At 42.0% G+C, this 68,694-nt stretch overlaps 1 protein-coding gene across 1 annotated transcript; it reads left to right on the top strand.

Annotated features, from left to right (window-relative positions):
- The first annotated feature begins 24,284 nt into the window (after positions 1-24,284).
- LOC139415609 (patched domain containing 4) lies at positions 24,285-57,801 on the top strand. The gene is made up of 3 exons (XM_071163723.1): positions 24,285-24,884; positions 27,302-27,782; positions 56,120-57,801. The coding sequence occupies exons 1-3, from the start codon at positions 24,285-24,287 to the stop codon at positions 57,799-57,801; spliced, it is 2,763 nt and encodes a 920-aa protein (XP_071019824.1).
- The last annotated feature ends 10,893 nt before the right edge of the window (positions 57,802-68,694 follow it).

Genomic DNA, 68,694 nt, shown 5'->3' on the forward strand with positions numbered 1-68,694 from the left:
CATAGTAAATATACATTTGGGACACTGAAATTTGTATGATATTTTACCTTTACATAAGACAGGTGGTTACTTAAGGCAAAAACAAAAGGAGGGTAGGTGTATAACGCGAACATCTAGCAACCCAAAGCTTGCGAGTTCGAATCTTATCACGGACAACTTTTGTATTTTAGCTAATTAACAACTTTTTAACTACTTACTACTTTTTATCTACTTTTCAACTACTTATCATGTTAGTTAAGCTTTCCCCTAGCCCTAACCTTAACCCTTTGAGCTAACCCTAACCCTAACTCTTGAATTTAATTCCTAAACTTAACCATTTACTCATGTTATATGACATAATATTGAAACATCTTGCGTCTGAGTATAATATGCTTTAAAAAGGACACTGAAGCCATGTACTGCAACATACAAACAAGGTGTTCCTTTTACAATGCAAATAACCTTTTCTCTAAAGCTTACTGTGTGCTTCCCAGTCGAAACAGTTTGCGCATATATTGTGACGTTTTTGTTTGTTTTGGTGTTCGGAAGCATTCGAGTGCACTTCTTTTTTTTGTGAGGTAAACCAAACTTTGGTAGCCGAAGTCTACACCCCTTGATTGGTCAACTGTAGGTATTCTTCAATTAAGTGTTGTCATTCAACAAGTTTTTATGCAAATGTTTTCACTTGAGAAATACTGCACCAAACATCTTAGATGTAAAATTTTGCCTCTAAGACCTCCATGGCAAAAACGTCAAAATGAATGACTATTCTGAGGAAATGTTACTGTATGTTGTTGCTACGGCGTCTCAAGAGTGACAAACAGTAATATTGCTGCTTTTTTCTCATTTTTTGTCTTTTAATGCGAGGCACAGACGTTTGCTTCGCCTAGCCGGGTTCTGCTAGCATGAAACTAAACCGAGTATGCGGATGCCTTAAGTCTCATCTCTTTGCTCTGCCTCTCTCTTTCTCTCTCGCTCTCTCTCTCTATCTTTCTGTCTGTGCTTGTACTCAATACTACTGCTATTATTTTATAAGCAGCATCCTTCTCGTTGGGGACTGGAGCTGGGGTGAAGTTCTCTTCAGATGACATTTCAATGATTTAATCCACAGCTGTCATCACCAGCCCCCCTCCCTCCACCCCCTCTGTCTCTAGTTATTTGACAGCATAATGATTGTGAATGGCCCCTCCTCCTCCAGAGAGATATTCGAGAGCCTCACAGCGCCAACAAAAATAATGTAACAGGACTTGACTTCTATCACACAAGGTTGTGCATACAAAACGGACCCTGTTTCAAAAGTATTTTTTCTTATTGATTCTCTTGACACTCCAGTTCTATCTTTATGTGTTGTAATTTTTGTAAAGAGCTGTTGACAGAAGAAGAACCATATATCTTCTTGGGACTGAGGAGATTGAAAAAAATGGCAAGTCTCCTTTACAACATCGGGAGTAATGATTTTGTGTGAGCCAGCCGGTTCCTCTTGGCTCGCTGGAGTGCTGGGAGGGGTTATCCGCCATCAAATCACTCAATATCCCTCCAAAGCTTTTACATCTAAAGGACTCATTTGACCTTCACCTACACCGATTGTTTCAGCTGCATTATCTATCCTAGCCAGATGATTCAGATAGAACTTGGATGTGTCCCACATGGCACCCTATCCCCTATATAGTGCACCACTTTTGACTAGGACATTGACTTATTTATTATTGTAAATAAGAATTTGTTCTTAACTGACTTACCTAGTTAAACAAAGGTTACATTAAAAAAACTATAAGGCTCTGGTCAAAAGCAGTGCACTTTATGCAATAGAGTGCCATTTGGGATACAGACCTGGGTTTGGGGGAGAAGAAGAGAGCAGGCTCACAGGTAGGGAGGGGCCAGGGGATGACGGGTGGCCCTTTATACCAGTCACACAACTGCATTAGTCACCAGGAAGAGAAAACATGGGAAAACCCTCAGCCAACTAATTACAATCACTCAACTTGGGAGAGCGCAGAGGGGGAGGGAAATGAGAGGTGAGGGGAGAGTTGGTTATGGGTAGGGTAAGGAGGAAGGGGAGGAGTGAAATCCCCTAGCTTGGGGTGATATATATTCCAGAAAAGCTATGTCAGCTCAGTGGCGGTATAATCCACTGTGACAAGTGAAATGATTAATGAGGTTTGAATGGCTGCAGCAGAGGTTTAATGAGCGGAAATATTTTCGATGAAGATGCTTTGCAGTACATTTGAAAGATGATTTAAAAACCCCATGCCTGAAAATAGTAACCTTTTTAACCCCGCAACCCCCTACCCTACTCTTTCTTATTTATGTGATGTCGTTAAGAGATATTGCATTACAATCACAGCAGCACATCACTACAGTACCTAAATAGCAGCATACTACTACAGTGTAGCAGAACCAGTGTGGACCGGGACTGGTCTTGGCCTGTCTCTCCTTGCTACTGGAGGATTCATGCTCATGTGATCGACGAAGACGTTCTCAGGGAAATTACTGTCAGATTTCCACAGCAGGTGGTGCTTCCTGTTCCGCTGACCGGGTGCCAAGGCCATTTATGACTCACGGTTGCTCTGACTCAGTGGTGGGAGTCAGCACGAGACAAGGTAAATACTGTATGTGTAAAGCCCATTGATAACACTGGATAGAAAAACAATGGCAACGGACACTGTCCTTCTTTGGCTCCATGTTCGATTTAAAGGCTGTTGCATTGTTTGTGATAAATTGTTCAAAAGAACAAAACAACAATGAGAGGCCTGTGCAAAACGGCTCTCTTTTGATATACTGCAGTGGACCTCCCCCTCTGTCGCGCTCTCTCTCTGTCTCGCTACGTCTCTGTCTGTCTGTCTGTCTGTCTGTCTGTCTGTCTGTCTGTCTGTCTGTCTGTCCTCTCTCTCTCTCTCTCCTCTCACTGTCCTCTCTGTCCTCTCTGTCTCTCTCTCTCTGTCCTCTCGTCTCTCTCTCTGTCCTCTCTGTCTGTTTCTCTCTCTCGTTCTCTCTCTCTCTCTCTCTCTCTCTCTCTCTCTCTCTTTGTCTCTCTATCTTTCTTCATATACTGTTGTGAGCTAGTATGATGTTTAACAGAACCTATAAATGCAGTGTCACACTTTGCCACCCAAGTGATGTTATTACCCTATTGTATAAAAGCTTGTCACGTTGGACCATAACAGACATCATTTCAAAACCCTCAAATCGCTGTTGCCCCCTTTGTATGTAGCAGAAAATCAAACTACTGTACATTACGCCATTATACATTGGATTGCTGAATACATCGTATTGCGCTGCAATGTTGACTCGCTTTCAAATGAGGGTTGTTGATCTCCGACAGTCAAGATTAAAAGGAAAAAAATAAATAGCCTAGAGAGCAGTTTGAGTACACTTTTCCAATATCTCCAGAACACAGATATGATCACACCCCACATTACACAACCAGAGTATTAAATAACGCAGCAGGTGTCGTATTGATATGATATGAATGTATGGACTGCACAGGTACCTTAAAGAAGAAGCTCTGTCTCAATGCCTGTCTTAATCAAGGAGGCTCTTTCATTTTAGCTGGGATGTTATGGTGGGCCCAGTGGTGATCTAAACATATTAGTGTCAGCTCATGTGGCTGGTGTGCTCCTAACCAGGACACATGTCAATACTTCTGTATTCATAGAGAGAAGTATGGCAATATAGCGTCTGCTTGATTTGAATTCTTGCATTTTATATAATGACATGAACATATATTTATATTTTGCCATGGTATAGAGAACATCCATCAATAGATAAGAATTAAAAGCAATTTACCACCAACAATAACAATCACAAATTCTCAGCCGAATTATAGGTCAACATAGTGAGATCAAATCCAATTTTAATGGTCACATACACATGTTGAGCAGATATTATTGCGGGTGCAGCGAAATGCTTGTGTTTCTAGCTCCAACGGTGCAGTAATATCTAACAAGTAATATCTAACAATTTCACAAAAATACACACAATAAACACAAATCTAAAGTAAGGAACAAAGAATATATACATTTTTGGATGAGCAATGTCGGAGCGGCATAGACGAAAATACAGTAGAAAAGGACAGAATACAGTATATACATATAAGATGAGTAATGCAAAATATCTAAACATTATTAAAGTGACTTGTGTTCCATTATTTCAGGTCTATGTATACAGGGCAGTAGCCTCTAATGTGCTAGCGATGGCTATTTAACAGTCTGATGGCCTTGAAATAGAAGCTGTTTTTCAGTCTCTCGGTCACAGCTTTGATGCACCTGTGCTGACCTCGCTTTCTGGATGATAGTGGGGTGAACAGGCAGTAGATCGAGTGGTTGTTGTCCTTGATGATCTTTTTAGCCCCCGGTGATGCGTTGGGCAGTCCGCACCACCCTCTGGAGAGGTGCAGTTGCCGTACCAGGCGGTGATACAGCCTGACAGGATGCTCTCAATTGTGCATCTGTAAACACTTCTGAGGCAGTCATGGGTGAACAGGGAGTACAGAAGGGGACTGAGCGAGAGACAGAGAGGACAGAGAGAGAGAAAGAGAGAGGACAGAGGACAGAGGACAGACAGACAGACAGACAGACAGACAGACAGACAGACAGACAGACAGACAGACAGACAGACAGAGAGAGAGAGAGGTACTGTGTTATCCTCAAAGCGGGTGAAAAAGGTGTTTATTTTACCCCGATGCAAGACGTTGGTGACTTCGACGTGGCTGGTTTTCCCTTTGTTGTCCGTGACTATCTGTAGACTGCCACATACAACTCGTGTCTGAGCCATTGAATTGCGACTCCATTTTGTCTCTGTACTGACTTTTTGCCTCTCTGATTGCCTTACGGAGGTAAAAACTACACCGTTTGTATTCGGCCATATTCCCAGTCACTTTGCCATGGTTAAATGCGGTGTTTCACACATCCAGTTTTGCGCGAATGTTGCCATCTATCCACGGTTTCTGGTTTGGGTAGGTTTTAATAGCCACAGTGGGTACAACATCTCCTATACATTTCCTGATAAACACAGTCACCGTATCTGTGTATTCGAACATATCCCAGTCCGCATGATCAAAACAATCTTGAAGCATAGATTCCGATTGGTCAGACCAGCATTGAATAGTCTGTAGCACGGGTACTTCCAGTTTTGAGTTTCTGCCTATAGGAAGGGAGGAGCAAAATGGAGTTGTGATCAGATTTGCCGAAGGGAGGGCGACTGAGGGCCTTGTAGGCATCTCGAAAATTTGAGTAGCAGTGGTCCAATGTTTTCTCAGAGTGAGTGCTACAGTCAATGTGGTGGTAGATTTTCGGTAACCTTTTCCTCAGATTATCTTGTTAAAATATCCGGCTACAATAAATGTGCCCTCAGGATATGTGGTTTCCAGTGTAGTTCTTTGAGGTCGGTCATTGTATCAGCTTGAGGGGGAATATACACGGCTGTGACTATAACCAAAGATAATTCTCTTGGGAGGTCATAAGGTCGGCATTTGATTGTGAGGTATTCTAGGTTGGGTGAACAAAAGGACTTGAGTTTCCGTATGTTATCACAATCACACCATGAGTAGTTAACGTACACCCCCGACCTTCTTCTTCCTGGAGAGATCAGTCGATAGCCATACATGTTTATATGATATATAACTATGGAAGCCCTATGGATGCCATAAGCTAGTCTTTATCTAATAACCCCATACTGAAGTACAGTCCTATTGAAAATCCAATATACTGTCAACTCCCTGCTTTTCAGCCTCCAATAGAAGGTCAGGCCAACTTGTTGCATTGGACATGGGCAAATTTGAGTGTTATGAAGCGGAATGATGTTCTGACAGTAGTGATAGTGGATTATGTCTTTTGCAATGTGATTTATGAATGTGAGAGTCATTCTCTGGTCCCTGTTTCTGAGGCAGAGTAGTGGGCCTCCAGAGTGCAGCACCTGGCATCAGTGCTACGTTAGGCTGCTCAGATCCAATTAACATCCCTGCATCCCTGCACAGAGAAGGGATCCCTAACCCATGGAGCCCCCTGTCACGAGCCACGTCCTCCTCCTGCCTAATCCTCCACTCTCTGCTTTGGTCCTGGCCCTATCACATCCTTTACTTTACAGACTTTGGTTTTCGTTTTCAATTTCAAATTTCGAGGTTGGTTCTGTATAGGTGTGGATGCGAACTGAATTGAATTATCCTTGTTGGGCAGGGCGTCTTGTAACTTTTGCCTTGTTAGTCAGTCGTTAGTGAGATTTAAGAGTTGTAGAGCCAATGCTCCAATGGCATGAGAGATGTTGGATGAGCTACATGACTGTTTAGCGCTTCCTCTTTAAATTGTTAACAATGCCTTTTATCTTGCGCCTCCCCTTTTTGGTTTGTTTCACGTTTGGTTTGACTCCCTGACCTAAGTTGGTGGAGGTTTTATTTTCCTTTTGTCTGATACAGTCAACTCTAGTGGGTGTTGATGGTGGGTGTTAAGACCCAACTGGAGTTTGCTTGGTCAGCACCCAGTCAGTAGGAACCCCATGGATGCATTTCAGAAACCATTTCAAAACCCCACCTGTTTCCTTTTGCTTGTCAGTGACTTATTTCAGTGCCTTTTTTTCTGTTGAGCGATGGTTTTTGATTTGTTATTGTGGAACTTAACACTCTAAATGCATTAAGTCTTTCTCTCTCAATATGCTCTATCTATTTCTCTTTACCGAGACTCAGTCCGTCCCTTTCTCTAAGCGCTGAGCATGTACTATTATTCGTTTGGGGATCGATGATGTCGTGTGCTTCCGGAGATACACAGAATAAAATGTTGCACTTCCAAATAAGGCAGCAATCAGCAGTTGAAACAATAACAAAGTCCCTGTTTCGGTAAAAAGCTGAGGGATGGGGTGGAGAAATGTAGCCACTCTCAAATTCATAGACAAAGCTATGGATGCAAGGACTGACCAAGTGACCATCCATGATATCACAATTACCGTTTTAACCATGTTTTGAGGCTATATAGGGTTTGTTTACATTTACTCTGTTAATTGGAGTAAAACAAGCTTATAGTTTGGGTTTTGATGGGGTACGACAGTTGAACTAAGCTTATGAGGCATTTACAGTATACGTTATATTCTTCAAGAATAAATGGGTACATATCATTCATTTAAAAGTCCAAACATGTATGCAGCAACTGCATATTGCCCCTTTAGAGGAAAACAGTGTGTACTGTACTTCCAACGTATGTAAGTACAGTTGCGGCCAAATATATTGGCACCCTAGCACTTTTCTAAAATGATTCACTATTTCTTCTAAAATAAGTTTAAAATGAATTTTCTAAATTTAATCATTCGATTTAACATTGCAGAACAAATTTTATTTTTGTAAACTTCATTTTACAATTTTAATTTAGAAAATAAATACTAACCCATGATTGTAGAGAGGATGTTCTTTTCATTGAATGCTTCAGTTGGTCGTCCTTAGGGTCATGTATAAAAATGCCCAGTTGGCCATTATTTTGGCTACCATGGCTGGTAGCTAGAAAATGCAGAGCTAGAAAATGCAGAAAATGGCTTCTTGTAGCCAACAAGAATGCAGAAAAATGCTTATTGTAGCCAACAAGGAGCTTACTGCACCTTTCTACTGGCAATTTGTCCCACTCTTTAGCAGCAAGCTTCTCTAATTCGTCAATGTTTGAGGGGTGCCCTCCACCAACTGCTGTTGTCAGATCTCGCTATAGGTTTTGGATGTGATTCAGATATGGACTATTCGCTGGCCACCCCAGAACAGTCCAACGTTTCTTCTTTGAACCATTCCAGGGAGACCCAGTTTTTGGACACTGGGTTGAACATTGGACTTCAAAACACCTTAATAATCTGCTGATTTCACGATCTCTTGCACATGCTCAAGGTTCCCAGTACAAGAGTCAGCAAAGCAACTCCACAGCATTAAACCCATGATTGATTGTAGAGAGGATGTTCTTTTCATTGAATGCTTCAGTTGGTCGTCCTTAGGGTCATGTATAAAAATGCCCAGTTGCCCATTATTTTGGCTACCATGGCTGGAAGAAGAGATCTCAGTGACTTTGAAAGAGGGGTCTCTAAGATGCATAGGGTGTGTGTGTGTGTGGTGTGTGTGTGTGTGTGTGTGTGTGTGTGTGTGTGTGTGTGTGTGTGTGTGTGTGTGTGTGTGTGTGTGTGTGTGTGTGTGTGTGTGTGTGTGTGTGTGTGTGTGTGTCCAGATCTCAAACCAACTTGAACACTTATTGGAGATTCTGGAGAGGCACCTGAGACAGTGTTTTCCAACACCATTAACAAAACACCTGATGGTGGAATTTTCTCATGGAAGAATGGTGTCGCGTTTATGGTTGAACAACTGCAAAATCATTTCGCAACACACACCATTGTGATGTACTTTACAATATGCTTGACAAAACCAACCTCCCTCTTGAGAGCGACTGTCATCTTTCATAGAACTCCACAATAAAGGAGAACAATCTGTGCTTCAGTGTGTAAACGTGTGTACACTCTCTCTTTCTCTCTCTGTGTGTGGGGATTTTGATGAATAGTGGTGATTTTTTGTGTGAGCCTTAAGAGTGGTTTACGGGATTACAGGCCATCACGGGGGTGGAAGACGATCACCGAGGCAGAAAATAACTTTCTGAAAGAGTCTCCATTTAAATAATACACAACGCAGACAAACAAGACCTTACAGACCCAGGGTGTTACGTTGAACAAAGATCATTGTGGACAGCTAGGAACAAAATAAACCCCACTGCTGGTTTCCAACAAAAAATATAAAGCAGAAAAAAACAATTATATGTTTCAAATCAAAGAAAACACTTGCAACAAGGAGCTGGTCTGGTTGTCACTGATACTATTTGAATTTGTCTGCGTTGTCGTGACCGCTCTTTCCTTGTGGATTTCTGAACATAACGCGCCAAATAAACAGAGGTATTTTGGATATAAAAATAGTCTTTATGGAACAAAAGGAATATTTATTGTGTAACTGGGAGTCTCGTGAGTGAAAACATCCGAAGATCATCAAAGGTAAATGATTAATTTGATTGCTTTTCTGATTTTCGTGACCAAGCTACTTGATGCTAGGTGTTCATAATGTTTTGTGGAGCGATCGATAAACTTACACAAACGCTTGGATTGCGTTCGCTGTAAAGCATATTTTCAAAATCTGACACGACAGGTGGATTAACAAAAGACTAAGCTGTGTTTTGCTATATTACACTTGTGATTTCGTTAATATAAATATTTTTTGTAATATTATTTGAATGTGGGGCTATGCAATTCAGCGGTTGTTGATGAAAATTATTCCGTTAACGGGATTGCAGCCATAAGAAGTTACTGTAAAAAAATATATACTGCAATAACTGCATAATTACAACTGGCTGCCTTGAATGGCATCGGTATGCCTTGTAAGAAACCCATATGCAAGACTTGCTATCATTCATTCATCCAATGCAGATCAACATGCAACAACTCCTACCACGATATGGTTAAATTCTCTTAGAGTAAGATGGAGAACACTCCCTTTCCATGTTTTGTTTGTGCATTAACGTCTTCTCTGATGTTATTGTGACTATTTATTTCAGGTGCATGACTTCACTGCCATGATGGATGCCTTGCTGCACTTTTCAATGCCGTGCTTTTTTAAAATGTGGACTTTGGTGAATACATCACCACATTTGATCCTTTCTCTTATAAGTGTGAATGAAAAGAGTTGAATGAAAAGAGTCATTAGTGTGAAGCAAGGTAGGCTAGAGGATTGTGTTACACTCTTTCACAACACCATTCATCAGAAAGCTTCACACAATCAATTCATTACTTTGTTGACGTGGCGGGACTGGGATTGAATGAATGGCGAGTTAGCTCACATTAGCCTACAGGTATTACATGACATATTTTATCATATTGCAGCAACTAGGGAGGTCTCGGCGAATTACGCTTACACTTTATCCACTTGAGATGTTTTCCTTTCACTCATTATAACAGTAATGTGCATGTGACCATCCCACTGACTTTGATGGGAATGATTTTTAAAGGAAACACTTGTCACATATTCAAAGGCAACAAGGAACTGGTCTGGCCAGTCACTGAGGGGAACAATAGTGAATATGTTCTCGAAGGAGAGGGCACAGTGCACAATGCAATGCATAGCACACAAGGAACAAACATGACTTTATTAGCCACTGCGACCTGGACTCAGGGGTAGACGTAACATAGTCAATTAAAATCTGGCACACTGAAATTAATAAATGCTACGTATGGTATGTATTCATTTGTGGATGTCCATCATCCATTTCTTATGATATGTTACAAATTACAATTGGTATGATACTGCATGTAACAAATTACAATTGTTATGATATGTTATGGATTGCAATTCGTACAATATGTTACGAATTTGCAATATGTATGATAAGTTATGAATTCCAAATTGTTGTGGCTAATGTTAGCTAGGCTAAGGGGTTAGAGTTAGGAGTTAAGGTTAGGGGTTAGGGTTAATGGTTAAAGTTAGGGTTCATTTTAGTGGAAGGGTTAGCTAACATGCCAAGTAGTTGCAAAGTAGTAAAAAAGTGATAAGTATTTGCAAAATTGCTAATTAGCTAAAATGCTAAAGTTGTCCGTGATGAGATTCGAATAACCAACTATTGGGTTGCTAGAATTAGCGTTATACATCCACCTGACCAACCACCATTCTTTCGTTTTTGCCTTAATTAACCTTCTGTCTTATCTAACCAAACATGACATTTCATTCTGTTTTGATAATCCTGGATTTCAGTTTACTATGTTACGTCTAGTCTATGAGACTAGGCTGGTCAACAATATGTCAATGTGAATAAAAAAGAAGGGAAGCACTGCAAGGGTACATCTTTGTGGATCTTTGTAGATAGCAGGTGTTCCGTGAAGGAAGAAATGTCATCAAAAGAAAGGTGGACAAAGGCACTCTTCATATAATACAAATGCCTTTATGTGTATGGCATGTTCAATGAAACAATTTTAAAAAAACTCCAACACGTTAGGGAGTACTCCCTGACAAAGGCCATGCAGCCAAACAACCTAGTCTCGTAATATTCTGTACATAAATCCGAGGACACTCCATTTAGTATGATACTGTATGTTACATTTTGTATGGTATGTATTAATTTGTGGATGTCCACCATCCATTTCGTATGATATGTTACAAAATACTATTTGTATGACATGTTATAAATTGTAATTCGTACAATATGTTACACATTTGCAGTATGTATGTATGTATGTATGTTATGGATTTTAGCTAACATTAGCTAGGCTAGTGGTTAGGAGTTAAGGTTAGGGTTGATGTCAGGAGTTAGCTTAAAGAGTTACAGTTAGGGGAAGGGTTAGCTAACATGCTAAGTAGTTACAAAGTAGCAGAAAAGTAGTAAGGAGCTGCAAAGTTGGTAATTAGCTAAAATGCTTGTCTTTCTTATTATATAACCATACCAAACGTAACATATCATACTAATTTTTATGTCCCGGATTTACTTTCGCTATGTTACGTTTAGTCTATGAGAGCAGGCTGAGACGAAAACATAAACGTTTTTAAATCGTTGTTCTATTGAACATGCCATACAAATAAAGCCATTTTAATTATATGAAGTGCCATATTCCTATTTTCTTTTTAATATGTCAATGTCTTTGAATGTGTGTAGCCTAGTGGAGGTAGTTACAGCTAGAGTCATGCAAGGATGCAGAGTTCATTGGGGTACCTTCCCAGGCTTAGTCATCTCCTTCATGGATAGGCCTTTTCCAATGTATCCTGGCCAGGGACTCCACAGTGAGCAGTGACCTCGTGGGGCATTTAAGCCCTGAACAGCACCTGACAGGCAGCCTTGTCTCACAGGCTGCGTGCCGCCCCCGAGACCAGAGACAATTGCATGCAAGGAACATCAAGCCATCGAGACAAATTCAAACAGAGACAGAAAGCTAAAGCCTAGAGGAAAAAAGGTAATATAACTTACTTCTTTAAAAATGAAGGCAACTTTATACTGATATATTGTATCACTGCTATATCAGACTGATTTGTTGTAGATAAGCAAATGTTTTGTGTTTGTTAGCTAGCTTGCCCATGCGGCTGCTTAGCAAGCTCACTTAGCTAGCTAGTCTTGTAAGCTAGTTAGCTAGGTAGTCTTGTTAGCTAGTTAGCTAGTTATCTATGCTGGTTGTTAGCTTGCATAACTGATATGTGTATAATTATCAGATTAGATTAGCTTTCAGTATCAGAGCTTGATCAGATTCAATAGCAGCCTTAGAGGCTGGCAAGTTAGGATGCTGCCTTGTAGGCTGTTTCATAAGCAAAGCTCCTTGAAGGCATATTAGCAGTCAAAGTGCCTTATAGGCTGATGCATATCTGATCCAGTGGGTGAGCTCTATTCCTGAAAGGCTGATCAGAGTCAATAGCAGCCTCAGAGGCTCAAAAGTCAGGATGCTGCTATTCATGGTTCAATGTCTGCCAGCTCCCTATGCCAGACTAGACAGGTCTCTAGGCAGCATGCATGTAGCAGCCAGTGACAGAGAGCAAGAGTGCTGTGAGCCCAGTGGCTGCCATAGAGACACACAACACAGTAAACACACGTAGCCCAGTCAGTACAGGCAACCTGCCCAACCTAAACATGCCGCAGGCCCCTTAGAAGGCAAGCCCTCCTAGCCCCTCCTCAACCCCTTTCTCTGGGCTCAACCTCACTCTCTTCTACTCTGTAGGTCCCCCACACACCAAGGTGACTGAGTTTTTATAATCACTTAAGCAAACACCTATCTTTATTTGTACTGCTGCTACAGTAGGCTTCAACACTTTCAAACTCCCTTCAACACTCAAGCTCAAATACTTGAACACTCTCCAGCTCTTTACGCTCCCTATGGTTCCCTATGCCTGCATGTTCTATGACTGCATGTTCCATGCCTGCATGTTCTATTGGAATGGATGATTCAGGGGTACGACTGGCTATAGCTTCTTTCGACATTACTTCTCACACTGTGTCTCATTGCTTTCCAGACACCGGCAACCTGTTATTGGCTGCTTGTGAATCATTGTTCTACAAGGGGAATCACATAATACCTCTTTGGGGTCTTTATTGAAAAGAAGGCATTTGGTGTTTCTCAAAATGTATACTACCGTGCTCCGAGCACGCAATTGGAGTATGGTAGGGTCGGAGTATAAGTCCAAATCTAAGTATGCGAAACGGAGCGATGGAGGGCACTTCTCAAAAGTGTACTCCGTTTGTACATATTTTAAGCATGCATTGATTCAAGCTTCAACTGAAAGTATGCAAAGAAATATAACGCAACCACATAAAAAATGATGCAACATTTCGTGAAATCAATGGCAGCCATTATTTGAGCTAAAGCGAGAGAAAATACACTCCGACTTCAAAATAAAATATTGCCTATTCACATGTTGCCTATTCACACCTCATACGTTAATAAATACATGTTGTGTTAATTTTGACATGTTTACCTGCCTACGTACTGTAGATTGCAAGCCCATAATTAGTCAATTGGGCTAACTGGCTAATTACTAATACTGTTAGCTAGCCAGATAGTCACAAAGAATTGTTAGCTTGCTACCCACGAAGAATTAACATCTATCTTGAATAACATTAGTTTTAGGTGTTTTTTTCCTGTTAAACTATCTGGTTAGCTACATTATTTTGATGATTCACATATAGCTAGCTGTTATGAAGTAAAACGATTGTTTTGTATCTTGTTTCATCTCTATTGCCATTGTTGTCCTGTCTGGAAGATGGTTCAGTGAATGGGTACTGTAAGTCCATAGTTTTAAGTCAATAGGGCTAACTGGCTAGTTATCTAGCCACAAAAAAATGGTAGCGACCCTCAATAAATTTTACATCTACCTTGCATAACATTAGCTTTAGGTCATTTTACCTGTTTAACTAGCTGGCTAACTAGATTATTACAATTCATATATCTAGCTGATAATTATGAAGTAAAACATTTGCTTTGTGTATATCTTGTTTTGTTTATTCTTGCCATTGTCTTGGCTGGAAGAAGGTTCAGTGAATGGGGAAGTGAAGCGTGAGGTAATTCAGTAAGGGGAGTGCGAGTGCTTCTCAAATGTATTGCAGCAAGGTAGTAGGGATATTGAGAAACACCCAATGTAGTATTATTAAGGTTTTGCGGTGTATTATCCGTATGTCTCATATCTCTCTTCCTGAGTGTAACTGTGTGCATTTTGTCCCTTCAGTCACTCCATACACAAAGCCAGTGCTCCTCTACTGCGCTTAGCCTGTGGTTCTGGAATTGTAAAGGAGTTCTATAAGAGTCCAGTCTACCTACAGCTGCTGCAAATGGAGATGATGTTTTCATTTCTTAAAAGCGGGTCTGGGTTTATTTTACTTGAACCAAACCAGTCCAGTGAATAGTTTAAGGGAAGATGTTGATATGGAAATCTGATGTCTCAAACTGTGAATTGGAAGAACGACTTATCAGATATGATTAAGATGTAAAACATATGGAATTCATTTGCCAACCCTTGTTGTCACAAGCTAGGCACTTATTTTATATATTTCACTATTTATATCATGGAACTAAAGTATAAAGTAAAGGGTGTGTGTGTCTTAAAATGACACTCTATTCCCTGTAGGGTGCACTACTAGTCCTGACCATAAGACCATAAGTAGTGGGAATAGAGTGCCATTTCAGATGTACAGTGCCTTCATAAAGTATTCATACCTCTTGACTTATTCCACATTTTGTTGTGTTACAGCCTGAATTCAAAATGGATTGAATAGATTTTTACACACAATACCCCATAATGAAAAAGCAAAAACATGTTTTTAGAAATGTTTGCAAACGTATTGAATATGAAATACAGAAATATCAAATTTATATAAGTATTCACACCCCTGAATAAATACTTTGTAGAAGCACCTTTGGCAGTGATTACAGCTGTGAGTCTTTCTGCTTAAGTCTCTAAGAGCTTACCTGGACTGAACAATATTTGCATTATTCTTTAAAAAAATCTTCAAGCTCTGTCAAGTTGGTTGTTGGTCATTGCTAGACAGACATTTTCAGGTCTTGCCATAGATTTTCATGCTGATTTAAGAACTGTAACTAGGCCACTCAGGAACATTCATTGTCTTCTTGGTAAGCATCTCCAGTTTATATTTGGCCTTATGTTTCAGGTTACTGTCTTGCTGAAAGGTAAATTTGTCTCTCAGTGTCTGTTGGAAAGAAACTGAACTCAGTTATACTCATGGATTTTGCCTGTGCTTATCTCTATTCTGTTTATTTTTAACCTGGACTGTACAATATTTGCATTATTCTTTTAAAAAATCTTCAAGCTCTGTCAAGTTGGTTGTTGGTCATTGCTAGACAGACATTTTCAGGTCTTGCCATAGATTTTCATGCTGATTTAAGAACTGTAACTAGGCCACTCAGGAACATTCATTGTCTTCTTGGTAAGCATCTCCAGTTTATATTTGGCCTTATGTTTCAGGTTACTGTCTTGCTGAAAGGTAAATTTGTCTCTCAGTGTCTGTTGGAAAGAAACTGAACTCAGTTATACTCTTGGATTTTGCCTGTGCTTATCTCTATTCTGTTTATTTTTATCCTAAAAAACTCCCTAGTCCTTGCCAATTACAAACATACCCATAATATGATGCAGCCACGACTATTGTTGACAATATGAAGAGTGGTACACAGTGATGTGTTGCGTTGGATTTGTCCCAAACATAGCGCTTTGTATTCAGGATATAAAGTTCATTTCTTTATTACTAATATTATTTATTACAGATAATTGTATGTGTGGGATACAGAGATGAGGTAGTCATTCACAAATCATGTTAAACACTATTATTGCACACAGAGCGAGTCCATGCAACTTATTATGTGACTTGTTAAGCACATTTCTTACTCCTGAACTTGCCATAGGCTTGCCATAACAAAGGTGTTGAATACTTATTCACTCAAGACATTTCAGAAATTCATTTTAAATTAATTTGTAAAAAAAAAAAAATACATTATGGGGTGACACAAGCCAGTGACACAAAATCTCAATTTAATCAATGATAAATTCAGGCTGTAAGACAACAAAATGTGAATTAAGTCAAAGGGTGTGAATACTTTCTGAAGGCACTGTATTTACTCGGGTCCAGATTCGGACATTTGTCATTTATAGAAGAATGGCAACAACCCGTGCATATGCTACACAAGAACCAATTAAATTTTCTGTTCATGGACACCCCTCACTAGCACCATTCACTAATCACGATTTTCCGAGCTTTGTTCTTTTAATCTTGTAAACTTACTTAATTGTGCTAGGTTAGCGCAACGGAGAATAGAAACTGGATAGTGGTTGCTGATCACAGGAGAGTACATATGTCATGTTCTTAGGCTGTGTCTACACAGGCAGCCCAATCCATTTTTTTGCCCAATTATTGGCAAAAATATCAGATCTGATTGGCCAAAAGACCAATAAGTGGGCAAAAGATCAGATTTAGGCTGCCTGTGTAAACATAGCCCTAGTGTGTACTGTGGTGAGTGGTCTGAATGTTCAGAGTCTGCAGTTGTACATCGATGGACATAATGTAGAACACCCCTGACTGTAACTGGTAAGACTCAAGTGTGTAAATTACAAAACAGGCCAACATGAATGTCAGCTGTGCGCAGTAAGATCACTTGCTGGGTGTCGATGAACAGTGGCCATTCAACATGTAGAATCATTGGGAAATTATCTGAAATTACTGTCAATATTCTGTGGTCTGAGGCTGCGCAGCAGCTGTGCAAGGCTGATGTAAGTGATTGGTCTGTCATGTCCTTCATAGGGAACAAAGTAAGACGAGACAAGCCATCATGTTCAACAGTGCATTTGTTGTCAAAGGTCTAATTGAACCAGAGGAGGCAGGTGGGATGAGCTATAGGAGGATGGGCTCAATGTAAATGCTGGAATAGAATAAATGGAACAGTGTCAAACACATCAAACATAACCACGTTTCACTCCGTTTCATTTATTCCATTCCAGCCATTACAATAGCATATCCTCCTATAACTCCACTCACCAGCCTCCTCTGAACTGAACATTGCCTCCACAGTTCTATCATAACACAATCCGGGAGGAGAAATAACACCAAAATGTACACAAGAACCAGTGTTATAAAATAGCAACAAAAAAACAACGACATTGCTTAAATAAGAGTTAAAGTGCAACCCATTTCACCAGGAGGCAAATGTAAACAGAAGGCTAGGACATAATTCTGGAGAGAAGTACAATAGGACATATGAACAAAAGTGGTGTTAGGGATAGGATAGGATTCTAATATTGATTTTGTTTCTTCACCTCACAATATGGTCATATTTTTTTTATGGTTGTCTTGTCATTATCGTTATTGTCTTGACTGTATTTAGTTTAATATATGTATTTTTTTATTATAAAAAAAACTTTACCAGCCATGTTCACATAAAAATACAACTGTTCTGCTCTCTATAAAACAAATATAAAAACCCTCTACTCTAATGTAGTCGGTTTCCAGCATCATATAAAGGAGAGGACACCTACCCTCTGAGTGTTCGCTGCTCTCTCAGGGAAACTAGTCGTTCCCCCTTCTCTCTCAACTGCCTTGTCCCAATAATACAATAATACAAAAGACTGGGGAGCTACAGGCTGCCAGACGGGAAGTGATGTCATTGGCAGACCTGTGCAAACTGGAGAAGTGGCTGTCCTCTTCCTCCACAGACTCCCCCTTCCTGTTCTAGTGGATGAATTACCAGACATGAACAAGGATAGAAACACATCAACTTTAACACAACTAAATGCCAAATTGTTTATCCGTTTATGGGTCCTGCCAAAGATCAAGTTCCGCAGCTATAATCGGAAGGGGTCACTGACCTCAATGCGTTTGGACCGTGTCCTTAGAGGGCATCATGTTGTCTGGCTTATGGAGGTTAAACTGCGCCTCAGCTCCTGCATGGCCTTCCACTCGTACAGACACATCTTCATGGCAACCTGGACCACCACCTCCCCCTCCACATCTGATGGTCTGTGATGAATGGGAGGGATATATAATACAAACATTACCACTACTAAAAATATAATTATACACCTGTTGCACTTTGCATCTTACCAGTATCAATCAATGTTATTACCCCCAAAAATTGTTGTGTTGTGGTATGTGCGTGTGTCCCATCTATCTCTTCTGTGTGTGTGTGACTCACTGATTCTCCACCTCCATCTCCACTGGCTGTTGGCTGCCCTCAGGAGACCGTAACCATGCTAAACCATCCATCATATCACTAGGACTTATAATCAAAAAATAATTAAAAACACATGTTTACTTTTGTAACTTATCTCAATGTGGTACTCACCCCATGGCTACAGGGTATTGAAAATAACCCCAGTTCAAGGGTCCACGGGCCCATTCTCTTCTTCTCACAGGAAATGCCTCTGAAAGACAGGAAAACAACTTCACATTTACCATGTGGTAAACAAGGATGACACATGACTTGTACACCAAGTGTACAAATCTCTTTCGCAAGATTGATAAGCACTCACATTCCGCTGTGGTGTTCATATTCTCCCTTGCCCCTCAGGTTGAACTGTAGTATCTATGTTTCTCTATGCTCTTCTCCCCCCTCTCCCCTCTCCCTTCTCCCCCCTCGGACCCATCGGTCAGAGTCTGCATAATAGGCTGGCCTATGGAGAACATCAGTGGGGGTAGAGTTAATCACTGTCTCACTGCTGGTCCATATAATAAGACTATTTTTTTTACAAGGCGATGAACAATAAAAAGTTTGGCGTGAGCACGAAAGTTTCAAGCTCATATGAAAACCATTCGCCTGGGAGGTGATGAAGCAAGAAATTCATGTCTCCACCTACTTCTGGATGGAGTACTGCTGTGGGTGCTCCTCTTGGTTGGTCCTACATTCCCCGGGGATGACCCGCCTTGTGCCCCTCTCAGCCTCCTCTCACCCCTCAACTCTCATTCTGGACTCCTCACCCTCGGGCATAACGTTTACCACCTAAAGAACATGGAGATTGAAATGAAATAGAGTCAAATAACTTGCTGTCCATGCATCTACAGATACAGTGCCTTCAGAAAGTATTCACACCCCTTGACTTTTTCAACATTTTGTTGTTACAGCCTGAATTTAAAATCGATTAAGTTGAGGTTTTGTGTCACTGGCCTACACAATACCCCATAATGTCAAAGTGGAATTACGTTATTAGAATTTCTTACGAATGAATTAAAAATGAAAAGCTGAAGTGTCTTGAGTCTAAGTATTCAACCCCTTTGTTATGGCAAGCCTAAATAAGTTCAGGAGAAAAAATGTGCTTAACAAGTCACATAATAAATAATGAGCAATAACAGAGTTTAACATGATTTTTGAATGACTACCTCATCCCTATACCCCACACATACAGTTATCTGTAAGGTCCCTCAGTCGAGCGGTGAATTTCAAACACAGATTCAACTACAAAGACCAGGGAGGTTTTCCAATGACTCGCAAAAAAGGGCATCTATTGGTAGATGGGTAAAATAAAAAAAGCAGACATTGAATATCCTTTTGAGCATAGTGAAGTTATTAATTACACTTTGGATGGTGTATCAACACACCCAGTCACTACAAAGTTACAGACTTCCTTCCTAACTCAGTTGCAAGAGAGGAAGGAAACTGCTCAGGGATTTCCCCATGAGGCCAATGGTGACTTTATAACAGTTACAGAGTGTAATGGTTGTGATAGGAGAAAACTGAGGATGGATCAACAACATTGTAGTTACTCCACAATACTAACTCGGCGCAGAGGATGGCCCCCTGCCATGGAGCTGGGTTGAACGCTGCACCCGGACTGGGCACCCGGACTGGGCACCCGGACTGGGCACAAGGCTCCGGCCTTGGAGCGGGACTGGACGCCGTGCCTGGACTGGACTGGACTGTGGACCGTAGCAGGACGTTACGGATTGTGGACCGTAGCAGGAGGTTCCGGACTGTGGGCCGTCGTAGGAGGCTCCGGACTGTGAACCATCGCCGGAAGCTCTGGACTGGGGACTGTCGCCGAAAGCTCTGGACTGGGGACCGTCGCTGGAAGCTCTGGACTGAGAAGACGCACTGGAAGCCTAGTGCGTGGAGACGTCACAGGTGGCACCGGACTGGGGACACACACTTCAGGGCAAGTGCGAGGAGGAGACACAGGATGTACCGGACTGGGAAGGCGCACTGGAGGCCTAGTGCGTGGAGCCGGCACAGGTGGTACCGGACTGGGGACACACTTCAGGGCAAGTGCGAGGATGGACACAGGATGTACCGGACTGGGAAGGCGCACTGGAGGCCTAGTTCGTGCAGCCGGCACAGGTGGTACCGGACTGGTGAAACACACTTCAGGGCAATTGCAAGGATGGACACAGGATGTACCGGACTGGGAAGGCGCACTGGAGGCCTAGTGCGTGCAACCGGCACAGGTGGTACCGGACTGGTGACACACACTTCAGGGCAAGTGCGAGGAGCTGGCACAGGACGTACTGGGCTGTGGAGGCGTACTGGAGGTCTGGTGCGTAGAGCTGGCACATATTGTCCCGGACAGATGACACACTCCACACGGCGAGTGCGGGGAGCTGGCACAGGACATACTGGGCTGTGAAGGTACTGGAGACTTGGTGCGTAGAGCCGGCACACATGGTACAGGACAAATGACACGCTCCTCAAGCCGAGTGCGGAGAGCTGGTACAGGACGTACAGGGCTGTGGAGACGTACTGGAGACCTGGTGCGTGGAGCCGGCACAGTTTTTACCAGACTGATAGCACGCTCCTCAGGATGAGTACGGAGAGCTGACTCAGGTGACATCAAACTGATAACACGCTTCTTATGGCGAATGTCATGCATCATACACCAACACAACAACTCCCTCATTTCTCTCTCCTCCAATTTCTCCATCAACTCACTGACGGTCTCCGACTCTCTCTTTTCACTCTCCTCCAATTTCTCCCTCTTCTCCCAGACTGGCTCTGGTTCACTCCTTGGCTCCACCGACCACCCTGTGAAAAAAAAATGTTGGGCTGTCTTTTGGGCTTTCTATGTGGTCGCCGAACCCCGGCGTCGTCGCTGTCCTCCCTTCTCTCCTTGCGTCTGCTTCCAAGGAAGGCTTTCGTGTCCTGACATGATTTCATCCCAAGTCCTGGATGTCTTCTCCTTTATTTCCTCCCAATCCCAGGATACCCTCTCCTCCCGGGCACGCTGCTTGGTCCTGTTGTGGTGGGATCTTCTGTCATGATCGTCGTAAGCGTACTCGGACCAAAGCACAGCGCGATATTGGTTCCACATGTTTATTCAATGAAAAGCACAAAAACAATAAGGAACAAATGAAACGTGATGTTCAGGAGTGCTCACAGGCAACAACACAAAAACAAGATCCCACAAAACACAGTGAGGAAATGGCTGCCTAAATATGATCCCCAATCAGAGACAAAGATAAACAGCTGGCCAACATAGAACCATACCAGGCCAACAAATAAAAAAAAAACTATATTAGGAACACCCCCCCTAGTCACACCCCGACCTAACCAAAATAGAGAATAAAAAGGCTCTCTATGGTCAGGGCGTGAGAGGGTGTGAATACTTACGTAAATTACATTTTTCTGTATTTCATTTTCAATACATTTGCTAAAATCTCTAAACACATATTTTCACATCATCATTAAGGGGTATTGTATGTAGATGGGTGAGAGAAAATAAAGATGTAATCCATTTTGAATTCAAGCTGTAACACAACAAAATGTGGAATAAGTCAAGGGGTATGAATACTTTCTGAAGGCATCTACTGTTAACGTGCCTTCTCAAATGGCTTATCACTTTGACTTTCGGTCCTCTGCTGAACTAGTCAGGTGTGTCACAATCACATCAGCATTTATTTCCTCATTGGGGGCAATTTCTCCCCCCCAAAATTCTGCATGTATCAAACACACACAGACCTCTCAATGACAGAGACATATTTTATGGCTTCAGAGTACATTCAAAACTCCCAATGGGCTGTCACTGGTGGCCATTCTGAGCAGTCTAGAACTATGACTATAACCTCATAAGAGTAAGACTGACCTGAAATCTCTTGAGCTTCCACTGTTCTACTCATAGTTTGAAACTGCAAGTGAAACAGAGTCAAGCTCACGAGTTCAGGGTGGCCATGTGAGGCTACTATGATTATTTTGAAAAATGAATTTGAGAGAGGTAAACATTTCTCCAACCTCATTCTTCAGCATCATGTGGCAGGCCTAGCGTTATGTTTATATTAGGACTAAGGAGTGCACCATTAAGTTGAAACAATATTGTGTTACACAATATCAGATGCATAACTTACTGTACCGTAATGCTTCAGAGACACCATTCCTCTTATCTCAGCGATCCTTGCTGATAGATCCCTAACATTTCCCCCCGTCTTTTCTTATTAGCCAACGGTGTACAGTTCAGATCTTAGACCCTTCTTCTTATTCCTTGTTATGCTGACCTTTTTTGGACTAAATTACCTTTTCAATTGCTTCCAAATTGGCAATTAGCCTGGCAATTAGCCTGGCAAGCATGTTCATATGTAAATATTTCAAATAATCATTGTGACGCTGAATTCTGACAGGAGGCTGTCAGATAGTGTGATGATACTTACTTGTAGTACATGGAACCAGCAAAGTAACACTGCAGACTGTGGGACGGCTGATTTGATTGCCTTTATTTCTTTCATGTCACAGTCAACCATAACACATCTATAACACCAAGAGAAAGCATTAGTGAAACAAAGTAGTACATCCAATCATTGATTGAATGATGACTATAATTAATGTCAGGTAGCAGTTTTGACACCATTCATATTGATAGACTCATGAAACAGCCAACAAGGCAGCACCCTGATTTATGAGCCTCTAGGGCTGCTATTGAATCTGATCAGCCTGGCAAGAATAGAACTCACCCACTGGATAGTATGCATCAGCCTATGAGACATGTTGACTGATAATATGCCTGCGAGTAGCTTTTCTCATGAAACAGCCTCCAAGGCAGCATCCTGACTACATATCTAACTATCTAGCTAGCACACAAGACTAGCTAGCCAACTGAGTATGCTAAGCAGCCCTTCTAAGCAAGCTAGCTAACAAACACAAAAATATTGCATATCTACAACAAATCACTCTGATTTAATATCAGTGATATATCAGTATAAAGCTGCTTTAATTTTGAAAGATGCTAGCTATATTACCTTTTTCCTTTAGGCTTCGGGTTTCTGGCTCTGTTTGAATGTGGCTTGATGGCTAGTTGTTTCTTGCATATGCGATTGGCTCTGGTCTAGGGGGCGGCATGCAGGCTGGGAGACAGGCTGCCTGTCAGGCTCTGTTAAGGACTTAAACGCCCCATGAGCGAAGAGACTGTTGCTGTCCTGGTGCTGAACTTCCGAATTCCGATTGCGTTGCTGTCCACTTCAGTGGTTCCGAATCGCCTCTATTTGCTAGTTTTTATTATTATATATTTTTTTTACATCGGACGATTGACAATACTTATTGTGAGGCATCAAAAATTCCCAACAACGCAAATACTTACAATATATAAACGCTACATTGGTGTAGGACCTAGGCTACTGTAGAAATGTGACCCCAGACGATGACTTGAGGCCCTTTGTCACTGAATCCCAACAGATAAAAGTGAGCTAGCCTACTGTAACCCAATGATGTCACTGACACTATTGTCCCAGGTTGGGTGGCATATGTAAACAAGTGTCGCATTGAGAGGCAATCTAGTGTGTCTTTACTTGACTTTGAAGCATAAATCTCCTAGGGTGCAAAAAGTACTTTATCAGTAAACTCCCCATGACTTTGAAAGGCTGTGTAGGACCCGCTGTCTCCCTCTCTCAAGAGGCTAACCTGGGTTACTGGCTATTAGATCTACGCGCAACTGTATGGTTTCCCCATTCATGAGGTGGGAGTGATTTCAGGAAGTGCATTTGGCCATTGTGCCACCAGTTAATATTTCACGACTCTCATATGGCTATTGTGTGTGCTTCTAAAATAACCCACCATCAGCATTACCCCGTCTTCCCCCTTAATCCCAGCACATGGTTACAGTCAAGTAGCCTACATAAATCAGGCGCCACTGATAGTGTAGTTAGAACTAGGAACACATGCACATCAGACGGCCGCGGCTTGCTGCTATTGCAGCAGGAGCAATAGGAATAGTCACTGGTCCGCGGGTAGTAAAAGGAGGGGAATGGCTTGAAATGAAACCAAAAAAGCAGAGATGATAAGTATATGACAGTTCCTGTTGCAAATTGCTGCAGTGCTCTTTTTATAGGTGTAGTGTATTCTCATTCGGATTGACTAAACTGGGCAACCGAGCCTCATGTCACATGTGCTTCATAGGAAGAAGCTGGGCATCTGCAAGCTGGATCTGGAGGAGGATGCTGCGGCAAATGATACACAGAGGGCTCAAAGCTTCTTTCTACTGGCTGGGCTTATTTGTTAGTAGGCATCCGGTTTTTTTCCTCACCGTTCCCGCAGTCTTAACCATCATTTTCGGATCTACCGTCCTGAGCAGATTCAAGCCCGAAACGGACATCGAGATACTGGTTGCCCCGACACACAGCTTTGCTAAAGTAGAGCGGAGTCTTGCGAACAGCCTTTTCCCCATTGACCAGTCAAAAAACAAGCTGTATTCCGACCTGCACACCCCCGGCAGATATGGCAGACTGATTCTGCTGGCCAAGTCTGGGGGAAATATACTGGAGCTAGCCGACCAGGTCCTGCAGGTTCACAAGCAGGTGCTGGATTTGCGGGTTAATTACAAGGGATTCAATTACACTTTCGCTCATCTCTGTGTCCTGAGCCATCAGGATAAGCGATGCCTCTTGGATGATATAATTACGATATTCGAAGATATCCGCTTAGCCATTCTATCGAATCACACTTTTTCAAAGGTGCCCGTGACCTATCCAAATACCACATTAAAGGTAAGACGGCGAGGATTTAGTTGTATTACACGATAGTCTACAATGTTTCCGCCGGCCGCGGGCATCAATTACCGATTTGAGTATCGTATGTGGTGACAGTTACCCTTAAAGAGAAGATGACCGACGTGCGTTGCTACCCCAAACTCCGAATGACCTGGATTAGCAGTGGGACAATGTATCTGCAATGAGACTATAACCTACTGTCTGAAGCCGGCATTCATTTCTCAATGAGCAGTGGTTGTATTCACTCAGCCTATTATGTAGACTGCGGATGTCTTCGTATATCAGGCAGGCAAGGCAAGGAAATACTCTGAATGGATTGAACAGCCAATGTAGGCTAGTTGTTAGCTGCAGGTTGTGAATTGGCTGCATGGCCCCGCTCTGCTCCAATATAGAGGGAATGTCCCCCTTCTTATTTTGATGCAGTGTAGTTCTCCCTCTCCTGCACATATAGAATGACATTGCTGATCGACTAGTATGGAGCCTGCATCCTCTCCTCCCCTGTAAGATGTTGCTATGCCTCCTAAGTGTGTGCTGTGGTGCAGCCCTCTGCAGACGAATAGCAAGGCTGTTAGGCTACCTCTGTTCATGTCATTTTAGACAGTAGGCTATAAATTAGGTTAATGTTTTAATCAGATGTTACACAATTACAACAGGTAGCCTAATTTTACAACAGGTGACCAGATCTGTTGATAATACCATGACACATTGAGCACATGTAGTGAATGAGTGTGGAAAGTAGAATATTGTGTATGATCTGCCTTGAGTAAGACTCACTATAGTGGGTGACATGGCTCGTTACTGAGTTGAAAACTGTTCTGTGCTAAATTAGGTCTATGCTTCTCAGAGTATTTTAGGCACAAATCTAGCTAGTGTTGTATATCCTCCAATAAGAGAATCTCTAGTGGGAGGTAGCTAATCCTCCTGCACCAGGCCTAGCTGTGAGTAATGCACTGGGCCTGCTCTTTTCATTCAACCTGGGCTGTCCCTAAATCACTTCTAGATTGCACATCCTACCACTGTTCATTACTCTACATCCAAGGCCACTGTCTTCACTCACTTTGATTGCAGGCAGTTGCCTCATTCCCTATGGCTCTGGCCCTTGTGCGCCCCTTGACACCAACCCCCAAGTTCCCACTTTAAGGTTAGAATAAACTGACATTCTTTTCCACCCCTCTTGGCAGATACTTCTACAGCGCCATTCATTCGCCGTGTTGTGTCGCCTGCATCATTGATATTCCCCGTCTGTCTGTGCAGATTGTCTTGACACGTTTTTTTTGCTCTTCATTCAGTGCTTTGATGTCAGCTGGTGGCTTTATTAATTTGTTTACTAGTCTGATGCTAACCCAAGCCACAGCACTGCACTACTAATGTTAAATCCCTGAATGTTATGTCAGAATTTCATGGCTTCTGCTCGTATGAGGAGTCCTTGTGGTGTAGGGTTGATACTATGAATGTTCAGGCCCAGTGTTACTGAATATTCCATTTACATGATAATGATAGGGAATAAATGGCAATGATATCATGCAATTCCCTATTGTGCTGACAGTGTAAGTGATATTTAATTACAATACCCCATGGAATCCCACACTTGCTGACGTTACACTTGTACAATCAACATAAAACATTGCATTGAAGAGATTCATTATTGGCTGTACAGTACAGTAGGCCACAGTACAGTGCAATAGCTGCAAACATAGATCAAATCAAGCCAGCTAGGGCCCTTGTCTGAAATGAACAAACAATGCTTTATTACATTTGCATCGTTTCACTATTGACTGACAAGTTAGCTGTTCATCCACTTGTCCAAGAGATCCATCTTCTCTGGAGGGCAGTCAAGTGGTGTCATATATCTCATCTCCACATATCATTCACCTTCTGGGAGAATTATTGTCACTGCATCGCTATACTAGTGGAGCTCCGATCTAATAGGACACCTACAATATGCCCGTCTAAAAACAACTAGGAAGCCAGTGATTGGTTTAATGCATTTTTTTATTCAACAGTGTTTAAGTAATCATGCAGTACAGTGCATTCTTTAGTAGCCGTAGTAATGGGACATTCTCAAGCATGAATTCCAAGATACACAATTCAACTTACTATATTAGAAATAATGGGAATAGTTTGCCATAGCATCCATTTACTATTGCTTGGTAAGTATGATATAGCATTTATCTTAACGTAAAATGTATCAAATATGGGAATTCATGCATATTGTAATGGTTGATTGGTGGGCCACTGTGTTCAAATCATTTACACGATTTAACCATAATCCACAATGAACTACAAATTACAACTGTTGCTAATATCAGGTAACAGAAACCAAACAGCATATCTCCAGCTATGCTCTGTAGGGACTTGAGATCCCTCTCTCAGTGTGTCTGATAGTAACCTGTCTGCTGTGCTCCCTCCCCCAGGATGGTCGTGTGTCCTTCATTGGCCACCAGCTGGGTGGAGTGGCCTTCTCGCCCAACAGCCGAGACCAGCAGGTGAAGTTTGCCCGGGCCATCCAGATCACCTACTACCTTCGCAACCATGGCCCCGTGGTGCAGGACGTCATCGCAGAGAAGTGGGAGAATGCCTTCTGCACCCTCATCACACGCCTGTCCACGCTCAGCGAGGACCTGCACATCCAGTCTCTCACCTCCTTCAGCCTGTGGAGGGACTTCCACCAGACGGGAGTGCTGGCCAAAGGGGAGGTGCTGGTCAGCCTAGTGCTCCTTCTGCTGGCGGCCACCATCTCCAGCTCAATGAGGGACTGCCTGAGGGGAAAGCCCTTCCTGGGTCTGCTGGGTGTGCTCACAATAGCCATCGCCAACGTGACCTCCGCTGGCATCTTCTTCATCTCCGACGGGAAGTTTAACTCCACGCTGCTGGGGATCCCATTCTTCTCCATGGGTGAGTGTGAAGCTGCTTAGCCTTATCAGCAGTGGCCATATTGCCTATTGGGGAGGGGATTAGGGTAATTGGCTGTTGTGGGCTTCCTCAAAGAGGAGCACCCTGTGCTACGCTGATTGTTTTCGGTTTGTTGTTGCAGTGTGTTGTAAATTTGCAAGTGTTTGTGTGACTGCATATGTGTGTGTCTTACAGCACATCCTTCAGGACAGTATAACAAGCTTGATATTTCCCAAACAATCAGAAAGCTTCTCATGGACACCATCTTCAGCTCCTAGCACTCCGTACAATTACTGCTATCATCCTCAGAGTTTCATCAGCACTTAAGCATTCAATCATCAATCAATGTATTACGTTTAAATCAATATTCTTATCATTTCTGGCCAACACACAAAATGCATACCTAGGGACGCATGCCATGGGAGAAGGGGAACGGTACCAGTGGTTAGGGGCAACCTTGCCATAAACATACTCACAATCCATTGTCATCACTTTGGTTTAGGCCACAGTCGCCACACCCGTTCTCCCAAGGAATCCCAGCCTGCACATACTGTAGTAGGGGGATCCCCTGAATGAAATAGACAAGCATTTATACCTGTCCTACGCCCTTAATTACAACGAGGCAAACCTGGGACTTGCAGAGAGGAAAATACATTCAAGAACAACAAATCTCAACAGTTCAAACCTGTTACCTCTACAAACATCACTATCATAATTGTCCCATTGTCGGTGGAGGGTATAAACGTTTCCCAGCAGAGTTGTCCTCTAATTTCTACTCAAACCATTCAAAGCCACAGTATCACGAGGAGATCTCCTGTGTACGTGGCTTCTGCCTTATAACCTATTTTCCCAGTCTGAAAGGTTCAGAGGTCAGTCAAGCCCTGCAGGCTGAGACTACTCTAAGTAAGAAGCAGGAACAGGAGGCAAAGGCATCTTGGTGACCCCGGTTGTGTCTCACCAGGGAAGGAGACAGAGTCAGGGAGGAATGGAGGAGGACGAACATAGGCAGGGAGGAACTTAAATACATGTGACAGGTCCTCCGAGACGACAGATGTCCACCACCCACCTCCTGTGATGACACTATAGTGTAAAGACTGTACTTGAGTCCATCCTGTAGTTATCCTCAAAATTAATAAAACATAATTATCAACAGACTCAAAGTCCAAAATTATCTTTTAATTCTGTAATATTAAATCATCTGACAAATTGTACTTGAACCAATTTCACTTTATCCTAGAGAAAGTCAGACCTCAATCATTCAACAATACTTTTTGGACTGGGATAAAAACCTACAGGTTGGCAGTTAACTCTCACCACGCCAGTGGACAACCGTAAGATGAGACAGCCGGACAGAGTCTTAACACAGTGCACCTTTTCATGTCTTTCCCCAACTATGTATATCTGGGATGTCATCTTAGTGAAGCCAATTACTGTAGCGCTGAGCTTGTCAGTTCTCCTCTCCCTGGGTAGCTGGGGGGAAACAGGGGGCTTTGTACCAGGACTAATGAAACATGCATGACACAGACACATTGGCAGGGCACTGCCTCCCATTCTATCTCTCTGCTCCAAATGAGCTGTGGATATCGACCCTCACCTACTGTATGCTGTACCTCACCCACACACTATTTAATTTACTGCACTGTAAATTAGTACTTAGTTTCTGCAGTTCTTCTAATGATTCCTCTGTGTTGGAAAATATGGAATTTTTTATCATCCAGAAAGAGTTGACTCACAATCCTAGAACATAAATCATATCAAGAATGTTTTTTTTAATGGAGCAAATTCAAATATGTTGACGCTGTGTGTATGCTAAACAGAATGGTTCTGCAGGCAGGCACAGTGGCCTTTGTGGGAGTTTCACTCCATTTCAATGTCATTTCTCCCGTTTCATGACTACTGAACACCACCCTGGAAAAACGTGGCCTTAGTGAATTCCTATACCTAGTACTTGTATCTAGGGCTGTTATGGTGACTGTATTACCGCCTCACCGGCAGTCACGGGTCATGACCGCAGTCAAATTCCACGTGACTGTTTAGTCGTGGTAACTAGGCTTCTTCAAGCTCTGATACTGCTGATGGTCATTCATAGCCAACCAAACTTTAAACTGCCGGGTACTCAGCACTCTATTGTCCCTCTAATCATTCTGATAGCGATGCAAATGTTTTCCAAAATCAATTCAAACACTTCATGAGAGCTCATGAGCTCATGTTGCGCAACATTTCTATAGTCTATGCAATTGCATGAGAAAACAGTGATGGCCTCTATTAAAAAGAGGAGGATCCCATCAGCTTGTATAGGCTAGGCCTACTGTATTTATTTATCAACTTTCCTAATATTAAGCATATTGCTTTGAACAGAAGTATAGCCTACCTGGCTGGCATGAAAATGAACCAAGGGAAAAGGTCCTCCATTTTGCTATTTAAGTGCATAGACATATTTTTTTCCAATGCCCCTGTTCCAAGACAGGTGCAAGAGAATGGTCCATTATAGATCAAACTAATTTCACACATACAGTATATTATTGTGAGGACAGACGCTGGGAGACGATGGTGACAGGTGTGCGTAAGGGGAGCGGGAGCAGGCGTGACAGTTCCCCCCTCTAGGGGCACCACCCGGTGTACCACCTAGTCAAGCCTGACGGGCTGGTTGAGGCGTGGAAGCTGGACAAGCCAGCTGAAGCGTGGAAGCCCGACTAGCCGGATGACGCTTGGAGGCCCAAAGAGCCGGCTGAGGCGTGGGAGCCTGACAAACCGGCTGAGGCGTGGTGGCTCGACAAGCCGGCTGAGGCGTAGTAGCCCAACGAGCCGGCTAAGGAGTGGGAGCCCGACGAGCCGGCTGAGGCGTGGGAGCCCGACAAGCCGTCTGAAGCATGACGTGGGATGGAAGCCTGATGAGCTGGCTGAGGCGTGGAAGCCCGAAAAGCCGTCTGAGGTATGACATGGGATGGGAGCCTGCCAAGCCAACCGAGGCGAGATAAACTCTCGAGCCAGCTAAGGCATGGAAATGGAAGTCCAACAAGCCAGCTGAGGCACCCCCGGTTCCTTCGGCAGCGGCACCCCCCCCCCCAAAAAACTCCCTGATGCTTCCAATATTGGTGTCTGCATTCTGTGAGGACAGACGCTGGGAGACGAGAAGCAAGTACAGGGAGTGAAGATTTAATGGATAAACGGACATATAACAAAACAAGAACAGCGTCTGAACAGGGGGAGCAAAACAACATGAATGCAGACACAGGGAAGAAATATCAGGAAGTGACAGATATAGGGGAGGCTAGAGGTCGACCAATTATGATTTTTCAACGCCGATACCGATTATTGGAGGACCAAAAAAAGCTGATACTGATTAATCGGCTGGTATTGACATATACATATATATATACAGTATATATTTATAGTTGATAGGCTTGAAGTCATTAACAGTGCTGTGCTTCAAGCACAGCGAAGAGCTGCTGGCAAACGTAGGAAAGTGCAGTTGGAATGAATGCTTACGAGCCTGCTGCTGCCTACCACCACTCAGTCAGACTGCTCTATCAAATCATAGACTTAATTAGAATATAATAAACACACAGAAATACAAGCCTTACGTCATTAATATGGTCAATTCCGGAAACTATCATTTCGAAAACAAAACGTTTATTCATTCAGTGAAATACGGAACCATTCCATATTTTATCGAACGGGTGGCATCCCTAAGTCTAAATATTGCTTTTACATTGCACAACCTTCAATGTTATGTCATAATTATGTCAAATTCTGGCAAATTAATTACGGTCTTTGTTAGAAAGAAATGGTCTTCACACAGTTCGCTACGAGCCAGGCGGCCCAAACTGCTGCATATACCCTGACTCTGCTTGCACAGAACACAAGAGAAGTAACACAATTTCCCTAGTTAATATTGCCTGCTAACATTAATTTATTTTAACTAAATATTAAGGTTTAGAAATATATACTTGTGTATTGTGTATTGATTTTAAGAAAGGCATTGATGTTCATGGTTAGGTACATTGGTGCAACGACAGTGCTTTTTTCACGAATGTGCTTGTTAAATCATCACCCATTTGGCGAAGTAGAAATTAACAGGCACTGCATTGAATATATGCAACGCAGGACAAGCTAGTTAAACTAGTAATATCATCAACCATATGTAGTTAACTAGTGATTATGTTAAGATAGATTGTTTTTGATAAGATAAGTTTAATGCTAGCTAGCAACTTACCTTGGCTCCTTTGGCTCACTCGCGAATAATCGGTCGACCTCTAGGGGAGGCAATCAATAAAGTAATAGAGTCCAGGTGAGTCTCATGAAGCGCTGATGCGTGTAACGATGGTGACAGGTGTGCGTAACGATGGGCCGCCTGGTGCCCTCGAGCACCAGAGAGGAGGAGCGGGAGCAGGCTTGACAATTATTTAGTATATGTAAAGACAAGAATAGTCTGATGGGTGACAATATCACTGTGAAATATGTATTATCACTTGTGAATGATGACCTTCGTGTGCGGTAAGGCATGAAACAGCGCATGCCTTTTTTTGCAACTTTTTAGAATCATAGTTGCACATCTCATGTAGCCTAGCCCGTAGGCCTATATGCTTTGATATGGTTTGTATCACAACTACTGTGATATGTGATTGATATGTGATAACTTCTTAAAATTAAGAACTTTATTCTACTTTACAACCGGTGTAGAATCTAACTGGCTTAAGTTTGGGGAAGATAATTTTCACCATAAAAATGCACCTTTATACTAAAGCATTACATGCATTATCACATTTTCGGACACATTTTCGGTCACTCTGTTTGGAATTTTTTTATTCCTTTATTTAACGGCAAGTCAGTTAAGAACAAATGTTTATTTACAATGACAGGCTACCGCAGACAACACTGGGCCAATTGTGCATTGCCCTATGGGACTCCCAATCACAGCCAGATGTGATGCAGCCTGGATTTGAACCAGGTACTGCAATGACGCCCCTTGCACTAAGACCGCTGCACCATTCGGGAGCCCAATTTACATCTTGCACAAAAGGAAAAGTTGACTAATAGAATATATAAACTTTTGTACTACAGGGGATAGTAGATTGACATAGGCTAGTGCTATTGCTGTTCGTTAGACCTACTCATCTTGTTGCCTGACGGACAGTTCTTCTAACATCTTCAATATGCGCCTCGGAATTTGATAAGAGGTACGCTCACAGTTGTGTCCCCGATGTATCTGTCTTCACTCGTAGCCTACTTCTTAGCTGTGAGAAGGACCCAATCACGTGACAGGCATTGGTTAATAAGAATTTAGATATCTGAGAGAGCCATGTGAGTGAGAGGTGCTCCAGAGCACATCAGCTGGTAGAAAGGTATTATAATTATTATATTCAGCCCAAGGGCACAACGACCACTTTGGCCACACAAGGGGGATGCTGCCGGGAAATTCGAGGCCTGGTGAGAATATTATCAAGTGCTTGTCAAATTGTGAATGAGAGACTGATAAAGTGTGTGCAGCATGCACAAGAATCAAATCAGAGCTCATGCCTTTCATGCAATTTTTTTCTAATCATCATTAGAGTTTCATCATGCAGCCTTAGAATGTATTAAAAATCTAAACATATCGCACAACTTTTGTATCACAACTAAAGTTGCATAAATTACTTTAAATTAGGCATACAGGAGGACCTGTTCCTTTGATAACTGCTCAAAGCAGAATAGCCGCATGTATGCACTACCCTGGAAATCGTTTGGAGAAAATATCCTTTCTATTTTATTCAGCTATGTTCGATTGTATTCTTCATCCTACAAAATAATGAAAAATAATGCCCCGGAATTCAAAGCAAATCTTGTCTACTAAATTAACTAGTGCAGTCTACAGCCACAATGCATTGCCAGATCAGGGCCTAACATAAGGAGAACTCAGAGTATGCTATTCTGTTCTTCTGAAATAGACTACATTTTCTTCATATCATGTTTCTTCAGACCTCAGAATAAATAATGAATTTATTGTGATGGTGTAGGCTATATCAAATGGATTTATTAGGCTTTTTAAAATGTGCCTCATTTCAGGAAATTAGGTGAATGTTGCACGTCACTACATCATAGGAGCAGCATTTGAACGTAAACGTTCATTTTTTATCAAAATGCTTTCTGGAACATGTGAACTTTAATGTGCCTTAATAAAAACTTGTATTCCATCCATAAATACTAATACATTCTTACATTTCTAGCCTAGTTAGTTTAGCCATGGAAAAAGGGAGGAACCTTCCCGCTAGCTTTTGTATCAGAGATACAAAGATAATGGATAGTCTGGACATTCTGGGAGATAAGTTTGGATTAGTCTGCCATGTAACATGCTTCTGTCTATAACGTGAGCTGTTCGGTGTGTGTTGACAGTCCTTTCTACCGTGATGTTTTTGAAAGATATAACATTAGCCATCGAGATCTACAAAAGTTGTGCTACTTTTCTCAACAACATTGATACCTTGAATGTAGCAGGTGCTGTCGACAGATCCGTTTGAAAAATTTAACAGGCTACTTTCTACCCACACCCCCGTCAGTGTGAACCGGAGTGATTTGTCACAATGCTGGCAAAAGAAGATGAACTGTAGCTACAAACAGTTAAATGGTTCCAGTCTGCCGTCATCCATTTATACGGGTGAGAGTCTACAGTAGCTACATTTTCAGATATATGTTTTTAATTTTGTCAGAAAGTCGTTATTATTGCAAGTCAAAGCATACTGTTAGTTAGCTAGCAAACGTTAGCTTGCTGGCTCGCTAGCTGACGTTACATGTATGATCTGTGTAGTAATATTATTTGGATCAGAAATCCATTTGCATTGCTATTTATAGCCTAATGTTAGCTAGATGTGGCTTGGGGGTAGTTATAGAATTTCCTTCACATTAACCATCAATTTAGACAAGTGTGTTGGATAAGCGTCATCTAATAATCTTTACACTTTCTTTTTTTTGATATTGCTACTATGTAAGTAACAACTTCACTGTACCATTTACACCTTCTGTATCCTGTGCATGGGATAAATAAACTTAGATTTTATTTGATATAGGGTGTGTTTACCACATGGCCTCACATGTGAATCCTTAAAGAGATGGTTGGGGCTAATGCTTAAGAAGGTGTGAACGATTCTGAGTGGGTGTAGACAAAGAAGAGCTCTCCAGTAGGTGTATCAAAATATTCAAGGGCCATTTTCTTAAAAGTGGTGTTACGAGTTTATCAACTTTCAAAGCAGAATTACTTTTCCATTGTTCCTCAACTGCAGTGTATGATATACCATTTTCTAGCTCTGAGTCTCTACTTTTATCCATTGTAAAAAACACAACTTCAAATGTTGCTACATAATCGCAAATCGAGGCTTTCGGTCACAAATGTAGATGTTCCAAAAGTCTGCATCAGTGGCTTGTAGGCTATGCATGGAAGCCAGGAGATGCTAAACATGTTTATGTTAATTAACGGTGAATTACTGTGAGACCGGCAGTTATTTGCTTGACAATCACCAGCTGACAAAATTTCATGACCGCCACAGCCCCACTCGTATCTCATTCTCATCTTCATTTTGAAAGTGCTCCCCTGCACACGCCATGCTTCCTCTCCATAGTCCACAGTCAGATCAATCACAGTTAATAGTTCTCTACAGGAGGTCCTTTCTGATTTACAGTGTTTTGCATTTTCCTTTCTGGGCAACACCATTCTGGAGGCATTGATTTTATCCCGCAGGCTCTGATGAATAGTGACACTGGACACGGCTGTTCACACAACGTGGTGAACAGGGCTCCTCTGGGACCCAGTCGGCCGCTGATGGACTGGAACAACTGATGACACATTCATAAATATTATTGTCATGAACGTAGGATGATTATTATGATGTGACATGTGACAACTTCATAGCCGTTGTGATTATTGCCATAGGGAATAAGATATTCTTTAGGCCTTGATTAACAAGAACCAATTAATTGTGCTCAGATGAGTGTCCCGGAACAGATGTCCAATCAGAGATAGTGAAATAGTTACGAGAAACATTCTGAGAGAACCCCATGGTGAATAACTTCAGGATGAGGGGATGGTCATTTATTTAAGCAATGTATGTCAATGCAGACAGTTGGTTGTTCTATCTACAGTATATAGTCAAGTTAGAATCATTTTAATTTTCGAGTAGCGACACGGAAGATATATGTTTTGATGGAAAAAGCCAGTCCACCAGGACCAATGAGAATGGAGAAGAAAGCAGTGGGAAATGCTACAGCTAATGTGTTTGGTTCCTAATGATCACACTGATTAATTACCATGAGTGAAAGTGGGATTTACAGAGAAGAGGGAATAACACTGTCGCCTGTCTGGTTAAGGAGTGATTTTTATTAGTAGTGTGGTGGTTATTATCATTCATGATCAAAAGGTCCATGGAATTAATGAATAGATGTCCCATATGACTACACCACTAAAGAGAGCCACCAAATTTACTCATTCCACATAAACACATTAATTCCTAAGAGCAGTGGAAGCAATAGAATAATGTAGGTTTATAGGCAGCTATTTCACTTCTTGGGCTAATTTGTCAGTGCTGTTGCGTCAAAGACAAGTCATTCGTATTCAGTGCTGTGCAACTGCTGCCACCAACTTTGAGTCAGTCGCCTCATCCAGGATGAGTGTGAAACAGACAGACACTTGGTGGGTGTATCGTGCTAGTATAGGCAGCCCAGAAAGCTCTTCCTCAGTACATCAGCTCATTGATCCAACTCATTACTGTTACAGGCCTTAGACTGGGGATGAAGGCGTGCTACATGTACACACAAATGGACCTATTGCCTCGAGGACACACACACACAGAGACACACAGACACAGAGACACACAAACACATACACACCAGTCGTGACCCATCTTTCAGGGCATGTGGGGCAGAGATTAAAAAATATATATATATATATATATATATATATTTTTTTTTTACCCATCTACCAATAGGTGTATGTATATATATATATATATAATGGGAACCTATTGGTAGATGGGTAAACATAATAGACATCTAATATCCGTTTGAGCATGGTGAAGTTATAAATTATACTTTGGATGGTATATCAATACACCCAGTCACCACAAAGATACAAGCGTCCTTCGTAACTCAGTTGCCGGGATTTCACCATGAGGCCAAATGTGACTTTAAAACAGCTATAGAGTTTAATGGTTGTAATAGGAGAAAAGTGAGAATGGAACAACAACATTGTAGTTACTCCACAATACTAACCTAATTGACGGAGTGAAAAGAAGGAAGCCTGTACAGAATAAAACATTTTAAAACATCCTAGTGGAAAACTTGGTTCAGTCTGCTTTCCACCAGACACTTGGAGATTAAATCACCTTTTAGCAGGACAATAACCTAAAACACAAGGCCAAATCTACACTAGAGTTGTTTACCAAGAAGACAGTGAATGTTCCTGAGTGGCCGAATTACAGTTTTGACTTAAATCTACTTGAAAATCTATGGCAAGACCTGAAAATGGTTCTCTAACAATGATCAACAACCAATTGGACAGAGCAAAGAAAGAGTTTGGAAAATAATAATGTGCAAATGCTGCACAATCCAGGTGTGGAAAGCTCTTAGAGACTTACCCAGAAAGACTCACAGCTGTAATCACTGTCAAAGGTGCTTTTTCAAAGTATTTACTCAGGGTTGTGAATACTTATGTAAATTCTAAAAACATGTTTTGACTTTGTCATTATTGGTTGTTTTACATTTTAGACATTTAGCAGATGCTCTTATCCATAGTGACTTACAGTTAGTGCATTCACAGTTAAGATAGCTATGTGGGACATTTCACAGTCATAGTAAGGGCTTAGCTTCAGGGGAAGTTGGAAATCCACAATTGAAGAGTTTGGATTGTGCTGAACGGAGCAGTCCTCCGCTAGGGGTGGGAGGACCAACAGACCGGAGGTGGCAGAACGAAGTGGGGTGTAGGGTTTGAACATAGCCTGAAGGTAGGGAGGGGTAGTTCATCTTGCTGCTCCGTAGGCAAGTACCATAGTCTTGTTGTGGATGCAAGCTTTGACTGGATGCCAGTGGAGTGTGTGGAGGAGCAGGGTGACATGGGAGAACTTGGGAAGGTTAAACACCAGACAGGCTTCAACATTCTGGATAAATTGCAGGGGTTTGATGGCACAAGTGGGGAGCCCAGCCAACAGCGTGTCTCAGTAGTCCAGATAGGAGATGACAAGTGCCTGGATTAGGCCATCATTGTAAATCAGACATGCCCAGTTAAATAAAAGTGACATGTTTTAATTAAATTTAAATATCTAACAAGTCATATCTAACAATTTCACAACATATACCAAATACACACAAATCTAAGTAAAGGAATGGAATCAACTGGTTGATGGACTGTGAATAATGTTATGTCTATCTCCCAGGAAATTACAAAAAAATAGCTCATACTAGAAGATCTCATGTCAAGTGTTATTGAAGTGTTTTAGTTGCAGGTTCACCTGCCTCATCTAAAGCCTATTATTTTAGGGTTTTGCTATATGCCACCAAGTGCTAACACTTATCACTCATCCAACTAGAGTGCATACCAGTACTTTTGGATCTTTGACATCCACTTGTATTGATCATATCTTCACTAAGGCTGCAGAGTTTAGCTCCAAAGCAATATCAGTTCCTATTGGCTGTAGTGACCATAACAATGTGGCAATAACATGGAAAGCCAAAGTGCCAAAGATTGCGCCTAAAGTCATTTATACGAGTTCATATGAAACGTTTCCTCATGACTCTTTTGTTGAAGATGTAAAAGATGTATGTTGGTCTGATGTGTATGAGGAAGTGAATCCAGATGCAGCACTGGAAGTATTTGTAAAAGTATTCATGACAATTGTTGCCAAGTATGCGCCTGTTAAGGAAATTAACTGTGAGAACAGTTAGAGCCCTCTTGATTGATGATAAATATAAAAATTGTATGGTTCAAAGAAATTATGCAAACAAGTCAGGCTGCTCAGCTGATTGGTTGACATATTGTTGACATACTGACTAAATTGGATCAATTACATTTCCAAACCAAGATACATGTCATAAAACAATGGAAAAAGACTTTGGAGCAGGGTTTCCGTTATGAAAATGTGGCGGGACATTTAACTGGCAGCATTTAAATTTACCAGACATTTGAGAAATGTACCGGACCCATATGCATTGGGTGCATAATCTGATTAGGGCGTCCACCCACGGTGCTCAGAATGACAGAAATCACATTTAGATTATGATCATTAATCTTAACAGAACATGCAAGTCGAAGAGGCAATGATGTGTGCTTTTACCGCGCACTTTTCCTCATCCAAGAAGACGACTGATGAACAGCAAAATCACTAGCCTATGCATAGGCGGAGCGTGAGTTTCAAGTTTGAGGAAGCACATTTTCACCATAAAAATCCTCCTTTATAATAAAGCATTCCATGCATCACATTTTCAGATTCATGTAAAATAGCCTTCTATTCGTAATGTGATGAGTAGATTTGATAGTCATAATTTAGGATAGTAACTCAATTCTTGTTCGCAGCAAGACCGTTCAATGCATGGCTGAATATAGTGTAGAGGCTGGGATAGGGGCAATATCAGATCTGTTTATTCTTTATTCTTTCATAGCACTGGAAAAACACATTTAATGCAATTTTACTGCACTTTATATGACTGGAGACATTAGCAGAATATTTTTTAACACAACAAATTACAGGGTAGCCTACTCTCCTGACGACATTGTCCATATAATAGGTCTACGAGAAGGGGAGACACAAATAGAATATGATGTCCATCTAAACTGGAAAAGGAAATTATTGTCCAAAAACAAACTTTTAAGTGGCACTGACCCAACAATGACAAAGTGTATATGCGTGGTGCGCACTCACTGGGGACATGGCCGATGAGCTCGGTTGGTACCAATAAGATAGGCCATATGCCTAGTGTTGTTCACTCAATTAAGGTGAGCATTTTGATAACTAAAATACAGATTAGAGTATTTTCATTGTTCATTTTTCATTGTCTTCTCTTATTTTGAAATATTGCAAAACACCTGGGCCTCTCTACTTTTCACTGACAGTAGCAACTCAACACTAATCTCTTTGGTATTTGCTCCGTGCAGCCTTTCCTTCTGACTGTAGGCAATGTGATTTAGGGGAAGCTAACGATCCTCTGTGGCCAAATCATGCTTTAGTAGCCTATTTTGTATTTATTTATGTATAGCCAGGAGTAGGCTAATTAGGTTATATAATTATGGCAATTGAATTTACTTAGCTTCCCCCAGCCTTATAGACGCGCCGCGCCGCCTATGAGCCTATGTCAATCTGCTATACAGCATAGTAGAAAAGTTTACCTATTTTATTGGTCAGCTTTTCGAGAAAGAATTATCCCAAACAGTACAATAGATCCCAAATTCATACAACCAGTAGGCCTAGACTACATAAAAGAAAACATTAAAAATCGATGAATCTGATGCAACAGATAAACTATCATTATTAGCGCAGCAATGCGCACAAGGCAGTAGGCTACGAAGGAATGTGCATTTGGCTACCGGACAATGAAAGTTGAAAACCAATAGAACATGAGAGAAATAAACTACTGGTTTCAACGGCATATGGACGTCTGTATAAATAATTGCCTCCACCGATATGGTAGGATTTTGCCTTGTCGACTTTGACGTAAGGTAAAACATGACTCATAATATGTAGCAAAACGTTCAGGTTTCAAACAATTAAGTTGCTATATGTTTTCAAAATGCATACTGCCTCCAGCATACTGCCTCCAATTACCAGTTGAGAAATACAAATATTAGCAATTAATCGAGGCCCCAGAAATATTTTTAACACATGATTGCATTAAGAATGACTGTGCAATGACTGGGCTTATAAAAGCGCTGGTTGGCTAGAAGGCACTGTACATACCGAACATGCACACACAGCTTCTCTAACATCAGATATATACAGTGGGCTGTTCCTCAGCGAAGTTGCCTTGGGCGTTACTCTCCTCTATTTTTTTTAACAAATTATTTGCCACTCGTCATACACTCCTCATACACAAAGCTAGAATGACTACTATACCACATGACCAGAAGAATGTGCACACTTGCTCGTCTAACATCTCATTCCCAAATCATGGACATTATGGAAGTTGATTCCCCTTTGCTGCTATAACAGCCTCCACTCTTCTGGGAAGGCCTTCCACTAGATGTTGGAACATTGCTGCGGGGACTTGCATTAGTTAGGTCGGGGTCCTGATGTTGGCCGATGTCAGCGTGGCTCGCAGTCGGTGTTCCAATTTATCCCAAAGGTGTTCGATGGGATTGAGGTCAGGGCTCTGTGCAGGCCAGTCAAATTCTTCCTCACTAATCTCGAAGCCATTTCTTTATGGACCTCCCTTTGTGCATGCGGGTATTGTCATGCTGAAACAGGAAAGGGCCTTCCCCAAACTGTTGCCACAAAGTTGGAAGCACAGAATAGTCTAGAATCTCATTGTATGCAGTAGCGTTAAGATTTCCCTTCACTGGAACGAAGGGGCCTAGCTCGAACCACGAAAAACAGCCCCAGACCATTTTTCCTCCTTCACCAAACTTTACAGTTTGCACTATGCATTGGGGCAGGTAGCATTCTCCTGGCATCTGCCAACCCCAGATTTGTCCATTGGTCTGCCAGATGATGAAGCGTGATTCATTACTCCAGAGAACGTGTTTCCACTGCTCCAGAGTTCAATAGCGGCGAACTTTACAGCACTCCAGCCGACGCTTGGCATTGTGCATGGTGATCTTAGGCTTGTGTGCGGCTGCTTGGCCATGGAAACCCATTTCATGATGCTCCCGGCAAACAGTTATTGTGCTGACATTGCTTCCAGAGGCAGTTTGGAACTCGGTAGCGAGTGTTGCAACCGAGGACAGAAGATTTTTACGCACAACGCACTTCAGCACTGCGGTCCTGTTTTGTGTGCTTGTGTGGCCTACCACTTCACAGCTGAGCTGTTGCTGCTCCTAGATGCTTCCACTTCACAACAATAGCACTTACAGTTGACCGGGGCAGCTCTAGCAGGGCAGAAATTTGTCGAACTGACTTGTTGGAAAAGTGGCATCCTATGACTGTGCCACATTGAAAGTCACTGAGCTCTTCAGTACGGCCATTCTACTGCCAATGTTTGTCTATGGAGTTTGCATGACTGTGTGCTCATTTTTATACACCTGTCAACAATGGGTGTGGCTGAAATAGCAAATCCCATTCATTTGAAGGGATGTCCACATACTTAAGTATATATAGTGTATATACAGTATGCGGATGATTCCACACTCTATATGTCACCGCCCAAGCCAGTGAGCTAACTGGAATTCTTAATAAGGAGTTACAGTCAGTATCAGAATGGGTGATTAATAATAAACTTGTCTTAAATGAATCTAAAACGAAAAGCATTGTATTTGGCTCAAAACATTCTCTAAGACCTACACCTCAGCTGGAGTTGTACATAAAGGGTGTGAGCATTGATCAAGTTGGGGAAGCTAAACTCCTAGCTACAACATTGGATGATCAATTATTATGGTCAAGTCATATTGACAAAGTTGTGGTGAAGATTGGGAGGGGTATGTCTGTTATTCAGGCTCTGGTCTTGTCCCATCTTGATTACTGTCCAGTAATATGGTCAAGTGCAACAAAGAATAGACAGAGCTGCAGCTGCCTCAAATAGAGGGCAGCACGCCTTGCCCTTAACTGCACGTGCAGAACATCAACAACATGCATGCCAGTCTTTCCTGGTTGAGGGTTGACAAGAGATGAACTGTTCTCTTCTAGTTTTCATGAGAAGTATTGCTCTAATGAAATTTCCAGATTGTCATAATCAAACACAATTCAGCTCAGACAACCATATATATGCCACCAGGGACTTCACAGTCCCCAAGTCCAAAGGGAATTCACGGGAATGCACAGTATTATACAGATCCTTCCATCTCCAATTACTCAGGAAAACAGCAAAATTGCCTTAAAAAAAAGATTAAACAACATTTCATGGAACGGCAGGGACTGGGAGGACACACACACACACACACACACACACACACACACACACACACACACACACACACACACACACACACACACACACACACACACACACACACACACACACACACCAACACACATTATTTTGCTGGTGTTGTATTGTTTGTACTATTATTTCTGTTGTTGTTGTATTGTTTTTATAGTGTTCTATTAATGAATGTGTGTGTCCTTGTCTATCAGTATATATGTGTTTTGTTACTTGTCATGTTTTATGTTTTGTGTGGACCCCAGGAAGAATTAGCGTCTGCTTTGGCAAAAGCTGGGGATCTGAATAAACCAAGGAACACACTCTCTCTCTCTTCCACTCTCACAAACACAAACACACACACATACACACAGAGAGAGAAAGATTCACACAAACTTAATTTATCTTGCAGAGCAAACCAAAATATATACATTTAGTGGATAGGAAAGTGTATGTGTTGAACAAAACCTATTGGTCTGCTCCAAGGAGAGCGAAACATATTCAGGAAGACATTAGATACATTCTGATAGAGCTGCTTATCACTAATGTCCTCAAGCATGACATATTACATGTCATTAAGCTAGCAGCTATTTAATTTCCCATTGCCGTGTTGGACCAGGAAGCAGAGAGATTTCAGGGCAATGTGGCAGCAACCTAAGTTAGAATGGCATTTCCATGTTCACCCAGGCAGAGAGAGAAACCACTCACCATGCAATATGGTTAGATGATGCATACTTTCCTCTACTTGAACTTTTACCAATACAGTACTTGGGTCTGTATGTTTTGCCCAAATTCATTCACATCATCTATCTTAACTTTGGTTTTATGCCTGTCTAAATACATAATAAACTCAGAGAGAGGAGCAGTTTGTCAAATGTCTCTTTTCTGTATGTTCTTACCATTTACTCCAGTTTACAGCAGTAAGAATTATCCAGATGCTGTTTTAAGTGATCTGCTTTGTGGTAAGTGAGAAGGCGAGTATTGACTGGGGAGGAAGCGACTTTATAGATGATAATCAATGCAGTGGTATGTATGTTAGGGTAATCCATCTTTAATTGAACTGTTAGCAGGAAATGTGCTTTGACTTCACAGATCTCCTTCCAGGTCTATAGTTCTATTGGCCTCTCAAGACAGATTGCCAAGTTCACAAGACAACAGCTTCCATGTTTTGTGTCTAGATGTCAATGGATAATAAAGTTGTATTCTATTCTAGACAAATGACTATGTTGATACTGTACGTTTTATAGTCGGTTTCACCAATTACTTTTTGAGAATGTTTCAAACAAGTCATCTTAAATCCCCCATTGTTCCCACATGTCACTTGCTGTGGTAAAATCATGTCATCTCTTGTGGATATGTCTGAATAGCTCCTTTATTTGGTCATCTCAGAAGTGGAAGCTTTAAATTAAAAGCAGTAATGTAACCAGAGACTGCTGAGGCAATCATTAAGACTCTCCACCCCATGCAGTGCAGTATGACATCTTAGAGCACCAGTTTCAATCAAACTGAATCCAATGAATTGCTCTTAAATGTATATGACCCAAACACTCTGCCCAATGGCCCATAACTGGACTACTTTTTTTCAGTAGCTCCATAAAATGTTTACAAGTGAGAAAATGTTTTGTGTGTTATGGTCCATTATCCATTATCCTAATCAGGTTTGATGCTTAGCTGATATTGTCACTGTTACTGTAATGCCATCCTATGACCCATAGTTGCACATTTAAGGTGATTGTCTGTCTTACCATAAAATTATCAGATAGGTCATTTACACAGGCACACAGGCACACACACACACTCACTCACTCCCTCACACACTCTCACAATTCAATTGTTTCTGGATTGGTGTATGGCTGGAATGAAATTACCGGAATCAAATGTCCATTAGAAACTGGGTGGTTCGAGCCCTGAATGCTGATTGGCTGACAGCCGTGGTATATCAGACCGTATACCACGGGTATGACAAAACACTTCATTTTAACACTCTAATTATGTTGGTTAACAGTTTATAATAGCAATAAGGCACCTCGGGGGTTTGTGATATATGGCCAATATACCACGGCTAAGGGCTGTGTCCAGGCATTCCACATTGCGTCATCACTAAGAACAACCCTTAGCCGTGGTATATTGGCCATATACCACACCCCCTCAGGCCTTATTGCTTAAATAGAAACTGATATACTTTGTATTCCCTCAGGAATGTAATAACCCACTGCACAGATACTGAGATATTTTCTAATTGCACACAAATACACAGACCCAAAGTAAAGAGGGTTTCTTCTCCTCCTGTGAATTTCTAATTCAGCAGCCAGGAACACAAGGCTTAAACAATTAATGTTAAGTAGTGTTTTTCCAGGAAGAGAAACTTCAAAATGCAAATGACTAAATTAGCTGTTCCATTTCTCTTGGAATGTTTCAGAATCCATTTCTGCAGAACACAACTCCTGGTGGTATTACTGAAATTACATAACTGGCTTTACCGGATTGATCTGGCTCATGTGTGTGCTCACATTTGTAAATATCATTTATCACCTTTAATCAAACTCAGAGGCACAAGTCAGAGTAATTGATTTAGGATGATCTGGGTATGGATCAGAGTCCACATAAGTATGAAATGGATTTGATCCATCCAGAGAAATAATGATTATAACTGTATCTATGTTTGACAGATACATGTAGATATGCATAGACAGAGATCCACCATTCTGCCCCATATACAGTATGTCATGTTATAGAGCAGTTCTATGTTCATCAAAAGCAGTCTCAGTCAGATCAATAGAACTAATTCATTGATTACAATGAGACAGTTACTATTTGTATGTTGTTCTGCCTTGTTAATTAACACCCCAGTTCAACACTATGATGAATATCATACATTTCTAATGTTGTTTCTCACTCAAATAAAGTTCCATAGCCAAATCGTGCAGTTTTGCAGGGGACCTATTTTTTCCCTCTTCCATTTAATTTGTTTTTATTCGTCTCCCATTTAAACTCCGACAGTAATTCAGGATTTCCTTTGCATTCCTGAAGTATCATAAATGCAGGACCCATCACACTCCTATTAGGAATCTGAAGATTGACTGCAGAAATATAGTTTCCAGCTGAGCAAACTTGGCCACCTTTGGGTTTTTAGATTAGCTCTCAACAGACAAACAGAAAGAAACCAAAAGATCCACAAAATAAAACAATATTCTCAGATTGTCTTTTGTATCTTGTACATTTTAGCAAAGGAATTGTAGATGATTGGCGAACCAAATGCAGTGAAAGTTCATATCTTTATTTACCCATGGTGGCTGTTACAGTCAGCGGGTGACACATGTTTTCATATCTTTCATGTGTTTTCCACCATGCTGCAGGTTTAAGGAATAGACTGGTATTAGTACCTATATGTATGTGTGTGTGTGTCTCTTACATCCTTCCACCTCTGACCATTAGCAGTGAGTTTCTCCAGATGGCTGGGCCTCCCCTCTCCATGCCTCAGGGCAGGCAGTCGGTAGATTAGGCTGTGCTGTGCTATGCTGTCTGGAACCACATGTGATGCCCATGTGTAGGCTAGCTAGGCTGACTTGTGTTTGTGTGTCTGTTATCAGGGCTTCCCTCTCTCATTTATATAGTATTGTAGGCTATACTCATTGCATCTGTAATCCACTGCAGAGGGATTAGCTCACCTACAGAGAGAACGACTGCTGCTAACTAGGCCAGGATTTGGGAAAAATGTATATTTCAGAGTAGACAGCATTGGGAAATCAGTATCTGTAGCTTAACAAATTCCTATTGAAAGACATGTTTCAAAAGTCTAGCAAGAGCTAGTTTGTTGCTCAGAGGGAAATAAAATGATACAAACCGATTATAAAGTTGGTCATAATCTAAACACCTGGTTTTATTTTAGATTTTGTCAGGATGTTGATTTGACGTTAGTTTACTTCGATGTAGGTAAACTATACTCCACAAAGCCACATTCTTTATTACATACCACTACTCATCTGTCTTTTTATCAAGTTTGATACATTCGAAGAAAGCAGAACTATCTTTCCAATGTTTGCTCTGTCACATCACCTGTGAAAAATGTATGCGAATAAAAAATCAATGGCGAGGTGTTTTCCTCATCTGAGATCGATGTGTTTTCTGCCTGTATGCCATTGAAGTTTAAGAGCTGTAATTTGGTTTAATGACTCGGGCTGATGCGACTCCGGCTCGGGGATGAGGCCTCCCTCCTGCCAATAATTGTTCCAAGTCCTTTGTCGTGCCTGAAATGGTCCACCAGAGGCCTTTGACAAACTGCCCCCTCAAGCTCAGTGGGATGTTGTACCTGTCTGGGAGCTGCAGTGGAAATGAGGTACAACCTTTCATCTAACCGCCTCCTCCTGGGATACCGTTGGCTACTGCCGCATGGCACGCTGCTCCGCTTCGGAGATCGGGGACGGCAGGTAGCCTAGCGGTTAGAGAGGCAAGCCAGCAAAGGGTTTCCAGTTCGAATCCTGCGTCCGGAAGGAAAATTCTGCCAGGAAGTGAGCTGGCAACCGGAGGGTTGCAATTAGCAAATCCTAGATACCATTGCCTGAAGTTTTGAAGTTGAGCAAGGCACTTAACCAAAAACCTGTATGTGTCTTTCGAAGGGGTTGGGCTAAAAGTGGAAGTCACATTTCAGTTTGAACTGACAATTGACAAATAAAGTGATCTTATTCTTAACGTGAATGTCCTCTCTCTATCCGGAACAGAATGTACGGTGCCAGGCAGCATCGTGAGAATGGGACGTTTAGATAATGTCTGGGATTTCAACATAAAGTGCCTGTCTCCTCCTGAGAGAGCATGGCAGGTGGGCCTCCCTATAGCCCAGGGAATGGCAACTTTGATGGGGGTGGGAGACAGTTTTACAGCAAATTCCCTGCAATTCTACACATTTTGCCATAGGGTGGAGGCAAATGTTTGCAGTTTTTAATATGATAACTGATGATCAATGGGTAACTGATGATCGATAGTTGGCCGCTAGACTAACTTACCAATATGAAATGTTTTTGCTGACATAGGCTAATTAAGTGACTGATGATGCACAACCAAATTTTGAAATTGTACCTTGTGTATTCTATTAGTCTAACTGTCAACAGTAAATTGTATTGGTCCGCAGGCCTACAAAAGGGTTGCCCATCCCTGCTGTAGCCTATTCCTCTTAACTCTGAATGTACTGAGATGGCTGTCCTGACGATCACAATGTGTCCGACTGTATGGCTAGCGGTTGTCTGTCCCAGTCATTAAAATGAGATTGTGAAGGATAAAGAGGCACTGGTTTTGCTTTATTGTTTTATTGGCAGAAGCCATGCTAGGCCTTCCACACATACTGTACTGTATGTTCTGCCAACAGTATGGCTCTAGAGCCCACGAGGGACATGTCTGGGAAGGCCTGTGGACTGCAAATCAAGTCCTCTCTCTGAAGCGTATGCAGTTGCAAGCGTGCTGTAAGCTACAATTTGGCTTTTCAGTTTTGAACCGTCTGAGAATAACGTTCTCTGTCTAGGGGAAAGCTGATATAGCATTGAACAGTCATGGTTTCAGACTTGTGTATTTGGTTTTTCACCTCATGTTTGATTGAGGAGTTTGGGTTCTTTCAGACATTGCTTGTCAGACATTGTTTGCATATTGAATGTGAAAGTGTCTCCTGAACTATTCGAGGTTGCTCTGCCTGAATGAAGATCACAGTCATGAATATGTTGTTTCTGAAAGTTCTCTCATCCCTTAATTTGAATTCTGTTACATTCCCTGTTTACTATGTTTCTCGCTAGCCGTTTACACTCGTAACCATATTCTGGTTGAAAATGGCAGATTTGGGCACTGATAAGCACCTAATTGGAACGCATTGGCTATAAATGATGTCACAGCGCTGTATGGGTTTTGACTGACAGCCGTTCTGAACGTGAGCACCGCGTGCGGAGAGAGGTTGCCCCCACACTGTCAGATTGTATTTTAGAACTTAGCTAGTCGTGTTGACAATCAAACAATTTATAATGGGCAGTTTTTGGATTGCGTAAACAACAGAAGTAACTGTGTGATGGCGTGCATGCAGCAGAGTTGTCTTCCAAACAAAACAACTACAAGTGTGCTTGCTGTAGTTCCTCAACAGCATAGCTAGGAGAGCTCCAAAAAGCACCTTATAGTTGAAGACTCTTCTTTGAGTCATAAAAGTGTATTGAAATTACTTAGGAACTGTGCACACTTTGGAGAGGTGTGTGGCCACTTGGAGACACCAGTAAGTCCTCTTACTCAAACCCTTGCAATTGTTTTGTCTTATGTTATGTTCACACATATTCCTGAATGTATCCGATTTTGTTATCTAATGCTGTGTAAAGTACAGTACATGTAAAATACACATAAAATCAACAGTGTGATGTTTGGATCTTGTGTCAGGTGAACTGTTGTGTCCTCAACTTTGGTCTAATAATTTATCTAAAATCTCCAAACTTTTCCCTTTCAATTGATACCATGCTTTTCATGTTTCTTCTGTAAGATATATTTCCATTCAGCCCTATCCATATAGGCCAATTCCCACAAGTGTAAAGGGTTTAAGTAGCCTCAAAGTAAGCCTCAAAGTAGTCAAGGTGAAACTGTAATCTTCCAAGTGTGTATTCATTAAACAGTATTATATCAGTACGATCAAGTTTTTGCCCAGAGGCAGAAATGGATGGAATGCAATCCCAAAAGGGTGTTGTTCTTCACTTTGTTCATAAGTCTACCTGTACAGAATGATGAGAAACAAAAGGAGAGCAATTCCTCATGTGCTCAATTATTTATCATATTTTGCCTGCAACCTATGTTACTGGTGAGCTATCAAATCAAATCAAATTGTATTGGTCACACAGACATGGTGAGCAGATGTTATTGCGAGTGTAGCGAAATGCTTGTACCAGCTTCCATAGTCCTGTATTCTGTGTTTCAAACAGCGAAGACAGATACCACCATACCTCAGAGCGAGTCACTTAAAAAAAAAAAGATTAAATCCCCAGTGAGCATGCAGGCATGGTGTCAGAAGGAGGCAGAGCAGCAGACTTGTATGAATGAAGCAGCCAGCAGTGATCCTGACCTCGGACAGCCTGGCACTACCAGAATGCAACAGTGATCCTGACCTCGGACAGCCTGGCACTACTAGAATGCAACAGTGATCCTGACCTCGGACAGCCTGGCACTACTAGAATGCAACAGTGATCCTGACCTCGGACAGCCGGGCACTACTAGAATGCAACAGTGATCCTGACCTCGGACAGCCTGGCAGGGCGGCAGGGTAGCCTAGTGGAGCGTTGGACTAGTAACCGAAAGGTTGCAAGTTCGAATCCCCGAGCTGACAAGGTACAAATCTGTTGTTCTGCCCCTGAACAGGCAGTTAACCCACTGTTCCTAGGCCGTCATTGAAAATAAGAATTTGTTCTTAACTGACTTGCCTAGTAAAATAAAGATAAAATAAAATAAAACTACTAGAATGCAACAGTGATCCTGACCTTGGACAGCCTGGCACTACTAGAATGCAACAGTGATCCTGACCTCGGACAGCCTGGCACTACTAGAATGCAACAGTGATCCTGACCTTGGACAGCCTGGCACTACTAGAATGCAACAGTGATTCATAGATCCATGCAGGAGACAAACACATTTGTGTCCTCAAGCCTACTTATGGCCTACTTCACATTTACAGTAGCTAACGAATAAAGCATTTTAGCAGCATCTGAGGGGAGTGATAACATACACTGTGTTTATCAGAGCCGCTTCTGTTTCTGAATGATGTTGTTGTTGCATAGGACCGACCGGCTGAGTCACAAGCACCAGTTTATACTGCGCCTTCTAATGCCTCTCTGCACGTGTATTATTTAACCCAATCATTCATGTAACTGGAGTTTAATGATAAAGGACCTGTCAGGGGTTCAGTGGAGTGGAATGTGTGTCACTGTGGTCTGTGTATGGAGGCTCATTCAGTCCCATTTCTGTTAAGAGAGAGAGCGAGAGCCCAGGGATGCCCCTGATGATGATGCAGAGGATTAGCCAGAAGTCCTATAGAGTCAGATCCTGTCTGTACCTGCAGGCTATTTCCTGGGTATTAGGCCTCAGAGACTCTAGCCTACAAACTCTGTCATGTAATCTAAATGTACAGTATATACCTAGTATTCATATATTCATGGTAGGCATGAATTTCTGCGCCGTACAGCTCAAATTCAAAATAGCCCTAACTATATAATTTTTTTATTGTGTCTGAGTGGAAATCCTGTCCCTGTCAGCCTGACTGATTTTGTATGTTGTATATGCACATAATAATATATTTATTTTAGATAATGCTTTTCATTACAAAGAGAATTTCAAAGGTGCTGTAAAAAATGTGTTTTTAAATTATGTATTTTTCTGGCAGGTCTTTGGTGACATCAGACCAAGGCTTTGGTAACAGAGTTTGTTTTCACAGTCATTCTAGTGGAGATATTATCTGGGGATATTTTACCAGATGGGCCCAACACTATCATCCATTCCCCACCTGCAACTCATAAATCACGTTAATGTAACCCAGGGTTTTTCCAATCATACCCAGAAATGCCATGTGTTTTCATGTCAGATATGTAGGAAATGGCGCCAGATATGCAGGAAATAAAGAAAGGCGCTGGATGGGATGGTTGCTGATTTACGCATTCCTAACCAATTGGGCTATTTTGTGTCTTTTCGCTTTGTTTGTAACTTATTTTGTACATAATCATGATGCTACCTTCTCTTATGACCGAAAAGAGCTTCTGGATATCAGAACAGCGATTACTCACCTCGAACTGGACAAAGATGGGGTTTTTTTATGAGTCTGACGCATCGGATATAATGTTGCTCCCAGACAAGGCCCAAATCCCTGTTATTTGAAGAAAATAAGGAAATACAGTGGGCGGAGATCAGGGTGCCTTGTGAGAATTTGTTGGCGAGTGGGCCAAAGTGCAATCACTGGTGAATAAACTGGATCAGCTCCATTCGAGACTATCCTACCAACAGGACATTAAAAACTGTAATATCTTATGTTTCACCGAATTGTGGCTGAACAACGACACGGATAATATACAGTTGTTTGGGTTTTCCGTGCATCGGCAGGACAGAACAGCTATGTCCGGTAAGGCGAGGGGTGGGGGTGGTGGTCTATTTGTCAATAACAGCTGGTGCGCAACGTCTTATATTAAGTTAGTCTTGAGGTATTGCTCACCTGAGGTAGAGTATTTCATGATAAGCTGTAGACCACACTATCTACCAAGAGAGTTTTCATCTATATTTTTCGTAGCTATCTATTTACCACCACAAACCGACGCTGGCACTAAGACCGCACTCAACAAGCTATATAAAGCCATAAGCAAATAAGAAAATGCTCATCCAGAAGCGGCCCTCCTAGTGTCTGGGGACTTTAATGCAGGCAAACTTAAATCTGTTTTACCTCATTTTTACCAACATATCACATGTGCGACCAGAGGCAAAAAACTCTAGACCGCCTTTACTCCACACACAGAGAGGCATACAAAGCTCCCCCTAGCCCTCCATTTGGAAAATCTAACCATAATTCCATCCTCCTGATTCCTGCTTACAAGCGAAAACTAAAGCAGGAAGTACCAGTTGCTCGCTCAGTACGGAAGTGGTCAGATGACGCAGATGGTACGCTACCGAACTATTTTGCTAGTACAAACTGGAATATTTTCAATACAGGACTAAGATTGAATCCTACAACACCAGCTCTGATGCTTGTCAGATGTGGCAGGGATTACAAACTATTAAAGAATGTAAAGGGAAACCCAGCTGCCTACCAGATGGGCTAAATGCCTTTTATGCTTGCTTCAAGGCAAGCAGACCACCATAGTCCCTGTGCCCAATAATGCGAAGTTAACCTGCCTAAGTGACTACCTCCTCGTAGCACTCACATCAGTAGCAATGAAGATCTTTCAAAGGCTGGTCATGGCTCACATCAACACCATCATCTGGGAAACCCTAGACCCACTTAAATTTGCATACCGCCCCAACAGATCCACAGATGACGCAATCTTAATCTGACTCCACACTGCCCTTTCACACCTGGACAAAAGTAACAGCTATGCGAGAATGCTGTTCATTGACTACAGCTCAGCGTTCAACACCATAGTGCTCTCAAAGCTCATCACTAAGCTAAGGACGTTGGGACTAAACACCTCCCCCTGCAACTGGATCCTAGACTTACTGACGGACTGCCCCCAGTTGGTAAGGGTAGGCAACAACACATCTGCCACACTGATCCTCAACATGAGGGCCCCTCAGGGGTGCATGATTAGTCCCCTCCTGTACTACCTGTTCACCCATGACTGTGTGGGCAAGCACGATTCTAACACTATCGATGAGGCAGCCTATAGGGAGGAGGTCAGAGACCTGGTGTGGTGCCAGGACAACAACCTCTCCCTCAATGTGAGCAAGACAAAGGAGCTGATCGTGAACTACAGGAAAAGGATGGCCAAACACGCCCCCATTCACATCGACATGGCTGTAGTGGAGCGAGTCGAGAGTTTCAAGTTCCTTGGTGTCCACATCACCAACAAACTATCAGGGTCCAAACACACCAAGAAAGTCCTGAAGAGGGCACGACAATGCCTTTTCCCCCTCAGGAGACTGAAAAGATTTGGCATGGGTCCCCAGATACTCAAAAAGTTCTACAGCTGCACCATTGAGAGCATCTTGACCGGTTGCATCACCTCCTGGTATGGCAACTGCTCAGCATCCGACCGTAAGGCTCTACAGTGGGTAGTGCATACAGTCCAGTACATCACTGATGCAAATCTTCCTGCCATCCAGGACCTATATACTAGGTGGTGTCAGAGGAAGGCCCAAAAAATTGTCAAACAGTCCAGTCACCCAAGTCACAGACTGGTCTCTCTGCTACCTCGTGGCAAGCGGTACCGGAGCGCCAAGTCTAGTTACAAAAGTCTCCTTAACAGCAACACTGAAGTATGCATGAGAGCACCAGCTGTTCCGGACGACTGTGTGATCACGCTCTCCGTAGCCGATGTGAGCAAGACCTTTAAACAGGTCAACATACACAAGGCCATGGGGCCAGATGGATTTCCAGGATGTGTACTCCGAGCATGAGCGGACCAACTGGCAAGTGTCTTCACTGACATTTTCAACCTCTCCCTCACCGAGTCTGTAATATCTACATGTTTCAATCAGACCACCATAATCCCTGTGCCCAAGAAAGCGAAGATAACCTGTCTAAATGACTACCTTCTCGTAGCACTCATGTCGGTGGCCATGAAGTTCTTTCAAAGGATGGTCATGGCTCACATCAACACCATCACCATCACCCGGAAACTCTAGACCCACTTCAATTAATCAAATGGCCACCCGGACTATTTGCATTGACACAGCCCCTTTATTTATTTTTTGGATAACTGCTGCATGTACTGTATGCAGCCTGAATTTCCCACACACACCTTCTAAATGAACTGACAATAATTCATTGACTTGTACCACAGCTTAGTAAATCTAAAAGCAAGCAAATTCAATCCACCTCACTCATTATTTCGTAATCCTTTATTGTTACGTTTTTTTTCCCCCCCTGTCAAATTAGTCAAAATGTATGACGCCGTTGAGAGCAAGGACCCAACCATGGAGATTTTTGAGGAAATATTTTAAACAGTGTGGAACACATCATGAAGATGGGCCAAATCAACCACTCCCACTGAAATATTTAGGAGATGGAAAAGTGTTACATTTATTATATTGTTCAAAAGCCAACACATTCACGGCAGGCAGCTCCCAGACAGTAATATGGCTGTGACCCGTCACTACAGTGTGTGTGTGTGTGTGTGTGGGGGGGGGGGGGGGGGTGAATATGGAGCATATCCCCTGAGTGCGTCTATTTACGGCTCTTTTTATAGCTCATGAGCAATCCCACCGATTTAACTTGTGTATTTTTGCATTTAAAGGGGCAATCTGCAGTTGCTACATCATTTTTTGGATTAGTTAATGATATGTACCAATTTATTTTTTAAGAATATAACTTAGAAATATCTCATGAGCTAAGTTCAACTGTCGTACCCAATCAGAACCCCAAATATAAGCTTGTTTTCCTCCAATATTTGTAAACAAAGAGTAGTGGGGGTAATAATGATCATATATGCATATTATATACACCTCACATGCGACTCATAATAAGACTAAGCAATTAGCGTATTGAAATGTTTATCCGATTACATAAAATAAATAGGAAAATGCAAGGAGACTATGGTTGAGTTGCAGTAATAGGCAATCAAGAAATGTCTGAGAATTTAATTCTAAATACAAGTGTCTTTAAATAATTTGTCAAATGAATGGATTCACACACAAGGCATAAAGATTAAGTTACAAAGCATTAACAAGCATTACTAGGCATTATTCTAAGAATGATCCGAGAGATGTCTACTAGGCCAGAGGCCTAGAAGCCTAGGAAATGAGAATTGATCATACAACCTTCCTCCATGTACTGGATACAGTATAAGAGACAGAACAAAGGCATTTAATTCCATTTATAACATCTAAAGGTGTAACCTTTTTGACCCAAAACCCACAACCATTGACCAATCAAACAATACCAAGTTTAGAGTAACCTGACCACCAAGGCCCAATCTCCACAGGGTGTCACAGCATCTAAAGGCTTGTGTGGGGGGCGAGACCAATGGAAATAAGACAGGATTCCTTTTTATAGAGTCATTTAGAGTTCACCCTGTACAGAAATATAAGTTACCACAGAGATCATACATAGCATCAGAGTTATCCTCAGTGAACACGTTTCAGATAGATACCAGACATGAATACTATAGTACTTTTCTATCACACATACAGTATCCAGAGGACTGACTATTGAAACAGAGAGATACATTGTGGCCCCTCAGAGGTGGAAAGGCTGACTAGTCCTTGGGCGTTGTCCGTTATGTTTTCCTTGTTGTTCCTGGACCATTTCCCATGTATTACCAGGTAACAGAGTTTAGGGTCGAGCCTACAAAAGTAAATGTAAACAAATGCTTTATAGCATCAAAACATGGTTAAAACTATAATTTTGATCTCATGGATGGTTCATTCTTGCATCCATAGCCGTTTTTAAGAATTTGAGAGTGGTTAGATATCTCCAGCCTCGTCCATCTGCTTTTTACTGAAACGGGCGAAATAACGCTTTTTTATTTTATCTGCTGATTGCTGCTTTAAATATTTTACTTCAGTATTACAATGCATGTGCTATATGGTATCATTTTAAAACTGATAAACAGAAATGGACTAATGCGTATTCACGGGCAATGGCATTGACAAAGTATGTGTTCCTGTCATTTCAGGTCATGGAACCAAAGGAGTGTTTGAGCTCCTGGCGGGCTGGCGAAGAACTCGAGAAAGCCTTCCCTTCAAGGAACGCGTGGCAGACGCCTTCGCCGACGTGATGGTGTGCTATACCATGACCAGTTCCCTCTATATCATCACATTTGGCATGGGTGCCAGCCCCTTCACCAACATTGAGTCGGTGAAGATCTTCTGCCAGAGCATGTGCGTGGCCGTCCTGGTCAACTACTTCTATGTGTTCTCCTTCTACGGTTCCTGCTTGGTGTTTGCTGGTCAGCTGGAGCAGAACCGCTACCACAGTGTGTTCTGCTGTAAGATCCCCTCAGTGGAGTACCTGGACCGTCAGCCCACCTGGTTCAAGACCATGATGAGCGACGGCCATGACCATGTCACGCACCACGAGGTCGTGCCCTACCACAACCACTTCATCCAGCACTTCCTGAGGGAGCACTACACGGAGTGGATCACCAACACCTATGTCAAGCCCTTCGTGGTCATCCTCTACCTGATCTACGCCTCCTTCTCCTTCATGGGATGTTTACAAATCAGTGATGGATCCAACATCGTCAACCTCCTAGCCAGCAACACGCCCAGTGTGTCCTATGCCACGACCCAGCAGAAGTACTTCAGTAACTACAGCCCCGTGATCGGCTTCTACATCTATGAGCCCATCGAGTACTGGAACTCCACGGTGCAGGAGCACCTCACAACGCTGAGCCACGGCTTCAACAAGATCTCCTGGATGGATAACTACTTTCAGTATCTGAAGGTGGTGAATGTGAGCGCCTCGACCAAAAGTGATTTCATCACCATCCTGCAGGGCTCCTTCCTGCGCAGCCCGGAGTATCAGCACTTCATGGAGGACATCATTCTGTCCAAGACAGATGGGGATGAAATGGAGATCATCGCGTCCAGGATGTACCTGGTGGCGCGGACCACGGAGAAGACACGGGAGGAGGTGGTGGAACTGCTGGAGAGGCTCCGCCCCCTTTCGCTCATCAACAACATCAAGTTCATCGTCTTCAACCCCACCTTCGTCTACATGGACCGTTACAGCTCCTCCGTGGTCTCACCCATCCTCACATCGGCCTTCAGCGTGCTCACCATCCTCATCCTCACCTTCTTCCTGGTCATCAACCCTCTGGGGAACTTCTGGTTGATCCTGACCGTCACCTCTGTAGAGCTGGGGGTCCTGGGCCTCATGACCCTCTGGAATGTACACATGGACAGCATCTCTATCCTGTGCCTTATTTATACTCTCAACTTTGCCATGGATCACTGTGCACCCCACCTGTACACCTTCGTACTGGCCACGGAGCACACCAGGACCCAGTGCATTAAGATCTCATTAGAGGAGCACGGGGCGGCCATTTTGCAAAACGCCTGCTGTTTCGTTATCGGGATGTTGCCCTTGGTGTTTGTGCCTTCCAATCTGACCTACACGCTGTTCAAGTGCTCCCTCCTCACCGCAGGCTGCACAGTGCTGCACTGTTTCGTCATCCTGCCTGTGTTTCTAACGTTTTTTCCCCCATCAAAAAAAAGGCACAAGAAGAAAAAACGGGCAAAACGGAAAGAGCGGGAGAGGGAACGGGAGATGATGGAGAGGGAGAGAGTGAGGGAGAGGGAGGAGATAGAGTGCATTGAAGTCAGGGAGAACCCTGATCATGTGACTAACGTCTGAGAAGCCGTGTGTCGGTGAGCGGCAGCGGGACAGTCTTCAGTGATTGTTGGGTGAGGTGTTGGAAGCATGTCCTAAAGCGAGGGTGGCCATGTGTTGTAGCCCCTCAAAGGGCCAGAGGGGTCCTCAGAAGGACCAGTCCTCAGAAGGAGGAGGGAGGGAGGGAGATATAGACCAGCAGCCATGACCCAGCTAGACAGCCAGCAGCCATGCTGTCTAGAGTAGAGACCAGACCAGTTCAGACCCATAGATTAGCTACTCCTTCAGACTGGATGGGACAGTGTATCTTATCTGCACAGTCTGCAAACGGTTCCCTCTGCTGTTCATACAGACACTCTCACACAACCAGGAAGAAACTACAATATCATACATTTACTTACAGTGTAATGTGTAAGGGGATAATATATCTTATTCTAACAATTGTAAATCTACAGTATCGTGAGGAAAGTATGGTAGCATAAGAATGATAGCAATGTCTACCTCCAGGATGGTGGTCAAAGTTATCTAAATTGTTTTCTACAATTTGTCATATTAAATATTTTTATCATCTACACAGGCTTATACTACCCCCATCACAAAGACCCCATTATAGTATGATTAGTATGACAGACAGACAGACAGACAGACAGACAGACAGACAGACAGACAGACAGACAGACAGACAGACAGACAGACAGACAGACAGACAGAAGGATGTATACATTTGAATTTGTTTGAGAGTACACAGAAATAAAGCATACCCACAGTAGATTCCATTCTTTCTTTCCGGTAAACACCCGAGCGAACAGCTGAACTGGGCAGATGGTGTACACTGTGTCCATTATGAAGAATTATCCTGCACATTGCATTGTGTGGATACAATTGTCAAGGTTAATTTTACAGGAAGACAGATATATCTGCTTTATTTCCATTCTCACATCTGTTCTTAGCCAACAATTAGAGTAGAACTGCAGCAAGGTACATAATCTAGGGCTTCATTCAGTCTGTATCCCTGAAGTGTTACAGATTGCACCATAGAAATGTAAAGGTCATTTCAGACTGAGCTGACATATGCAGCGTTTTATTGTGAATGCAGTCTCCGCTAACGCGGTAACATTGACTTTCAATTCCAATCACGCTGTAACTTCTGCGATACGGATTGAACAGATCCCTTAATAGAGTTAGGCATGTTCAGGAAATCATAGCAGATGGCTTAACTAGGAGGGAAAAGGCAACTCTGAACTAGTAAAACAAAAAGGAGGAAGTACTGCAGAGGTTGAAGATCATACTGCCTTTTTAACTGGGCTAAGATATGAGGTGTCTCGAGAAATCATCTGAACATCATAGTTGGTAAGGCATCTTCAGTGTTTAACACGTTTCAGTGTCACACGTTTCAATGTCCCATGATTAAGAGGTGATTATGGATCATCATGAACAAAATAAATGATTGGGTGGGTTGGACACGACAGGTCATAATTTAATCAGAAATACATTGTTTCTTTTTGTTTGTGTGAAAGACTGTGGTGCCAAATAATTCGAGCGGGAAAAAAATATGGGTGCCGATTTGTTGGTGCATGTGGATATTCTGTCAAATCAAATCATGATGTAAAAGACATCCTATTGGTTCAAACCTCAAAGTAATGCCATACATCACAATGATGCGTGTTTAAACAACCGTTGGTGATGTATATTAGCATTCCAATGGCTTTCATGGACCATTGCTTGATCTACTTTAGAAATCTCCAGAGAACATCAATATTCTCCTCTAGTAGCCTCTCTGCTATCCAGAATGGCCAGAGTGGAGTCCCTCTCCCCGTCGGAAAACCAAGCGCATTATCAAGCTAAGTCTGATGATGCTGGATAAGATCTCTGTAAGGGCAGACACTCTCAAGGTCAGAATGCAGGAGATAGTCATCACTGACCTCTGATACGTCACCTTAGGGTGGTTTGTGGCATGTAACAGAATGCCTCTCATGTAAAAGGATGTGGCTGTCCGTAGGTTATTCTTAATTGAAAGTTATGACCTTGAGAGGGCATTGCTGTCTTTATATGCTGCTTGAAAGGGACAAAGTACCTCTCAAAAAAGGCAATAAAAGCTATAAGGGCAGCTGAATCAACTTTATGTGTGTTTGGACCAACAGTTAGAGAAGCTTGCAGGAGTAAAATAGTCAGTACAATTAACCATCTTGAAAGCAACATATTGAAGTAAAGAAGCGAAAAACAGTTTCTGCTTCTGTATGAAACAGTAGATCGCTAGTTATCAAGATAATGCCTTTACCTGCTCATGGGCTTTCACACTCCTCCTTTAGTAAAATAAATGGGATGAAAAGGGTCCTCTCCCTCATGCAAGAAATCACCCTCCTCACAAAAGACTAATGACGGCCATTTTGTCTGAAAGTTAGCAATGAATGAATCTCTCACGTAAAAAAATAATGACAAGGTAAATCCCTAATTTCATTCTCAAATCTCTTATCCGTGGTGATGATTAATCCTAAGCGTTAAAGCCTAAATAGCCAGAGAGAATCTCATAACTTTTAACCAGACATAGTTACTCCAAAGTGATGGGTATAGGCTAGCTACAAAACCTGCAACTGTTGGTGTCACTGCATTTTTGTAAAAGCCATGTCATGTATGTATAGTAAGAAGGTTTGAACATTTAATATAAAGGGGACAAATGCCAATTGAAATCATTGACTTCCCAAAATGACTGTGTACGCATGGCACTGTAATGTATTGACGCATGTATTTGATTTCTGTATATTTAGTCTGTGTATCCTTATTTTGCAACGCTGTGTGAACCCATGTTTGTTGTTTAAATGCATATTCTATAACATTTTGTGCAACAAAGTAACAAAATGTCCTTTATGTTCAACAAAACAGAAGCCAGAGGATCATATGTGTAATATAACTGTATATGATTTTTTTTTAAGATTTTCTATGAAAAAAACTCTATGATATTAGATTTTTTTAAAGCTGAAATGTTCTTATAAAAAAGCAATAAAGGAAAAAAGGGTTGAACACAGTAGGCCAGTAATAAACTGCAGAATGTCAACAGTAAACTGAGTAGATCAACTTGTTGCACCTCCAGTGGACCTAAATGTTTGTGGTGCATCAACAAATGTAATACGTTCTCTATGGGGAGACTGTGGATTCTGCTTGTTTTCCTTCTTTGTTTCGTTGTTTATTCCTCACTACTTGGCCATTATATTACAGGGAGATATTACAGCCTCTTTTTACTACACTGCAATTTTGTTTAGCTTGGTTGTGGTTATTTTCTTTCTATCAGAATAGTATGCAAAACAACTGAGCTAAAAGGTTTGCTGTGCTGTTATGACCCATACTTACATAACTACTGTTGAATTTTCAGATTACAATATCATTATACATGATCCATGAACATGCTTAACCCTCCAATAACTTTCAATGTTTTTTTGCTAGACACTCATGATACAGGATAGTCAATTCATCTTTTGAAGTACTCAGCTTGCTGTACTTGCTGTATACAAGCCATCTCTGACGAAGCTATATTTAATGCTGTCTTTCTGAGTCTAGTATGTGTTCTAACGTGCGATTGACCATCACTTGTCTTCACACTTCACTGTCTGCTCCACTGAGAAAGTCATTACCTCCTCCAATGTTTCATTTACCAAACCCCTTGCTCATGGTTTTGTCTAACTCTTAAATCAGGCTGTCTAATGCAGTGATCTGTTGATGCTTATTGTATGTGTGGTAGGTTGTAATTTTGTCAGTGAGTCTGAGTGTCAACTCACTGTTCAGATCAGAACATGGTCATTGATTGATGACATCAGTGATGAGGTCATTGTCTGCGGTTTGGTATTGATGTGGTGTCTGATGCTCTGTGTGTGAATATAAAAACCCAAACACTGTTAACGAGTAGCAGGTGATAGGCGACTTGTTCTTATTTCACCTCACTTTTATACAAAGGATGGGCTTCAAACCTGATGCAGTTGCCAGGAAAACAATGTAATAAGAACATGTGTGAAACAACCAATGAACATGATGACTGATTTAGAATATTGCATAGCGAAGTCAGAATATCTCAAGCAGCAGATTAACTAAAGCCCCCCCCCATCCCCCCACTTGATACACCAGCATAGTTAAATTTGCGTTTTCAGGTTGACCACAACACAACAACATACACACATTGCAATAAGATTATGCAATTCTAAACTGTGGTTGAACAGGCATACTGTTCCAAAAGCACACATCAGAAATGTTAAGGCAGCAAGAACACACCCATGCCGTATTGTCTGTTATCCATTTCTTCAATGGTTCTAGCCCAGACAATCTCTGCTCATTCAACAATTCTGTCGTTTATATTTGAAATGATCATACAGCGTTTCCACACCACACAACAATGTCAACATTTGACTACTGCAGTAGGATTTCCCCCTTTACATGAAGAGAGAAGGAAAAATAAAACTATTGCATAAGGACTTGTGTGCCGTTTGGTGCTAGGGCAGCTTAACTACAATGCTACCAACATAGTGAACATGCATGTTAGGCATCTTTCAGAGACTGCATGGAGACAAAGTGCTCAGTGGGAAAGATAGAAAGTCTTGGGAGAATGATTTATGAGGATGTATTTGGGGGAAGTGTCAGGATTAGGTTTGAAAATGCCAAGGTCTGAGCCCTAAGTACTGTGGCTATGTACAGATGTAGGAACTTCATTTGAGCCAGTTTGCTACAGCAGGAACATAATCCTGCAACAGCAGGAAATGTCAATTATTTTGTGGATTATAATTAATAGACATTTTTGTAGGGGTTGATCATTTCTGAAATTTGAATGTGGAAATGTCAAACTTCAGAAGCCTTTTTAAACCTAAAATACACTACATGTTTTACTTTTCCTGCATTGTATGGAGGTTTCTGTGCAACAGAGTGACCGAATTAAGATCCTACATTTGTATGTGTCATAATCTCTAAATTACATGGCTGTGTGTGCGTTATAAATTCATAAGCATATGGGGTCCAGGATAGATGCACACAATTCATCTAGAATGGAATTACTCTTGATTTGACAAAATGGCCTGGCTGCATTGCCTTACTTTTCAATGCTTTATGTGTCTTTTACACAAAGAAACTGTTTGGATTGTGTTGAATGTGCTGTCGATGCTGTTGTCATCAAACTGTCTGACAGAGTTAAGAACTGGTGGTGGGTTGAGCTGACTGTATACCAGTGAATACATGTTGTTTGGAGTTTGATTGTGATTGTGACAGTCAAGATTAAATGTTATGTTGGATATACATAGAATTTAGGTCCTGAATTAATCAAGCAGCTGGTGTAAGGATGTGGTTATGACAACAACTCGTGTTTGTGTAGTTAACACACCCTAATCCATAAAATTACACTTTATTTATTTATTTAAAACTTCTTTTTTTTTAAGTGCACGTTTTCGCTAATTCGCTTATCCTATTATTTTTGTTTAAATCATGGTATAAAGGGACTAAGGGGATTTCTCAATGTATAATCAACCCAAATGTAATCAATGTACTGTAGTGCAAAAATGGCCTGTCACCCATTAGGTCTTCTCATGGTTCGGAGAAACTTTACTCCCTGCCTCAGACGCAGGTTGGCATTTACTGTCAATCTTGCCTTGGAGGGAGCTCTTTAGACTAGTCACTAGCTGGCACAGCCACAAAGTCATAGTTTAAACCTAACCCCAACCTTAACCCTAATCTTAACAGTACTGTTAACCTTAATGCCTAACCCTAACCATAAATTAAAACCAAAAAGCTAACTTTTGTTTTCATGAAATGTTAAGATACAACCAATATTGTCTTTGCATTTGGCCCATCTAGCAGAAATCACTTAGTTCTGCCTCCAGGGCAAGATTCATGACAAACAACGTCAACCTGTGCCTTGGACCAACATAGAGGGAAGGATGCAGGGAGGAGGGAGACAGGAGTGTGAAGTGAACGATTCTGTAGGAACACTGGCTAATGACACTGTGATGACCACAATGTTCCTTCCTAATCAGTAGCATAGGCAAGGGAGCCTTCAGACCAGGCCATTAGTGTAGAACCATCATTTCTGACTGAATGGGCTTTCCTAGGCTCCAGTGCTGTTGTAGGTTATAGCTGTTGGGGCTGGCAGCAATCCCCTCTCTCTCTTTCCCTCTTTCCTTATCCTGTGGCAGCATGATAATATTTAAAATATTCAGATAACTGGAGAGGTAAGCCCTCATTTGAATCTCAAAAGATTTTAGTAGCTAGAGCAGGAAAGAAACTGTGATAGTCATTACAGAAGATGACTGCAAGCTGTCTCATTACTGCAGCTGCAGGATGACTCTCAACCCGCAACATATTTACTCCTAATGTTGTAGAGTTGTATCCAAACACCCAGAGTTTCCACACACTCTTGTTTTTTCACCATAGACTTTATCTGAGAGGAGAAGTTGGCAGAATGAAGGGTGGTTTGTATTATGTGTTTGGTTTGTCTGTTTACTGTTCTGTGTGCTGAGAGGGATATTCTTGGCTCCTCTTCCATGTCATAATCCTGTCTTGATTCTGCTTGGGCTTATTTGCGCTCTGGCTCTGGCTCTCTTTCCCTCATCACTGGCCTGTCTGTCTATCTGTCTGCATGGGCCGGTCTGGCTACTACAGCTTGTAGGTTGCTGATTCAATGAACTGCTCCGATTCTACACTGATGGTGGTGAAGTGCTTCTACCAAGTTATATAAGCTATCTGCAGTGATTTCTTCCCACTCACTTCCACCCTTTCTTCAAAGGGTGTCACCAGGGGTGGACTTAGTGATTTGGAGGCCCCAGGGCAGAGGCTAGTCTGAGGTTTTTATAGTAAAGATGTAATTTAATTGTAAAAATGTATTACCTTTTAATGTGCCATGAACACAACCAGTCATTATGTTTTCATATGATTCTCAAACAAATCACAAAAAAAAAATATAGGGTGCAGCCAAAATAATTAAATCCTAAATAAACAGTACACTGTGCACCCGCCAACTTCACTTCAATCGCAAGTCGATGAAACTATCTCATCAGAGAAAGCATTAGAGTGAGCGAAACAGTGCCCCTCTGTCTTACTATATGTAGCCCATGTATCTGATGCTGTCTGGCCAAAAAGAGTATGACATGCCATACTCTTTTTGGCCAGACAGCATCAGATACATGGCATGCCATACTCTTTTTGGCCAGACAGCATCAGATACATGGCATGCCATACTCTTTTTGGCCAGACAGCATCAGATACATGGCATGCCATACTCTTTTTGGCCAGACAGCATCAGATACATGACATGCCATACTCTTTTTGGCCAGACAGCATCAGATACATGGCATGCCATACTCTTTTTGGCCAAACAGCATCAGATACATGGCATGCCATACTCTTTTTGGCCAAACAGCATCAGATACATGGGGTACACATACAGTGCATGTCCTCTGCCTCAATTACGATGGCAGTATTAGCAGCAGCACCTGTCTTTTTACTAAAGAAATGACTTAGGAAATTTTTTTGTCAAAATTAAATCTTCTTTCTATCTTTTTCTTTTCTCTGCCCCGCTCTGAAAGTGCCTAATTTCTTCTTCTTTTTTACCCCTTTTTCATGGTATCCAATTGTTTAGTAGCTACTATCTTGTCTCACCGCTACAACTCCCGTACGGGCTCAGGAGAGACGAAGGTTGAAAGTCATGTGTCCTCCGATACACAACCAACCCAAGCCGCACTGCTTCTTAAGACAGCGCCATCCAACCCGGAAGCCAGCCGCACCAATGTGTCGGAGGAAACACCGTGCACCTGGCAACATTGGTTAGCGTGCACTGCGCCCGGCCCGCCACAGAAGTCGCTGGTGCGCGATGAGACAGGGATTTCCCTACCGGCCAAACCCTCCATAACCCGGACGACGCTATGCCAATCAGCAATCTACACACAATACCCTATAATGACAGTGAAAACAAGTTTTTAGAAATGTTTGCAAATGTATTAAAAATAAAAACTATGTATTCACAGCCTTTGCTATGAGACTCGAAATTGAGCTCAGGTGCATCCTGTTTCCAGTGATCATCCTTGAGATGTTTCTACAACTTGATTGGAGTCCACCTGTGGTAAATTCAATTGATTGGACATGATTTGGAAAGGCACATACCTGTCTATATAAGGTCCCACAGTTGACAGTGCATGTCAAAGCTAAGCCCAAGCCATGAGGTCAAAATAATTGTCCATAGAGCTCCGAGACAGGATTGTGTCGAGGCACAGATTTGGGGACGGGTACCAAACATTTTTTTGCAGCATTGAAGGTCCCCAAGAACACAGTGGCCTCCATCATTCTTAAATGGAAGAAGTTTAGAATCATCAAGACTCTTCCTAGAGCTGGCTGCCTGGCCAAACTGAGCAATCGGGGGAGAAGGGTCTTGGTCAGGGAGGTGACCTAGAACCCGATGGTCACTCTGACAGAGCCCTAGAGTTCCTCTGTGGAGATGGGAGAACCTTCCACAAGGACAACCATTTCTGCAGCTCTCCACCAATCAGGCCTTTATGGTAGCGTGACCAGATGGAAGCCACTCCTCAGTAAAAGACACATGACAGCCTGCTTAGAGTTTGCCAAAAGGCACCTGAAGACTCCCAGACCATGATAAACAAGATTCTCTGGTCTGATGAAACCAAAATTGAACTCTTTGGCCTGAATGCCAAGTGTCACATCTTGAGGAAACCTGGCACCATACCTATGGTGGTGGCAGCATCATGCTGTGGGGATGTTTTTCAGCGGCAGGGACTGGGAGACTAGTCAGGATTGAGGCAAAGATGAACGGAGCAAAGTACAGAGAGATCCTTGATGAAAACCTGCTCCAGAGTGCTTAGGACCTCAGGCTGGGGCGAAGGTTCACCTTCCAACAGGACAATGACCCTAAGCACACAGCCAAGACAACGCAGGAGTGGCTTTGGGACAAGTCTCTGAATGTCCTTGAGTGGCCCAGCCAGAGTCCAGACTTGAACCCAATCGAACATCTCTGGAGAGACCTGAAAATAGCTGTGCAACAACTCTGCCCATCCAACCTGACAGAGCTTGAGAGTATCTGCAGAGAAGAAACTCAAATACAGGTGTGCCAAGCTTGTAGCGTCATACCCAAGACTCAAGGCTGTAATCACTGCCAAAGGTGCTTCAACAAAGTAGAGTAAAGGGTCTGAATACTTAAGTAAATGTGATATTTTTTATTTTTTTTAAATTAGCAAAACATTCTAAACTTGTTTTTGCTTTGTCAGTATGATTTATTGTGTGTAGATTGATGAGGGGAATTTAAAAAACATATATTTTAGAATAAGGCTGTAACCTAACAAAATGTGGAAAAAGTCAAGGGGTCTGAATACTTTACAAAAGGCACTGTAAAGTCCAAAAGTATTGGGACAGTGACAATTGTGTTGTTGTTTTGGCGCTGTAATCCAGCACTTGAGATTTGAAATGATGCAATGACTATGAGGTTAAAGTGCTGTCAGCTTTAATTTGAGGATATGTTCATCAATATCAGGTGAACTGTTTAGAAATTCTAGCACTTTTGTACATAGTCCCCCCATTTTAAGAGACCAAAACTATTGGGACAAATTTGCTTGTGTATTAAAGTGGGCAAAAGTTTATTTAGTATTTGGTCCCATATTCCTTTAAAGTGGTCAAAAGTTTATTTAGTATTTGGTCCCATATTCCTAGCACACAATGATTACATCAAGCTTGCGACTCTACAAACTTGTTGGATGCATTTGCTGTTTGTTTCCGTTCTGTTGAATGAATGGTAAATATTGTATTGTGTCATTTTGGAGTTTCTTTTAATGTAAGTAAGAATATAATATGTTTCTAAACACTTCTACTGATATTTATTTATTTGTAACTTTCTCACTCATCATTATTCACATTTCATTCAGGATTATCCATAATCATGGTAGCATCCACATTAATATAGAAGTGTTTAGAAACATATTCTATTCTTATTTACAATAAAAGTGACTCCAAGCTGACGCAATACATTATTTACCATTCATTTCTATTGGCCACAAAATAATCTGAAACAACCAAAACAAACAGCAAATGCATTCAACAAATTTGTAGAGTCACAAGCTTGGTGTAGTCATTGCATGCTATGAATATGGGACCAAATACTTAACTTTAGACTACTTTAATACACATACTGTATAAGTGAATTTGTCCCAATACTTTTGGTCCCCTAAAATGGGGGGGACTATGTACTAAAAGTGATTATATTTCTAAACGGTTCACCCGATTAGGTATTATCATACCTTCAAATTAAAGCTGACAGTCTGCACTTTGACAGAAAATGTGTCACAGTCCCAATACTTTTGGAACTCACTGTATTTATGGAAAATAAATAATGTATCTCTAATGAACAATGTGGTCTCATTAACCTGGACACAGTAGCCAGGCAAAACCCCCTTCCCTCCCCATTTATTTTGTAACTTTGAAGTGTCCCTCAGATTCTGCTGTTGCTGAACCAACATGCTGAAGCAGGACAGCATGAGAGCGATGAGCTGAGCAGCCCACGACAGTGGGTCATTTGTCAGGGGAGCGGAGCATAGGGGGGCCTCAAGGGGAGAACTTATACATATTTTTAAAATGATTACTAATATTATTTGTTTTAATTATGACCAGATCATGAGGCCCCTTGATGATGTGAGGCCTGAAGCAGTTGCCTCTTCTGCCTAATGGTAAGTCCGCCACTGGGTGTTAATACAGCCGAACACTGTGTTTCTGGGCAGAGAATGGACCGTTTAGGAGTGTATAGAGAATATAGTATGAGTGAGCCTTGTTGTGATCAGACAATGTTCTGATTTATGTTTCACTGTGCTGTGTTGGTACTATTGCTGGATGATGACAGTGGTTAGAATGAGTTGCATTTAAACTAATCATGAGTTAACAAATGTTTTTGTCTATGAC

The sequence above is a fragment of the Oncorhynchus clarkii genome, chromosome 8 (genome assembly GCF_045791955.1).
Source record: "Oncorhynchus clarkii lewisi isolate Uvic-CL-2024 chromosome 8, UVic_Ocla_1.0, whole genome shotgun sequence".
In the NCBI taxonomy this organism is placed as follows: domain Eukaryota; kingdom Metazoa; phylum Chordata; class Actinopteri; order Salmoniformes; family Salmonidae; genus Oncorhynchus; species Oncorhynchus clarkii.

Excerpts from the sequence above, each read along its gene's own strand:
- LOC139415609 (XM_071163723.1), top strand. The coding sequence starts at position 24,285 with ATGTGCTTCATAGGAAGAAGCTGGGCATCTGCAAGCTGGATCTGGAGG. Across the intron at positions 24,885-27,301 it reads ATCCAAATACCACATTAAAG|GATGGTCGTGTGTCCTTCAT; the intron begins GTAAGACGGCGA and ends TCCCTCCCCCAG. Across the intron at positions 27,783-56,119 it reads GATCCCATTCTTCTCCATGG|GTCATGGAACCAAAGGAGTG; the intron begins GTGAGTGTGAAG and ends CTGTCATTTCAG.